The sequence below is a fragment of the Papaver somniferum genome, chromosome 5, assembly GCF_003573695.1.
Source record: "Papaver somniferum cultivar HN1 chromosome 5, ASM357369v1, whole genome shotgun sequence".
NCBI classification, from domain to species: Eukaryota; Viridiplantae; Streptophyta; class Magnoliopsida; order Ranunculales; family Papaveraceae; genus Papaver; species Papaver somniferum.
The window spans coordinates 16,760,515-16,832,603 of record NC_039362.1 but is presented as its reverse complement, the minus strand read 5'-3'; the positions used below and the strand labels follow the sequence as shown (position 1 = coordinate 16,832,603).

The 72,089-nt window shown below is 37.9% G+C and overlaps 5 protein-coding genes across 7 annotated transcripts; 2 read left to right on the top strand and 3 right to left on the bottom strand.

Annotated features, from left to right (window-relative positions):
* Positions 1-29,885: 29,885 nt before the first annotated feature.
* Positions 29,886-35,879, top strand: LOC113281069 (TITAN-like protein). 3 transcript variants are annotated; one of them, XR_003325894.1, is made up of 8 exons: positions 29,886-30,180; positions 30,280-30,406; positions 32,241-32,580; positions 32,731-32,807; positions 33,349-33,394; positions 33,626-34,053; positions 34,412-34,518; positions 35,741-35,879. XR_003325894.1 is itself a non-coding variant. In XM_026529715.1 (7 exons), the coding sequence occupies exons 1-7, from the start codon at positions 29,900-29,902 to the stop codon at positions 34,451-34,453; spliced, it is 1,338 nt and encodes a 445-aa protein (XP_026385500.1). In that variant the 5' UTR covers positions 29,886-29,899; the 3' UTR covers positions 34,454-34,755. The 3 variants fall into 3 exon arrangements, 2 of the variants coding, with proteins under 2 accessions (XP_026385500.1, XP_026385499.1); XM_026529715.1 differs by lacking the exon at positions 35,741-35,879 and having other exon boundaries at positions 30,283-30,406; positions 34,412-34,755; XM_026529714.1 differs by lacking the exon at positions 35,741-35,879 and having other exon boundaries at positions 34,412-34,755.
* Positions 35,197-36,463, bottom strand: LOC113281070 (glucuronoxylan 4-O-methyltransferase 1-like). The gene has a single exon (XM_026529716.1). It carries the CDS (start codon positions 36,384-36,386, stop codon positions 35,388-35,390), a length of 999 nt encoding a protein of 332 aa, XP_026385501.1. The 5' UTR covers positions 36,387-36,463; the 3' UTR covers positions 35,197-35,387.
* Positions 36,464-39,230: 2,767 nt separating this feature from the next.
* LOC113277293 lies at positions 39,231-40,651 on the top strand. Its single transcript, XM_026526421.1, has 3 exons — positions 39,231-39,385; positions 39,489-39,581; positions 39,665-40,651. The coding sequence occupies exons 1-3, from the start codon at positions 39,335-39,337 to the stop codon at positions 40,580-40,582; spliced, it is 1,062 nt and encodes a 353-aa protein (XP_026382206.1). The 5' UTR covers positions 39,231-39,334; the 3' UTR covers positions 40,583-40,651.
* Positions 40,652-41,020: 369 nt separating this feature from the next.
* Positions 41,021-42,388, bottom strand: LOC113278802 (epidermis-specific secreted glycoprotein EP1-like). The gene has a single exon (XM_026527547.1). It carries the CDS (start codon positions 42,386-42,388, stop codon positions 41,021-41,023), a length of 1,368 nt encoding a protein of 455 aa, XP_026383332.1.
* A 17,963-nt stretch (positions 42,389-60,351) lies between these two features.
* On the bottom strand, positions 60,352-61,505 carry LOC113281068 (probable methyltransferase At1g27930). The gene has a single exon (XM_026529712.1). It carries the CDS (start codon positions 61,380-61,382, stop codon positions 60,546-60,548), a length of 837 nt encoding a protein of 278 aa, XP_026385497.1. The 5' UTR covers positions 61,383-61,505; the 3' UTR covers positions 60,352-60,545.
* Positions 61,506-72,089: the final 10,584 nt, after the last annotated feature.

The window sequence follows — 72,089 nt, the reverse complement described above, 5'->3', positions numbered from 1 at the left end:
AGGTCTGCAAAACTGCTGCAGACAACTCATCAGCGAAGGGATCATCGAATTTCATCACTCACGGGGATCTGGAGCACCTCTTGGAGAACCGTGGAAAATACAAAACATCGCATGTCCATCGTCATCAACCTCCTTATCCTGCCGCTACGCAGAGGATTTCACTCTCCAAAAGTTACGTTTCTCCAACCTTCACCTTATATGATGGAACTGGCAATGCTCGGGAACATGTCTCTCGTTTTCTCGAAGCCCTGGGAGAACATGAACATAATCATGTCGTTCGTCTCAAGGAATTCTCAAAGTCTCTGAAAGGCAGAGCATATACCTGGTATAGCAACATCGCACCAGGGACTATCAACAATTGGGAAGAAATGGTTAACGCATTCTACAGGAAATACTTCTTTGTGTCAGAACAAGTCACCCTCTCCGACCTTGGAAGAATGTTTCAGAGGATCAGTGAAAATTCCAATGATTATGTAAAAAGGTTCAGAGTCCAAGCCCTGGATTGTCATGACCCAAACGTCACGGAGCAACAACTGGTGGACTTGTGCATCAATGGCATGCTCCCGGTCTACAGGGAATTGCTGGAGAAACTTCGGTTCCAGACTTTCTCAGAGCTTCACGAAGTTGCGAAGAGGTCGGCAACCACTGCACCCGCTCTTTTGGAAAGAGAAAAGTCTACAAAGACTGAGGATTCAAAAGACACTCGAGAAAGCAAGCGTTTGATCAACAAGCAGTACAACCTTTAACAAATGCTGTCGCAGAAGGGAGTAAGAGAAAAGCAGAACCACAACACAAACAGACTTCCTCCACCCCTTCAAAGGCACACACGAAGGAGAATTCGAAAGTCCCTCCTCATCATACGGAAGATCCAGAAGCACCTGATTTTCCCTGTTTAATGGAAGAAGTTAATGAACTACTCGATGCCTAGATCCAAGATGGTGCAATCAAATTGCCTTATGTCAAGAAGGAACCAACTAAAGAAGCCATGGAAAATCCTCGGTATTGCCGCTTCCATAGATACGTCAGCCATCCCACAAGTGATTGCAAAATTTTGAAGAACATATTCAAAGAAAAGGTCGAATAAGGAGAGCTCAACCTGGGGACTGAAGGAGTACACAAAAAACCCCTCCCAGTCAGAACTTTTACCATCTCTGAACCTTCTGTCAAGGAAGCGGTCCAATCTCTGATCGAACATGTCTGCGAGTTGTGGTATCTTTCGAAAGCTCAAAGGAAAGACATGTTTGCTGCACTGAACCACATCGTGTCCGAAAAACGTCTGCTGATCCAACATACCCCCACCGAACCTTCAGCCACCGACAAAGAAATGTATGACTGGGGACTGCTCACCAAAGTGCACATTAAAGGAAATGAGTTCAAGAGGGCGTTCGTCGATGTTGGTACCGATGTCAACATCATCCCTTTGAAAACTCTCAGAGCTGCTGATATTACTCGACAGGAAGCCACCCACGCTCCAATAGAAATCAGGGACCACCAAGGAATCTCCAGAGACGCATACGGCTTCATCACTCTCAAAGTTACGGAAAGATTGATCTGCACTGAGGCCAAGTTTTTCATAATCCGGGAAGACCCTAGATACGACATGGTCCTTGGAAGAACTTGGATTCATGCTGGAAGGATAATGATGCCTTCAACACATCCTGTCATCGACAAGGATTCCCAGTCTGAATACGAAGCAGAGGACACACCACTGTTTGAGCATCTGGAAGAAGTAAAAACTCTGATGGGACTTACGCAGGAACTTGGAGAAAATCCGCACACCTTTGTCAGAAGGTTTCGAGCTCAGGCAAGTCTTATTCCTCCTCATGCTCCAATATTACCAATGTTCAGATACACTACTATGGTCCAGGGACTTCTTCCCATGAACAATTTAGCAGTCATCAAAAGCTACAAGTGGGTAACTTCACCTCAGCAATATAACACCCAATGGTTGGGTTCAGAACTTCTTCAAATCGGTCACTCCATCGAGAGGTTTATTGTTGAAGACCTGGCTAAGCATGATCAACACTATGCTGGATACTCTCTTCCACGCGAGTATCCATATGTGCCACAATCGTGGAATTCCGTCAAACAGGGAATTCCGAATCAGCGAAAGATATTCAAGGCACGATCTACAAAGCCTAACAAGTTTCATGAAGGGGACCTGGTTCTCAAAGCAGTTCAGCGCGGTCTTCATTCTACAAGGAACTCCAATTGGGAAGGACCATTCATGGTCGCTAAGTCTGTGGCCGGAGGATACTACAAATTGATCAACAAAGATGGCAGAACCCTGCCAGTAATTCACGAAAATTGGCTCAAGGCGTTTATCTGAAATTATTGGACATTTGAGGTATTGGGAGTTCGAAGCATTCATGGCGTTTGGATTTAACATTTAGGATTTTCTTTCATTTGTATTTCAATTCCTCCAAAAAGTTTTCAATACTTGCAATTAGTATTTGAATTCAGCAATTTATCAAAATTCAGTTCGTATTTCGTAAAAGAAAATCTCTATCAAATCTACAAGAAAATCCTTAACCATCAGTCAATCAAAAACCATCTAAATATCAAAACCCAAGTATAAACCTCACATCTCTCAGAAGTTCAGAAGTTCAAGAGATAATCAAAGGAAATCAGCAAGAAAAGGCTTTCGCTCATCAGCATCCTTCAATATTTGCAAAGTCGCCCTCTCCTTGTTCAACTCCTCGGTCAGCTTGGAAATCTTGTCCTCCTTCTCCTTCACAGCATCATTGGGAAAGGGTATGTTCTTCTCACATGAATCCTTGATAACGTTTATTTTCTTGCGAAGCCATTTCACGTTGAGGCCAAGTCTGTCTGAATTCTCCAAGTTAAACTCTCAATCAAAGAGTATATCTGGAGTCATAGTATTCCTAGGTCTGGCACGCATATCACTCACGACACTCAAGATAACGCCTACTTGCATGGTTAAATCATAAGCACGCCCAGGATTCCTGTCAACGATCATGTGGCCAAACTTCTTCCATATTGTCTCGTACAAGCGTGCATATCCAATGGGAACGTTGAATCCACCGATCAGTTCATGATATGGGAGTGAAGTGTCAAATGGAGGATCAAAAGAAACTCCTGCAGTTGTATATTCATATACTATTATACGGTTCTCAGTCACTGGAGCGGCTTCCACAACCACATCAATAATTCCTTCGGTATTCTCCGCTGCTGTCTCGGTTTCTTCTATCACTGAGGCAACAACCATCTGGGTTTCCATAACATCAATAGCGAACTTCTCATGGCCTTGAAGTGTAGGGATGATTGTCTCTTCATCAATAACTCCAGAATGGTTAGAGTTATCATCGTTGGCTCCAGTATCCTCAACTTCGGTATTTAGCACCTAATACGAAGATTACATGAGGTTAGAGTCACGAATCCAAAGAAGATTATGAAACACAGTATAACAGAAAGGCAACATCATCAAGGTTCATCATAATACATTCAAGGCACGAGCAAATAACATAAAAGTCATGAAAACACGTTTTACGATGAGTCCGTCTGAAGAAACTGAAATCTGCTTTGTACTAAGAGATGAACTGGGATAAATATAAAAGTAATTTGAGGATGGGACATATACCATTCTCTTCTTATGAATGTACTCTACGACATGTCAAAATTTTATGACAATCCGATGAACGAGCAAGTAGATGCGGCCAAAATATCAAGTGATGTGCAATCTGAAAAAGTCCTGGAAGTCTCCTGGAAGTTTACTATTTCGCCTTTTTCAGGCTCTGAACGTGCTCAAAACTTAAAAAGATTCTTTGCTGAAGTTTGGAAATTTCCGAGCTTGAATTTTCACATGCAGATCATCAAAATCCGATTCCGGACAAAGATTCTACGACATTTCTACTAAAAAGCTGGGTTCCGAATTTTCTGACGACGAAATTTGACTAAGTTTTCATATACGCACATGGATTCACATTCATTCATTCAAAAATCAGCACTTTTATACTTCTATGAAGAAGGTACAGGGTATATGCTTACTTGAGAGGTATCCAAAGCGTTCAAGGAGTTGGGATTATCCGTGTCAACGATGGGAGGATCATTACTTTCATTCGGCTCCAAATCCTTGGCACCGCCTGTGTCTCTATTCTCAAGAGACGGTCGAGTAGCATCACTCTCCATTTCCATAACGACATCCTCCTGGAAATATTCTCAAACAATTAGTGTTTCATCAATAAAGCATCATAATCGAACATGTGAAGAGATACTTACAGCTTCTTATTCATCGCTCAAGTCAGGAATTGCTTGCTCAGAGGCGGAGAACCGAAGACCATCAATATTTGATGGAGAAAAATTCTGCAACGGAATAACAATATTGGTTTCAAGATCCTAATAATATGGGCGAGAAAGAGTCACAACAAATAAAATACTGGAAACTCACCAAAGCACCAACTGGGGACTTTACGGTATTGGGTAACAACTTATAACCTTTATGCCTGCCTTCTCCGCCATGAATAACCGCCTCAGTCTCTGAGAAATCTACACCGATTCGAGGTCGTATATTACGACCGTCCTATGATGAAATCCAGTAATATAATCAGAATACAGTTCTTATAATTTCGTGAAGATTATATGAAGAAACATACCTGAGAGCATCCTGGAGACGACTTTCGTTTATCACCAGAATGGTACTTCAATCTTGGTCGACTGGAAATCATCTCAGCCGAGGGAAGATCCTTGAATGGAGGTCTGGTAAATCTTACAAATCCACGCAAACTCCCAAGTTGCTGATCCCAAAATTTTACATAACCTGGGGTTACATAGGCGAATCTATCAGAACCAGGAAACCAGTAGATACTCCCTTCCACGTGAGTATGATCCAAACGATCCTGAGTTGCTCAACTGATGGCTTCCTTCTCCGTATGGTTGGAACACACTGATCCATACCCATTTGTCGAGCTACTCTATCAATATTATACTCCTCCACTGAAAGCTCTCCAAACGTGGCTGATAGCAAATGACCAGGGGTGCAACTCAACATGAAAAATCTTTCGCCATCACTCAGATGCGCACCATACGTCAAACTCGTTCTTTCTCCAGTATTGAAAGTCATCGGCTGAGAAACATAATCAGGGACTGACACCCACGGGCGAAAATTGAACTCAGATTCTTCATCTAACACATCAATGAAGCGTATTTTAGAACGAGGCTGCTTTGTGGACCAACGCATGATCCTAGCATTATCTTTCTCAGGGAAAGTATGGCGCGCATCAGTATTCGGTCCTTGCAGAGCATTACGTGGAATAGGTGCATAATTCTTAAAGTGATCCCACATCAAAGCTTGAAGAAACATCGTGTTGGCATAACACTCAATCTTCATAGAGCCGTTCGACACACTGGAGTCTATAATCAAGGAGTCCAGGTTGTCATACAAGGAACCTAAGAATAAACTTCCTATCAGAAGTTGCTCACCTTGAGCCATCTTAATAGCAAAGGGAAACACAAAAGGCTTCAACAAGTTTCCACTGTCTTCAAAAACGTCTCTGGACAACCATAAACATAAGAAAGCAACAATGGGTAACATACCGTCGATGGGTTTATCAGAAACCTCGTCTTTGGGCCACCAGTGTGTCAACCAGGAAGCATAGCATCCTTTACTACCAGCCTTATTCGCTTTCTCCATTGCATCTGTCAAGACATGAGAAACGACGGTCTCCTCATCTGAAAGATCCCCAGGAAGATGGCCCGTGATTGGGAGATGCATCAGACCTGCCACGTCTTCCAAGGTAATGGTAAACTCTCCCCATCTACATATGAAAGTGTGAGTGGGAATGCACCAGCGAGCAAACAGAGCCACAATACGGCTTACGTCATGATAAATGAACAACTCTCCAGAAGCTTGAATAGCTCTCGTCACCTGCGCCTGGTCGAGCATAGTCCTCACATGAGGAGAACCCAACATATGCCTCGCCCAGCCGGCAAATTTCTCCAAAGGTCGTCGAGAAAGCTTAAACTCTATGATTGATGAGGTGAAGATCCCTCGTTCAAGACAAAATCGAATCACTGTCTTAGGAGTCACCAATTTCTTATGAGTAACAGTTCTGGGATTTATCAAAAGACGATCACTGGGGATTTCAAATGTTGCTCAGCTCCTGGAATATCTTTTTCAAAGAATGCATCATCTATGTTCGGGAAATTCTTAATCCCAGGGATTTCGTCTTCATATCCCCCTACCGAAGTTTCATCCATGCATGTCTCATCTCTAGAGATACCATCATCAACGCGCATCTCTTCCCTCGAGGCGTCGTCAGCTTGGGAATTGGTCATCTTTGCTGAGTAGCTGAAAAGGTTCAAACTACATTCTACTTCAGTATGCCGTCCAGATATAAATCAAGGAAATACAAGAAAAAATGGTAACTCTTACCTTTTATACTTTCACTAACAATAGTGATAGTAATGATAGAGTTAACACCTCAAAATCATTCGTCTCTTCGAAAACTGCAAAAACGAATGAAACTTTATTTAATTTCCGAAACTGATTTTTCATGAAATCACGGACACAATTATCATAATGTGAACATTCACACAACTGACCTATGAAGTTTATAAAAATAAAATATATCATCATATTTTGCACAATATATGTCACGGCTGCATATATAAAGAAAAAAACTATTTTTCCTTCGTATCGTCGTTATTTGTCTTTAAAACGAAGGTTTATTTCAAAATACTATGAAAGCTCACATCTCACACATATGATAAAGTTTTGTATTTACATGAAAGATCATACGCAAAATTTTATCACTGGACACAAGTTCATCATATGAATTTTCCTTCGAGTCGTCGTAATTTGCCTTTAAAACGAAGGATTATTTCGATTTCGTGAAAATTTACTCCTTTTATGATAAAACCGTGGTACACATGAAAGATCATACACTAAGTTTTATCACTGGACCTAAGTTCATATATTAAAAAAAATCTCTCCTAAATCAGGGATTATAGTTAGTTTTCAAAACTAACGATCATACGAACATACATTTTCAAAAAACGAGGGTTTTCATAAAACTCACACCAATATATACAAACATGTATATGGTTTCATCATGAACATGAACAACTCATGAAGGTCACAACATCAGCAAACATCAAAAAAACAAAAAAAAAAAAACGCACGCACCTGGTCGGCCGGAAGTTGGCCGGCGGCAACGGCGACTGGCGGCGGCGATCAGGTGGCGGCGCAACTTCAAGCTTCTCCTGATGGCATGAAGGAGGAGAGGTGATGGAGATCTGGACGTGGAAAAAATTAAAAAAAAAAAGGATTAATTCCTTTTATACAATTTTTTTTTATTTCCAAAACCTAATTTTCCAAGGATTTCCTTATTGGGCTCGGCCCGCGAATCCTAACCGACCACGGACTTGTCGTCCAAACCAGCGGTTCAACACCAATTTATGCTCATCAAACGACGCTCCAATCATAACATTGAAGCCTTCATCAAGTCGTGGTTTGCTCATGCTCTCTAAATCCGGTAACGTCTCAACTTACGACTAAGTTCCATTACTGGTATTATTATTTATGGCCGGAAAATCACCATTTAATGCTGACTGAGGAACACAACTTTCCTCAGTAAGCATGGGACTAAATGTATATGGTGGATTTTTGACAAGGGCTAAAATCATAAACTCATAATTATACGAAGCTCTGATCTAGCAATCAGACGTGAGTATTGAGACACGGGTCTCTCATCGAATTCTCAACGGAGAGTACTTTCACTCGGAGTACATGTAGATATGTAGTCTCACGACTGGACAACGGCATATCTCATGAATACTGAACACTTTCAGTGATTATTTATATATAGTATCACGAGATGGACGGCTCCTAGACAGCTTGCTCTGCTAGTATAGAGCGATAACGTCTTCAGGAACAAACAATGAGTTTACCCTGACTATATAAAGGATATGACTTACCGACAAGCTCATATCGGGATAATTAATGCTCCTAGACAGCTTGCTCTGCTAGTATAGAGCCACAAATTTAATTATTCCTAATTAAGATTAATTCTGCCATGACATTCACTACTGAATTCCCAGAATAATCTATTATTGCTCCTATTCCATGGTCGAATCCACGACTGGTCCCGTGGAATGGCAATAAACAATATTATCTCATTACTCCGATTTCATGGTCGAATCCACAACTGGTCTCATAAATGGTAATAGATAAATCTTAATTACTCTGATTATATGGTCGAATCTACGATCCCATGGAATGGTAATGCTCACTTTATTATTCTGAATTCGTAGTCGAATCCTCAGCTGATCCTATGAATTAATAATAAACATCTTATTACTCAGTTTTGTGAATTATTCTCCACTGAATTCCACAATTAGTACTAAATAATCAACAATCGGGCGTCTGAGCTACCTCTAAGTAAGCCCCGATCCAAATGGTGAAAGTGTGTTCAACGACGATGCACTAACAGTCACCGCACGAACGAGTATTTCAAAATACAACGAAACGATGAACCTATGCAAAATAGGGAAGAAAATAATAAATAATTAGAAATATTGACCAAGGTGCTGGGAACACGGACACACGAACAAACGACCGTGTCGTGGTCAGTCCTACGCCAGTTTTTATATTTTTAATACATTATTTTCCATGATTTGATGAAAATTCTCTCATTTGATCAAATCTCCTTCGTCTCGAGGAAACTCCTCGGTTTCATGGTATTTTCATAAATTCGTAAAAAATAATATAAAATTGAGGAAAGAAGTTTGGGGCGTGACCGTTGTCCAACTGGGTATACCTTGTTCCCAGCGGGCCCCACACCTCACGGTTCCTCATTATTTTTATATTATTATTATTTCTCTAATTTCATGAAAAAACTCCTTGATTTCATGGTATTTTGCACAAATCATCAAATAATAAATAAAATTATGAAAACTTGTGGGACCGGGCCACTAGCCGGCCGGCCATGCCCTAGCCGGTCCCACACGCCCCTTGTTTTATTATTTTATTTTATTTTTCCTTGAATTCATCAAATTCCTTGATTTCATGGTATTTCTCTCAAATTAGGAAAAATTCCCTCAAATCATGAAAAATACTTAAAAAATATAAAAAATTATGAAAACTCGTGGGACCGGGACCCTAGCCGTCCGGCCACGCCCCTACGGTCCCACATGCCCATGTTTTTATTATTTTAATATTTTTTGCTTCCTATAACTCATGAAAACTCCTTCAATTCATGGAAACTCCCTAAATTTATCAAATTTCTTAAAATTCATGAATTCTTCATAAAATCATCAAAAATATTATAAAATTAAGGAAAATGGCACCACGGGACCGTAGTCACGACCGGACGATCATGCCTTGGCCTCGGCGGTCCCACGCCTCCTTATTCCTTATTTTATAATTAATTTCCATCATCTCATGGTGTTTTCCTCAGTTTCGTCGAAACCCTAATTTTGGCATATTTTCTCGAATGGATGCTCAATTGCACGCCAGAAAATATCAAAATTCTCAGGACTGAGACGCAGACGCCTTGGGGACACGAGCACGCTATCTTGACCGACCAAGATTAGCTCTTTGGCTTACAGAAGCCGGTCCCATCAAGTTTCACAGTTTTGACCTAATTTGCACAATTGCACGTATTAGGTCCAAGACTCTCCTACTTTGGATTTTCATGAAGTGATCATCAGGCGGTCACGTGACTTCCCAAGGCTGGTTTCATGACCCCATGGTCGGTCCCTCACGTCATAATTAATTAGGTTTTCTCACTTAAGGCTCAGAGGAATAAATGATTAAACCAGCATTTAATCATTCTTTCACCAACAAATCGTCAACTCTTCAGGAGTTCTTTGTATTTGCTCACATGAGCATATGGATACTACATGGTTGATCCACGGTCCCATGAAGTCGTTCCCTCCTTCTCCCCATGGATAAACTTCTGACGAACCATGAATTGATCATCAATTGATCAAATTAGGGTTTCTGAATCCAAGGATCATCATTCCAGATTCCAACCTTAATAATTTTACGACGACCTCATGGTCATTAATTTTATTATGATCGGTTCAACGACCAGTATTCTAATTAATATTTTTGGTATGCTGCCAATAATCCATCAGATGAGCAACACATGCTCAGACGATCAAATATTCAACAATTCATCACATGAGCAACACTTGATCAGATGATAAATATTTGCTCAAACCAAGGAATATTGGTTCAACAATCAATATTCGACGATCCATCGAATGAGCAATACTTGCTTACTTCATCGTAAGAACTATACCTCTGTCTCATGACATGTTCAATTCATGAGTTTCATAACATCATGTTCAACTCAGCAACTACATGGACTCATCTTCCCATCAAACCACGAAGTCATCAATTGACTAACATACCACGAGACGTCAATCGTGTCACTTTGGGGGGATATCACTTAGGGTTTTGGTCTGGCGGTCTACGGCACGTGTGTTCAAACACACGATGGAATGTGAGCAAGTCGTGCAATCAGTTGAAGGAATTCACGAGGTAGTGGGTGGAAAATCGACCAAGTCTCCACACGTTGAGAAACTGGTTTCAAACACGATCTTCACTTCCCCACTCCTTGATTCCATCAACTGTCACACTTCATGGGGTCATGGTGTCTAAAATTCCAGCAATATAAATAAGTCTCTGAATCATGATTGAGGGATGGGCATCAACGGTGTCATCAATCTCACGTCTCATCGACAACACGAGATCATCAACTCATCAATTGAGCAACTACTCTCAATTGAGCAATTTCAATCATTCAGAGCTTATCATATTCAGAATTCACACACCCACATTCTTTGATTACTATTGATTCCACACATTTCCCAGCTTTCCTCCTACAGATCAAACCATCCTCTCTTGTGATCGAATTTACTCTGGAACGGTCATTGTCTTGATTTAGGCTGGAGTACTACAGATTGATCTCTCGAATCTAAAGCACCCCCTTTGTAGCGGTGCATCTGTGTGAGGTTTAACATTTCGCTCGGTCCGAGGAGTCTCCTTCGTACGGTCGTCTTCTCAATTCCTTAAAAACCAGCAAATCGTTTTCCCCCATCTACATGTGGTATTTGATGTAGTACGTATTCTTCAACCACAAAGTTTCTAGGAATTACCCGATTGTTGTATTCACGAGACCGCCTTCTTTGGTAATTCACCATTCTTTGTAAAGCTACTTCCCGCCTTTCTTCAAGGTCATCAAGATTTTCCATCATAAGATCTGTCGTCAGGTTCTTTTCCCATGCCTCTGTCTTTGTCGTTGGCAGTATTATCTCCGTTGGGATGACTGCTTCGGCTCCGTAGGTTAGCAAGTACGGAGTTTCTCCCGTGGTTGTTCTTCTTGTAGTGCGGTAGGCCCATAGGACATTGTGTAGCTACTCACACCATCTTTTCTTGTATGCCCCCAGCTTCTTTTTTAAGTTCATTGCTATCGTCTTGTTAGTGGCCTCCGCTTGTCCATTTCTCTTAGGATATATTGGAGTAGACTTGTTTTTCTGAATGTTGAAGGCGTTAAATAACATGTCTATGTTCTTTCCTTCCAACTGTTTGCCATTATCAGAGACTATGGCGGCTGGTATCCCGAATCTGCAGATGATTTGCTCGAACAAAACTTTAAAGACATCCGTGTCCCTAATTCTTGCCAAAGCCCTTTCTTCCACCCATTTGGTGAAATAATCTGTAGCTACGATAACGTATCTTCTTTTTGATGTCCCCTCTATCAAGGGTCCAACAATGTCAACTCCCCATTTGGCGAATGGCCATGGGATGATGACCGAGTTAAGATCCGTTACTGGTGCTTTAATCTTTCTGGCATAGCGTTGGCATCTTTCACAACGCCTTGCTACGTTCTTTGCATCTTCGTCCATGCTTAACCAATAGTATCCTTGCATTTTGGCTTTGATTGCCAAAGACATTATTCCGCTATGATTGCCAGCTTCTCCGCTGTGTATATCATGCAGTATTCTTCTACCTTTGGTTTGAGAGGCACCACATCAAAGGTCCAAGAAATGACCTTCTATATAGTATTCCGTCTCGTAGGTTGTACATTGATGCCTTCGACTCGAGTTTTCGAGCTTCTTTGACATCTGCGGGTAAGCTACCTTTGTCAAGGTACTGATGAATTGGAGTTCTCCAATCGTCCTCAGCTTCGTCCTCGTTGATTCCTTCCGACATGGGTTGATCTTTGTCAGACTCATCGGTTTAGTTATCTGGTTCTTCCATTCCTTCATCTTCTTTTTCTTTTTTTTTGCTTCCCTCATGGCCCTGGTCTGGACGGATAAGATTTCCTCATTGGCGGAGGTTAGTCCTTCTATCGAAGGTTCATAAATTCTCCCAATTTGGACCGAGGTAGTTTTTCTGTCCCTCAGCATTGACGATATAAATGCTACGGCATCTGCGTGTCTGTTGTCTTTTCGGCAGACATGTCTGAATCTGACCTTGTTGATTTTTGATGCATTCTCATGTGCTAGCTTTAGGTACGAAGATAGTATCGGATCTAGAGTTTGGTACTTATGCTCTATTTGTCTAATGACTAATTGTTAGCCACTAGTCAAACGAACGTCTGTTAAGCCCAGCTCCTGTGCTAGGCGTAAGCCGTGTATGACTGCCTCATATTCCGTGATATTGTTAGTGTATTGTTCGAATTCTAACCTGAATGCATAGATGAGTCGGTTTCCGGTAGGGGTTGTTATTAAGATCCCTATATCTGCACCTTCTCCGTTGGAGGAGCCATCTACGAATATTTCCCACCTTCGTGAGTTTTGTGGTTCCAAGAGGTATTCTGGTTCCGGCTTTTCTTCCTCCATTCATGGGATGTCGTCTATCTCCGCTTCGTCGTTCAGAGGTAGGTCCGCCAAGAAGTCTGCTAAGATTTGTGATTTCTCCGCTTTCCTGGTTTCGAAGATTATGTGAAACTATTTGATCATGGCATTCCATTTTGCCACTCTTCCAATCTTCTCCGTGCTGTCGAGGATTTGACTTATTTGAGCCTTTGTGAAAACTCGGATGGTGTGTGCATCGAAATATATCCTTGGATTTTGCGTTGACACTACTAAGTCATTTATGAGTTGTTCCACCTTGGTGTTGTAGTTACGCTCCACTAAACTGAGTGTCTTGCTGATGTGGTATATGGGCTTTTCTCCTTGTCCTTGGTCTCGTACCAATACTGCGCTCACAGCGTAGCTTGTTGCTGCTAGGTATAGGGTGAGTATTTCACCTGGCTCCGGTTTTCGCAGGATGGGTACTGATACTAAGTACTCTTTGATCTTGTGAAAAGCTTGTTCGCACTCTTCGGTCCATGTAAACCTGCTTCATTTCCTTAGTGTGTCAAAAAATGCTTTGCATTTATCTGACGACCTTGATATAAATCCTCCCATGGAAGCTAAAATTCCATTTAGCTTTTGTACTCCTTTTAGAGTTTGTGGAGATGACATTGCTCTGACGCTTTCAAGGTCTACTTCGATTCCTCGTTTGGTGACCAACTAACCCAAGAATTTTCCTGAGGTAACTCTGAACGTGCATTTGTCCGGGTTCACCTTCATGTGGAAGTTCCTCATGGCTTCAAATATCTCCCTTAGGTCTGAGAGATGGTTTTTTGCTTCTTTGATCTTGACGAGCATGTCTTCCACGTAGACCTCCAGTATTTTTCCTATCCATGGCTTGAAGATTTTGTCTACTAATCGTTGGTATGTTGCCCCTGCGTTCTTTAGTCCAAAAGGCATCCTTGTATAGAAATACAGGCCTCGTGGGGTAAAGAACGCAGTATGCTCCTGATCTTCTTCCGCAAGGGCTATTTGGTTATAGCCTGAGTATCCGTCCATGAAAGATAGCCTTTGGCGGACTTCACTTGCATTGACCAGCTGGTCAATATTTGGCAGTGGGTAGCTATCCTTGGGGCATGCTTTGTTGAGGTTGCTAAAGTCGATGCAAATGCGCACTCCTCCGTTCTTCTTGGGAACAATGACCATGTTGGATATCCACGTGGGATATTTGACTTTTCATATGAATCCAGATGCAAGTAACTTTTGCAACTCTTTTTTTACCCCTTCGTGGTAGATGTTCGCCACCTTACGTATGCGTTGCTTAAATGGTGGTATTTCCGGTATGAGCCGAAGATGGTGTGAGACCAAATTCGGATCAATTCCTGGCATGTCTTCCATTGACCATGCAAATACGTCTACGTATTCTTTTAGTAACCTTTGTAGTTGCACCTCCTCTTCCTCTTCAAGTAAAGTTCTGATATTGAGCATCTTTGGTTCTGCCTCCGTCCCAATGTTGATTTTCTTTGTTGGTTCCACCGGTGAGCATATTTGTTGTTGAGGTCGTTGATGAGTGATTTTCTGTAATTGTCATTTGGCGGATACATCTGCGCCTGGAGTGGCGGAGGTGCTTGTCACCAGGGATGAGACGGCTTTGGGTACCAAGGATGCTGCGTCCTGCACTTCCTTGGTATTTGCCTTGCTTCTCTTTCTTTCACGTTGTTGAGCAGCAGTTCTTTCTTCGTTGAGTCTGATTTCCGCTAGATTGCATAGCCTTGCGCCTTGCTGGTCTCCTTTGATTTCCATTTCACCCATAGGTGTAGGGAAGCGTAGGTATTGGTGATACGTCGAAGCTGTTCCTCGAAATCTATGGACCCATAGCCTGCCCATGATTACACTGTGGGGAGAAGGTGCTTGTACCACACAGAAGCATGTATTGGTTACTAAGGGTCCTGCCTGTACCTGCAAGACGATTTCTCCCTTTAGTCTAGAGACTGCTCTGTTAAAACCATATATTGTGCAAGTGGAAGAATCCATTTGCTATGCTGTCAAACCCATGCGTAGGTAGGGTTCGTAAAATAATACATTTAACGAACTTCCCCCATCCACGAGGACCTTCGTAACATTTCATCCATGTATTGGAAGAGTGATCACTAGTGGATCGTTGTGCATTTCAACCTCCTGGTTGACGTCCTTTGTTGAAAAGGTTAATGGCGTGGCCATCCATTCCTCTCAAGTGCTAGTGGATGGTCCACTTAGCTTGAACACTTCATGGGATTCGATCTTCTTCCTATTTCGAGCTAACTCGAGTATGTCCTCGAGCATTTCTTCTTGGCTTCCACTGGAGAAGGTGATCATGTTGATGTATTTTCCATACTGAGGTAGTTCTACCCTTTTCTTTGGGATCTCCTCAGTCTCCGCTGGCTGTAGTTGTACGTACTCCATGAATTTTCCTTCGTCGATGTATCTTTGGATCACGTTGCGCAGGTGGTAGCATGCATCAGTAGTATGTCCGTAGTATTGGTGGTACGCACAGTACTCCTTGGCATCCTTCGTATTTTCTGGCTGCTTTCCTCTAGTATTAGGGTAAGGAAAGCCTGGCTTTGCTCCCTCCTTGCTTAGGATGTGAGAGAAAGTTGTATTCAACTTTGTGTAGACTTTATCCATAAATTCTTCTCTTCCTTTGCCTTTTTTTCCATCTTCGTGCTTGGATCGTTTGTCTCGAGAACTGGTCCTTCCCCCGGCTTCGTTTTGTCGCTTAGGTACCTCCGGAATTGGTTCCAGAGAGTTAGTTCGCCGTCGAGCTGTTGTTATCTTTGCTTGTGCCCTGGGGTTGTGCTTCTGGATTTCTTCGAGTCTAATGTAACGGTCTTGGACAACCCTGAGCTCGCCTTCGGAATCGAGGGCTCTGTTGTGAAGCTTCACGAAGATGGTTGAGGTTCTATCAAGTCCGTACTTATAGCAGTTTATGCTAATTTTTGGATTGACTTTCCCAATTGCTTGGCATGTCTTTTGTCACCTGTTTGTGTACTGCATCAGTGTTTCCCGGGGTCCGATATCTAAAGCAAATAGCCTATCTAACCCTTCCTTTGTTGATTCGTTGTACATGTATGTCTCCAAAAACACCATAGACAATTGCTCGAAGGAGTCAATTGAGTTTGCTGGTAAGTTGTCATACCAGGCTAGTGCTGATCCCGTTAAGCTTGCTGGGAAGTACCTGCAAAGTACCACCTCATTTCTTTCCCAATGGGCAAGAACACGATTGTAATACCGTAGATGGGATGCGGGATCTAAGGTATCGTTGTATGCTTGGAACGTAGGTACCGGGCATTTCGGAGGGATAGATTCCCTCAAAATGCGAAAAGATAATGGGGACGTTGTTGCCTCTTGTAGAACTTCTTCTAATCTTACGCCTGCGTGGCCAGTTTTTAGGCCTTGAATCTCCTTCCACATTTTCTCCATTTGCTCCATGACCATGTTCACATTGTGAGCATCTTTGGAAAATGTTTCGTCGTAGTAGGTATGAGAGGGTTTGTATGTTGAATCAGTTTCATCTGGATCATGGTGCGCTCTCCTTGCTCCCTTAGGTTGATTCATCTTTGGTGGGTTGTGATCCACCCTTCATTTCCCTGAGATAGCTCCGTTTTCGCGCCTCTGTTGCGGAGGGTGAGTTTGGGGACCTTCGGTTTGTATGTCTAGCGTACCTTTGAGGTTCTGGTTCTTCTGGGCCATCTCGTGCATGTCATCTTCATTTTACTTGTTACGGAGTAACAAAGCTGCTATTTGTGCCGCCATTTGGTCTTTGTTGTGGGCTCCACCTCCCTACGGAGTGTTGTCGGCTGGATCTTCAGATTTTTCCACTCCTTCGTCTACAATTGGCGCGTCTGGATCTATCTGGATTGGAGTTAGGTTTCCCAACCCTCGTCCCGTAGGAGCTAAGGTTCTGGGTAACCCTGCGTTGGCCGCAGGTGGCTTTGCAGTTGTAGCATGCTCCGGTAACGACGTGCCGTAGATTGGTTGGGCTCCCGATGTTTTCCCCATCCCTTCAGCGGGAATGGGTGATTTGTTAGCAATTGTTCTTCTTTCTATTTCGCTTTGTCCGTCCTCCACTTCATTCCTTTGGTTTGCTTGAGACGGCTTTTGGGATCTCCCTCTTGTGATAGCTGGTCGTGAGCTTGTTGGTACATCAGTTGGTTTCTGCATGCCTTCGGCTTTTGTTATCCTACGGTCACAGAAAAGGCGAAAAAGTCTGCTACTTGGGTATCTTCGTTAAAAGTAGCAATTAATGCTCTGACACAGAAGACGGCTAAGAAGCTTTTTCAGAAAAGGACTGAAGTAATGTTTTTGACAGACGGGTATTAAATGCTTATGATACCCTTGGAAAAAACAACCTTAAAACATTGAAAACTAATGAAAAAGGGTGTCAGATCTTGCGAAAAACAAGGCTATTAAATGCGTTATAAGATCTTTTTTCCTTACAATTCGACTGAGATTCCTCTATCAGTCAAAGGTTCTCAGATCTAAAATATGTTATGTTTAAGAAGGGTTGTTTTAGTATAAAACAAACATTTTGGCGTTTTGTGAGTTTTTTTTTTTGGAAAACTTTGTGGATCTGTGACAAGGCATGTTTTTAGAGGCTGTGAACTGAAAAAACATACACAAATAATGGATGAACGAATCACTAGAGAGTGAGATTCATCGCTGGAACATATATCCCTTCGTTTCAGAAGATGTATAAGTAAAATGTAAACTGTGTCTAAACTCAGGTTCGTGAGCAAAACACGGTGGGCGCAAAACTGTGACTACTCGTTTTCCCGTAGTCTACGTAATGTATACAGCTCTGAGGATCTAATACTAAGCAGTATTGATACCTCTGTTTAACTGATAATGCTAAGTGATAAATGATATCTAAGATCGCAATAATAACGAAGAACACAAATATAATGTAAAAGCTTCTAAGTTATCATGAGACACAAGAGATTACGTGGTTCGACATTTGTCTACGTCCACGGGGTAATGAGTGATTGTTTTTTATTAAGTTTGAGGTGATTACAAAGATCTTAAATTCTTCCCAAAGTAATAGAGAGAACTCAAGTAGAAGTAAATACTTAAGTTCTAAACATTAAAGAGGTATAAGCTTAAGACTAGATCTTCTCTCCTAGATATTGAATGCCTCTAGTTTGTTGGTGAGGCTTAGTATTTATAGCCCCTCTTGCTCCAGGTATATCTTTGCTGCCTCTAGGTCCATCGTCTGCTGATATACCTTTCGTACCAAATGGTACCATAGCTATGTCAAAGGAACTATGGCAAGGCCGTAGTGTGGAAACGGCGACATGTGTAAGGATTATCGTGGGTGGCTATGATATGGCGCCATTCCTAGAGCTTACTGGGCCCCACACGGCTCGTGGCATGTTGTGGGGTCGAAGTGGCATGTGTTGCGAAAATTAGGGTTTTGGTTAATGTAGGGTCGTGCTTCTGACTAGAAAACCCTAATTTGAGCTTACCATGGCGTTGGCCCCGAACAAGAGGTAGGTTAGCATGTAGGGCGCTATGTTTCCACGAAGTGGCATGCTTGGCATGTTGCTGCGGTAGAACGACACGTTGGCATTGGTGTGCCAATGGAAAACACACAAAACTTGCAAGTATACAAGGCCAAGCTTTATAGTATAGGAGTGAGTAGGGGTTAGTCCACAGGGAGTGGGAGCATGCAAGAAGTTTTCCTAAGCTAGCAAATGATGTAAAACAAGATACAAGATCACAATGTTATAGTGGCAGTGAAACAAAGAGGGCAAATGGCATGAACCAAGGCTGTGAGCCAAGGGCAGGGGAGACAGTGAAGTAAAAAAAAAGGAAGGAAAAACAAGCAAAGCCAAGGCAATGGCTTTAGGCATTCATCTAGAGTGGGAAGAGAACCAGCTTGCTCACAGTCACTAGTGAGCACTAGTTTCTCCCCACTGCTCAATCAATCCAATGCTTCAAAGCTCTAACCTAGCATTCCACTTCTTGACAGTGAATTAAACTTAACAGTTTGAGAAACTAAACATCACACACTAAACATCACACACTAAACATGACAGTATATCCAATTAACATTACATTAAACATGAAACTAGAAATTAAACTAAATATGCACAATGTATCAAAACAGGGAACAAAAATTAACAAAACAGGAATCATTGCTAAACAGGAAACAAAATTGAGGCAAAAATTGAAACAATGAAACTGAAATTAAACTAACCTAAGCATGGAACTAGAAATTACCAAACATTAAAATTAAACTAACATAAACCTAATTGCACTAACAGTTGAAAATTAAATCAAAATTAAACTTGCTAAACACAAAATTAAACCTAAATTGAACTGTTGGAATTGAAATTGACATTAAAACAAACTTAATTGTAACTGAAATAGAAATTGGACTTGAAATTGAATTAAAATTAAACTAAAAATTGAAACCCTAATTTTGAATTTGATTTGAAATTGAAGAAACTAGAACTGAAATTAAACCTAATTGGAGACTTGGCTAGTCCAAGCACACCTTCTATTCGACACCCTTGTGTTCAATTTATACAAAAAGGGACCTATGAACCCTAAATTAAAATCCTAATTTTACAGACCTAGGGTTTGATTTTTTTACCTAATTTGATTGACAGGTCTTCCCACATCGTCGACCCATGCTTTATCTCTCTGCTCTGATTCTTCTCACGCTCCTGCTGCTGTGTCTAGCATGAATTACTTCATCAACTCCACACCCTAGGTTCAGAGGCTGAGTGTGGGTTTGATGAAACAATAAAGGCTAGGTGGATGGGTTTTTGCAGATATGGGGGGTAGTTGGTGGATTGGTGTAGGTGGTGATTATGGTGGTGGTTGAGGATTTGGTGGCGGACATGGGTGTAGCAGGTAAAGGAGCAGGTGATGGAGGTTGCTGTGAAGAAGAAAGGAGAGAGAGGAAATCGAGTGAGAGAAAAGTGTGATCGGTTAGGGTAGATAGGGTTTGGTTGTTCCGGTGTTTTATCGGACTCATCAGATTTCGATGTTCGGCGAGTGATAGGCGTTGGATCGATCCATCTGAAATGCATCAACGATAATATGAAACATAGATTCAGCAACCGTAGGATGATGAGATACACGAAACTAACGGCGTGAGATGGAGTTAGGTGTTGTAGTGTTGGTCAGGAATTTCAGACTTTGATGTACTGGCGATGCTGCGACGTAGGATGTGAGATGATCCAATCTGACGGCTTGTGAAAATGAAGGCGGGTATGGATATAGGAAATGGATTTGGGTAAGGGTTTTGGTCCTTGGGTATGCCAAGCCCATATCTTCTTTAAGAACAATTCTTCCTCCTTGAGCCCATTCCTAGCTTTTTGGACGTGCGCTCCATCTTTGCGGCTTTTCACTACTTTTCTGCTCTTTTCCGCTCCGCTATTCATCAAACTTTATTTATTACCTAAAAAAATGCCAATTAATTAATAAAAATATTTATTCTTGAAAACAAAGAATACAGATATGGGATAAAATGTAGAATTAATGCACAAAAGATGAGTTAATGCCAAGAAAAATATAAGAATATGCACTTTTTAGCATCATCAAATACCCCCAAAACCTGAATTTTACTTGTCCTCAAGTAAAAACAAAACTAAGGAAATCCTAACTATACCACTGGTCTCTCGAATGCATTTAGCGTATGCACTAGCCTTTTAAACCACAGTGTCCCTAGTGGACGAGTTGAAAGTCTCGTGAAGGTTTGCTTAGAACGTACCTACAAAGTTCTAGGTCAAAATATAAGCTCAGATTCCATCAAATGTGACATGTGCAAAACAGTTAAGCTCACAGCAAATGGAGATGTCATCTAGCTATCAAAGGCACAATCCTAGCACTGATAAAAAAAGACATGTTGTAAGAGTGTAAAGTGTATCTACCATGTGTAAAGAAGATCTGAAGTTATGACTACTAATCACCAAGAGATAGTTTCTCAGGCTAAGAACCAAGGTCGAAATCTAGCTAGCTGTCCGGACTTTACGAGAATTGTGAATGAGTTGGAGGTATTTCACAATTACTCGCGTTGTACATCAATGGCATACACCCTCCTTGCTTATTACAATGAAACAACAAAATGACTATTTACATGACTCTTATTTACATTGACTACTCTTTTTATTTTTGGAACAAGAGGATGGAATTGATAAATACTTGATTTTTTTGTATTTTTCTGATTTTTTTTTTTTTTTTTTTTTTTTTCTGATATACATCGTTTTTTTTTTTTTTTTTTTTTTTTTTTTTTTTTTTTTTTTGCAAGGAAACACTTTTGATACATAACAAAAGAAACAAAATTACATGACACTTTGCAAGAGGTAGCCCTTTTTGATGCACCCAGTTAAATTCGATGGTTGTCTTTCTTAATGTAACCTCCACCTTCTATCCCAACCAACCAAAGAACAAGCTAGTCAAGTTTCGTTCAGTATTCTAAAGTGATTGGCAATCGTAACTTCCTATCAAACACCTTGAAGATCGAGGCCATACATGTATTGGTAGATCGTGCGCGTGCAAATTTCTTATCACTATGTGAATTGTGCTAGAATCAGGGTGCCTAAATATCTAGACTAAGACTCCTAATAATTACATATTTGCACAAGAGTCAACATTTCAAGGTAAATGAGCTCCATTTTTATGTTTTTTTTTTTTTTTTCAATTTTTAATTTTTAATTTTGATTTTTTTTTATTTTTTTTGGAATTTTTCAATTTTTTCAAAAGAAGAAGGAGTTCGTTTTCAATTATGGCAATTATCATGGTATCTACTCTATACCCCCAAACCTAAACTAAACATTGTCCTCAATGTTTCAAAATATGGAAAGAATTAAAATGCAACATATGGAAAGGGACATGCTGAGTAGAGTAAAAGGAGAGAGAATACCCGATTTCGGCGAAAGCAGAATTAAAACTCCGTTATTCAAGGCAAAAATCCAACATATTTCAGCCGAGATCATATTGGATTAGCAAAATATATACAAAAGGAACAAAAGGGTTTTAAGAAATTTTATATCTACTGGATTATATACAAAAATTCACCATACACTAACAATCTAAAGAGTTGAGGATCAACCCAAAAGACAAAGTGTAGACATTTCAACAGCTTCACACAATATAATAGAAGAAACGCAAGTGAAACTGTGAAACAAAATGAGCTACCCCCAAACCTGGATTTTCAATATAATTTTGAAACAAAATTCGCAGTTTTGGGGGTTCATCATGCAAAAGGTCTAGCTCGAAATGAACTGTGCTAGGGACGGGCAAACATGCAATTCCAACTGTGGTTCCTCAAAGATATTATACTTAGAAGCAAAATAGTCCAAAGGACTTGGGAAGCATACAGTTCCAATCCTAGATTAGGAATTTTCAGAAAAATTGGTTTTACAATATTGGTACAAACCAAATCTAGGTTGGGTGGAAGGCCAACAGATTGTGACTCATGTAGGAGAATAGGTGCGTCATTATTAATCAAATCAAAATCTCCTAAATCATCTACACATGTCACATCATGCTCACAATCATCAATCAGTTTAGCAAGTTCACACTCAGAATCATCAACATCATCAACAAATTTATTCTCATGCATCGGCAAATCAGGAGAAATATCACAATGTGACCTAGGTAAGAATCAGACACATCAAATATATTTTCATGCATATTAGTGTCTACAGAAGATTCAACTATTCCTATGTCATGCTCATCTTCACAGAATAATTGTACGAATCCCATGTCAATATCAAAATCATATGAATTACAATGAGTATTAGAAAAAACAACATTCATGAAGGTCGAGGGCGAGAAGCCATATGTTTTTGAACCAACAGGTTCCACAATATTTTCATGTTCTTCTAACATATCATCATAATCATCATAATCATCATCATGGTAGCATGCATATTGGTCCTCATTAACAGTGGTGGTGTCATTAGTCGATTCATGTTCCTCTAAATTAGGTTCATATTCAACATTATTTACATGAATGGGACTAGACACTTCATTAGGGACAACATACATTTCCTCATGAATTTCCTCCTTTTGTAGGTGAAGCAAAATCTGATCTAAATGTGCATGAATTCGTGATGTAGATCTATCATAGTCTTGCTTACAGAGTCTTAAAGCTTCTGTGGTGGAGTCTAAATTCATGGGAGTACAAAATTCTTCATGTTCAAATTGTGGTGAATGGTACATGTGTGCATGGTCATTAGGGTTTACAAAATATTGATCGCAACCCTCAAAGGATTGATTATGGTCCCAATGACTACCATTCTCACAATTTATGGGCATTTCATACCTTGGATTTTCTCTACATTGCCTAAAATTATGCAAAATATGACAATTCTCAACAGGGTGGTCTAAACTACCACATGCGGGACATGCATAGATTTCAGGTTGCCTAAGAAAATTAGATGTGACAGATTCCTCATGTGATTGCATTTCTAAAGCTGTGATTCGAGCTTCTATTTGATCCATAAGTGATGATTGTGTGAGTGAGGCACTAGCAAAATGTTCATTTTCACGTTGCGATGAATGATGCATGTATGAATAGTCATTAGGGTTCATGTATTGCGGCTCGGGACTTTGAAAATGTCCATAATAATTCCTATGACTATTGACATCATGGTCCGTGGAAGGTTCATAACGTGGCACATGCCCATAAGCAAGTTCTCTAAGAGTTTTATTTCCATCCCCAGGAGCAGACCAAAATCCAGACATGATTGGCTCAAAAGCTAAGTAACTATGTTACAAAGCCCAAAATTTGGTTTTTTAAAGGGTTTGGATTTTTGGGAAAAATTTGGTTTTGGTGGGAGACATTTGAAAATTTGGTTTTGAAATGGGAGTAAAATAAAACTTTTGGTTTAAGATGGGATAAAGAAAAAATTTGGTTTAAAATGGGAGCAAGTAAAATTTGGTTTTTTTTTTTTTTTTTTTAAACTTAGCCTAGCATAAATTATCACACCCCACAAAAGAAAATAAAAACAACAATAAATAATTACAAGCCCATAAAAGAAAGAAAAAGAAGAAAAAGAAAAATTATTACAAGCCCAAATAAAAAATAAAGAAAAACAAAAATTATTACAAGCCCACAAATTAAAAATGGAAGCCCACAGGTTGGGTTCTCTTAATGGGTTTAGGCTTACCTTTGAAGCACAGCCCAGCTGCTCAGTTTGGTTGCAAAAGCCCAGTTGGGCTATGGATCGTCCTAAGCTTTGGCTTTTCTATGGCCCAGTTGGGCTTTGGTTCAACTTCTTCACCTTCTGCAGCTTACAGCCCAGTTGGGCTTTGGGTCTTCCTAAATTTTTTTGTTGGAGAGGCCCAGTTGGGCTTTGGCTCTCAGCAACAAGCTCAGACCAGCAGGCAGCAGCAGCAGATCAGCAGCAGGACCAGGAGCAGCAGAGGTTGCAGCAGACTTGGCCTGGCACCAGCAGGAGCACAAGTTCTAGCAACAATAGTGCAGCACCAGCTCCACAGCATCAGTTCAGGCTAGCAGCACAGCTCAACAACAGCAACAGGCAGTTTGCAGGCTTGTTTATCAGCAACACCACAAAAGAAAATCAGCAAAGGAAATCAGCAGATGGCAGCACCACTCCCCGGCAGCGGCGCCAAAAACTTGGTGTGCCAATGGAAAACACACAAAACTTGCAAGTATACAAGGCCAAGCTTTATAGTATAGGGGTGAGTATGGGTTAGTCCACAGGGAGTGGGAGCATGCAAGAAGTTTTCCTAAGCTAGCAAATGATGTAAAACAAGATACAAGATCACAATGTTATAGTGGCAGTGAAACAAAGAGGGCAAATGGCATGAACCAAGGCTGTGAGCCAAGGGCAGGGGAGACAGTGAAGTAAAAAAAAAAAGGAAGGAAAAACAAGCAAAGCCAAGGCAATGGCTTTAGGCATTCATCTAGAGTGGGAAGAGAACCATCTTGCTCACAGTCACTAGTGAGCACTAGTTTCTCCCCACTGCTCAATCAATCCAATGCTTCAAAGCTCTAACCTAGCATTCCACTTCTTGACAGTGAATTAAACTTAACAGTTTGAGAAACTAAACATCACACACTAAACATCACACACTAAACATGACAGTATATCCAATTAACATTACATTAAACATGAAACTAGAAATTAAACTAAATATGCACAATGTATCAAAACAGGGAACAAAAATTAACAAAACAGGAATCATTGCTAAACAGGAAACAAAAATTGAGGCAAAAATTGAAACAATGAAACTGAAATTAAAACTAACCTAAGCATGGAACTAGAAATTACCAAACATTAAAATTAAACTAACATAAACCTAATTGCACTAACAGTTGAAAATTAAATCAAAATTAAACTTGCTAAACACAAAATTAAAACCTAAATTGAACTGTTGGAATTGAAATTGACATTAAAACAAACTTAATTGTAACTGAAATAGAAATTGGACTTGAAATTGAATTAAAATTAAACTAAAAATTGAAACCCTAATTTTGAATTTGATTTGAAATTGAAGAAACTAGAACTGAAATTAAACCTAATTGGAGACTTGGCTAGTCCAAGCACACCTTCTATTCGACACCCTTGTGTTCAATTTATACAAAAAGGGACCTATGAACCCTAAATTAAAAATCCTAATTTTACAGACCTAGGGTTTGATTTTTTTACCTAATTTGATTGACAGGTCTTCACCACATCGTCGACCCATGCTTTATCTCTCTGCTCTGATTCTTCTCACGCTCCTGCTGCTGTGTCTAGCATGAATTACTTCATCAACTCCACACCCTAGGGTTCAGAGGCGTGAGTGTGGGTTTGATGAAACAATAAAGGCTAGGTGGATGGGTTTTTGCAGATATGGGGGGTAGTTGGTGGCAGTTGGTGTAGGTGGTGATTATGGTGGTGGTTGAGGATTTGGTGGCGGACATGGGTGTAGCAGGTAGAGGAGCAGGTGATGGAGGTTGCTGTGAAGAAGAAAGGAGAAGAGAGGAAATCGAGTGAGAGAAAAGTGTGATCGGTTAGGGTAGATAGGGTTTGGTGTTCCGGTGTTTATCGGACTCATCAGATTTCGATGTTCGGCGAGTGATAGGCGTTGGATCGATCCATCTGAAATGCATCCAACGATAATATGGAACATAGCCTTCAGCAACCGTAGGATGATGAGATACAACGAAACTAACGGCGTGAGATGGAGTTAGGTGCTGTAGTGTTGGTCAGGAATTTCAGACTTTGATGTACTGGCGATGCTGCGACCGTAGGATGCTGAGATGATCCAATCTGACGGCTGAAAATGAAGGCGGGTATGGATATAGGAAATGGATTTGGGTAAGGGTTTTGGTCCTTGGGTATGCCAAGCCCATATCTTCTTTAAGAACAATTCTTCCTCCTTGAGCCCATTCCTAGCTTTTTGGACGTGCGCTCCATTCTTTGCGGCTTTTCACTACTTTTCTGCTCTTTTCCGCTCCGCTATTCATCCAAACTTTATTTATTACCTAAAAAATGCCAAATTAATTAATAAAAATATTTATTCTTGAAAACAAAGAAAATACAGAATATGGGATAAAATGTAGAATTAATGCACAAAAGATGAGTTAAATGCCAAGAAAAATATATAGAAATATGCACTTTTTAGCACTCATCAGGCATGTTGTTGTGGCAGAGTGGTATGTTGGCATGCCGATTTAATATGTTGTTGTGGCAAAGCGCGTTTGGCTTGCCAGTTAGTATGGTGGCGCGACAAGGTGCGTTTGGCCTTTTATGTATGGTGGCAAGTTTGGAGCGATTTGATTGGTCAAGAAGAGGGGCCGTCCAAACACGAGCGGACACACTTCTGATGTGATTGTGGCAAGTTTAGAGCGACCTGATTGGTCGAAAAAGATTGGGCCGGCCAAGCATGGGCGTGGCTACACTTCTAGTGTAAGTGTGGCGGCTTTAGAGTGACCTGATTGGTCAATGAGAAATGGGGCCGACAAGTATGGGCCCAGCCACGACTTATGTGTGTGTGGCGAGTTTAAAGTGACCTGATTGGTCGAGGGAAATAGGGACGGTTGGGCATGGGGCGTGGCCAATGGAAAATGGCGCCGGTTCGGCCTAAGGCATGGCCACACCTCCTTGTTTTATGATTTTGGGTAGGATTTTGCACCTACTAATCCATGGAGGATTAATCACCTAGTTTTCCTAGGCTTAACTTCAACAAGAAAGGTCTAATATACCGTGCAAGGCGCAAAACCCTAACTTTTGCAAGTTAGTCAGGGAATTTGATTGAATTCTATGTGTTAACACAGAGTTCGTTTAAGTTCATTGCCAGATAGCAACATGCTTTCTGATTGAATACCTTATGCAAAGACCTTATCCTTGATATTTGGAAATTCGTGCTACTCTGCTGCGAGTGAACATAAATTGTCATGTCATATCAACATTAAGGGTTCAGCCGGGGAACATAGCATAGAAAGCATTCAAAGAAACTTATACTAAGTGAATATGGGCAAGGCGCCTAAATTTACAGAACATCTGGGATGGTTGGTACATGCGCCAGTCTGGATAAATTTCATGAAAATATATTGAACGACTCAATAAATATGCCAATAGAGAGGTTAACACTCATGGCCACGTTTCCTTACAGAGTGACGTCACATCAGATGCAAGGTTTTACGATTTTAACCCTAAGCTAAAAACCACCATCAACACCAAGTAAGCTTTAGGAGTTCACCTAGGGAACGTAGCACTAAAACATTTTGACACTCACTTTAATTAATTTGTGCCTTTTAGGTCAGATTTTGGTAAAATAACCATTTTACCCCTGGTCCAAAACTTGATGGATATGACTTTTCACTTCGAATCATAAAATGACCATTTTTCCTCTGGTATATAAAATTACTATTTTACCCCTGGTGTGAAAATCAAAATGACTGTTTTTTCCTTTGTAGAAAATCCACCATAAACATTAAGTCCCCTGCTTAGCGCGAAACAGTAATATTGTTGTGTGGTAAGCACTAGATGATGATTTTATAAATAGGAGCAAGACACGTAATTTTAACTTAGTCGTGAGACTTATACCAGAGGCCTTGTAGTTGACTTGCCTTTCCTTGATACTCTCGGTGTGGTGACAGTAGTCGTCTAAGGAGCAACGATCGGTAGAGATGGACGAGAAAAACATCGTCTGAAGAGCATGAATCAGGATAACTGTCAGGGCACAATGCGTCGGAACACTAAAGTGAGTGAGGCGATTGTGTCGTGACAATATCATGATGAGTGTTTAGGAAGTAGTGCGTCTCAACGCTAGGATGATGTGTTGAGGCACTGAAGCCTGACAACACATGTGATGAATGTTGAGGAAGTTGAACCGTCAACACTATGATGATGTATTGAGGAAATGAATCATGGAAACACAATAATGAATGTTAAAGCAGTTAAGCCGCCAACACTATGATGATGTGTGGAGTCAGTGAAGCCTGTCAACACAGGTGAGTGTTGAGGAAGTTGAGTCGTCAACACTATGATGATGTGTTGAGGCAGTGAAGCCTGACAACACAGTGATGAGTGTTGAGGAAGTTGAGCCATCAATACTAAGATTAAGGGTTCAGGCAGTCGAGTCATGAACACTATGATGAGGTGTTGAGGCAGTGAAACCTGACAACACAGGTGACTGTTGAGGAGGTACTGAGTCTCAACACTATGATGATGTGTTGAGGTAGTGAAGCCTGACAGCACAGGTGAGTGTTGAGGCAGTTGGGCCGTCAACACTATGATGATGTGTTGAGGCAGCGAAGCCTGACAACACAGTGATGAGTGTTGAGACATCAACACTATGATGATGTGTTGAGGCAGCGAAACCTGACAACACAATGTTGAATGTTAAGGAAGTTGAGCCGTCAACACTTTGATGATGTGTTGAGGCAGTGAAGCCTGACAACACAGGTGAGTTTTGAGGAGGTAGTGCATCTCCACACTAGGATGATGTGGTGAGGCAGTGAAGTATGACTACACAGATGATGAGTGTTGAGGAAGTTGAACCGTTAACACTATGATAATGTGTTGAAGCAGTGAAGCCTGTCAACACAGGTGAGTGTTGAGGCATTTGAGCCATCAACACTATGATGATGTGTTGAGGCTCTAAAGCCTGACAACACAGTGATGAGTGTTGAGGAAGTTAAGACGTCAACACTAAGTTGAAGGGTTCAGGTAGTTGAGCCGTCAACACTATGATGAAATGTTGAGGCACTGAAGCTTGACAACACATGTGAGTATTGAGGAGGTAGTGCGTCTCAACACTAGGATGATGTGTTGAGGCAATGAAGCCTGACAACATATGTGACGAGTGTTGAGGCAGTTGATCTGTGAACACTATGATAGCGTATTGAGGTAGTGAAGCCTGACAACACAGGTGAGTGTTGAGGAAGTTAAAATGTCAACACTATGATGATGTGTTAAGGCAGTGAGGCCTGACAACACAGGTGAGTGTTGAGGAGGTAGTGCGTCTCAACACTAGGATGATGTGTTGAGGCAGTGAAGTCTGACATCACAGGTGATAAGTGTTTAGGCAGTTGAGCCGTTAACACTATGATAATGTTTTGAGGCAGTGAAGCCTGTTATCACAGGTGGGTTTTGAGGCAGTTGAGCCGTCAACATTATGATGAGGTTTAAGATAAAATGCCGCTAGGATATTTAGGATCTGAGCACTGATTTACGGAACAAGTTCAAATAATTCATCCATGGAAGTTCTGTTACTTGAAACAAGTTCAATATTGCTGAGTCTAAATAATTATATATATATATATATAAAACAAATCTAAAGAATTCCGCCGCAAAATTACTGCATCTTAAAACAGGTTCAGTGTTGCTCTATACTGGTGGACATTCATCCATGAGTTTGGTTAAGTATGCAAACCGAAAAAAGATCTGTTGGTTTCATCCAAACCTATGACGGTCGGTTCAATCTACTCCGAGAAGCTGGTTTTCCATCATTAAAAATGGAGTTTGCCCATCCACCAAGTCCCACCGGACTCGCTCTAAGCCCGTTAAAGCTAGCCCAAACTACAATGAGCTCGAAACCCGCCAAATTACTATTAGTATATATTCCTAGGGGCGAGATTTTCTTTTACCCTGAATTAGTCTGTCGAATCCTAATAATCATGGAAGAAAAGAAGAAGAAACAGAAGCAAAACCATAATATGGAATTTGAGTACTGTAAAGTATGCAAACTGAATCATAATCTAGGTCCAAAACATAAGTATTTACCAAACCATATAAAATCACTCTCTTCTTTTCTTTCTCGATTTAATAACAAACTTTCCGATGTTCGTTTTTTCATCAAAAACCCTACTGTTATCCGTCTTGAACACGCTTCTCGTAATCGATTATGGTGCGTCTTTTGTGATTCCGATATTCATGAACTCGATAGCTTATTCGCTTGGTAAGAATTTCAACCTCTTAGTTTTGACCATTTTCTTAATTTTATTTGAATATCTTTAAATGTTTTGATTCATCTTTTTGTCTGTGTGTGATTTTGTAGTAGTAATGCTATTAATCATTTAGCAAGTCCGGAGCATTTGAAGAATTTGAAGGATTTCATGTGGAAGAATGGTGGAGGAATGGATCGTGTTGACTCGTTTAGGGTTTCTGAGTCTGATCTTTCTAAGGTATAATTATTACTTTGGTTATAGAATTTATTTGCATTTTGGTGTTGGGTTATCGGAGATGAAGGTGCAGAACTTACTAGTAACTGCCGTCACTGTGAGTTTACCCAATTTCAATTGATAATGAAGTGATCTGGGGTTACTTATATATTGCTTTAGGGATACTATTTTGTGACTCATAGGAATCACTTTTAGTCATCACAAGAGGGCCTCCTGCGTCAGCCAATTATTCATAGTGAACTTTTAACTCCAAACGCAAACCCTGAACCCTGGTAATTGGCAACAATATTACTTTGGTTATAGATTCTGTTTTTATTTTGGTGTTGGGTTATCTGAGATGATTGTGCAGAACTTACTAGTAATCTCCGCCACTGTGGCTGCCAATGTGAGTTTGATAATGCAGTGATCTGGGGTTATTACTTATATATAGCTTTAGGGATACTATTTTGTGACTCATATGAATAACTTTTAGTCATCACAAGAGGGCCTCCTGCGTCAGCCAATTGTTTATAGTGAACTTCAAACTCTCTTGCACTGGGGGTATCAATGTGGCATTTATTGCAAATTTTAGATTGTTCATTACGGTAGTGTGTTAGAAAGTGATTAGAGCTGTGTCATACTTCAAAGAAGTATGTCATCTGCTTGACAATTCTGTAATAAAAACACCACTTTTCTGTGAGTGTTGTCAATTAGGTAGATCTCATAAATTGCCTTTTTCTGTTTTTACTCATTGTACATCTAAACTACTAGAACTATCACATATGGATCTTTGGGGTCCTTCTCCTGTTATGTCTAATAGTGGTTATGTGTACTATGTCAATATAGTGGATGATTTCTGTAATTTCTGTTGGATTTTTCCTGTTCATGCTAAATCTGATATCAAAACAGTTATCTTCAACTTCAAAACTCAAATTGAGAATCAGTATTGTTTCAAAATCATCACTATAAGAACTTACGGTGTTGGTGAGTTTATTAATAAAGAATTGGCTGCTTTTACAGCCCACTCATGGCATCAAACATGAGTATACATGTCCATATACTTCTGAACAAAATGGTGTTGCAGAAGCTACGCATAGACACATTTTGGACATTGGCAGAACTTTCCTCATCAAAGCTGGTCTTCCTGATAATTTCTGGGTGGACTCATTTATGACTGCTAACTATACAATCAATAGGTTACCTGTCAGAAGTCTCAATTTCGTTTCACCTTTTGAAAAATTATTTAGCAAATCTCCAGATTATACTTTCCTTAGAAGCTTTGGCTGCTCTGGTACCAAGATAACAGAGTTATTCTACTCAAAGAAATGAGAATGATCTCCCAGATACAGGACAAATGACAAGGATTTTATATACACTCGAAACAGACACTCACAACCACACATAGACTGACCTACAGAACTATGTTGTCTTAGGCGCTAGGCGAGGCGTCATGGGGAACAAAAAAAACTCTACACATCTTGGCGCCTAGGACGCTTTATTGCCTAGGCGCCTAGGGCACCTTTCACAACATAGCTACAGAATACAGACAAGTGTTCATGCTGACACAGACTGACAGTTCCAGTTATAGAATAACTGTAACGGGAGTGTAAACCATTGACAAGCACCCTATACTCTTCTGGTTTCCCGTTTCTGGTAATCAGGAGGGTTGGAGATTTTAAGCACGCACAGTAATGTGAGGCTAGCATGCTCCAGCCTAGTGTTTTACCCTAGAATCATGGGAGAGAGGCTGGGGACTGCAGTGAAATCATATTATGCAGAATAATTGTATGTGATTATTCTATTTGATATCGTGCCATTATCAAGAGATTCATCTTTTGCTTATGTTTTTAAATTTCAGTGGAAAAAAATATGCCGTGTGCTGGAGAATTCAGATCCTTTAGCGAATGGAGAAGCTTGTAGGCCTTCCTTGGGACCTTCAAAAGATATCCACAATCAACTTATCTCTGACACTAAAAATAACTTAGAAATTTACTCTTTTAATTCCAGTAATTCAAATGGTTTTGTACCTTTACAAAGTTTTACGAATGAGAGGCAACAGGAGTTTCCTAGAGAAGTCCATGGAATCGCAGCTGTTGGCTCATTTCTATGTGATACTTTTTTGCCAGCTGCTGGGGGGCACAGTTATTCATATGCACATGGTATGCATGGCATGGGAGAGACTATAACGTGTCCACAAGGTTTGGATGCTATTCTAACTATGATTCGTTTTCTTGCTTTCTTAGGATAAGATCCCAAGTTTCAGAATAAAGTTTACTTCTGAGTTCTGTTTTTGAATTCTAATTCTATATAGTAGTAGCTGATATTGTTTTCGCTCTTCCGTGCGTCAGATTATGCTGATAAACAAAATGGTTTTCTTGCGAGTAGTGGCACAAGCTCAGTTGATTGCTCTCCCAGCAATAAAGCAGTAAGCTTTCCCCTGTTCATTGCGCCTTCCTTTTATAAACCGTTACTTCTATTTGTTCATATCTAGTTAAGTTATCACATGATCTGAATCCCACTATATACATGTCAAGAGATTAAACGGAGGTTGTTTAACTTTTCAATTATATATTATTAATTTATTATATAATTTATAGCTTTGCCTGGGGTGAGGTCTTTAGGTGCTTAAGTTCTAATCGATCAAGTATAATGATCATATATTTCTGCCTGGCAGACATGGAAGCTCAAGCTCCTTAATGATTGTGCGGTATAAGAGTGAAGTAATGATGTGAGACACATTCATCTGGATCTTTCTTTTAGAATGCTGCTATAATTTTCTCTATTAGTTTATTGGTGCGGCCTTTGTATGGGTCATGTTTCTGTTATTCCCTGTCGTTCATTTCCTTTGTTCTGTACTACCATATAAAATTCACTTGCTGATTTTTATCAAGCGTGTTTCTATCATCTACTATATTTAGACTTAAGTTTGCCTGAAAATTTTAATAGAAGGTAATTATTCATGCTAGGTGTATCAAGTTGGAAGACTGTGTAATGGTGGGAGCAGTAAACAGGGTATGGATTCACAAATTTTTATTCCATTTGTTTTTTCATTGTCTCTTGTAGGATTTAATGTCTCACGAACACAAGATGCGTCGTGAAATAAGGCAATTTGTGCGTAAATGTTATGCAAACTATCATTTGACACATGCAACGAAGTGTCTAGTGTTTTGTTATCTATTTTCACTTGCATTGACATGAACTTTGAACCATACTTCATATTGTGTTCCTTTGTACCATTTTCAGCATCGCAGAATTCCACTCAAAGTCTTCCATTGCTTCCTCAAGTGTCTAAAGACAATGTTCATGCGGGAGCTCCTCCACCCTGGTTTGACACAGTGGAAGAAATTCAGCTCCATCATATTACTGCAGGAGTGAGTGAGAATGGCCTTGCTCCTTCCTCGCGTAAGTCGGTGAAATCTCAGAAATTAAACCCAAAAAGGGTGGGTGCTGCTTGGGCAGAGAGGAGAAAGCTTGAGCTGGAGATGGAGAAGAGAGGAGAAATAGTCAATAACTTTGATGCTGACTGGCTTCCAAATTTTGGTAGAGTTTGGCAATCAGGAAGCCGAAATGAATCACGGAAAGAGTTTCAGATGGAGAAACAAAAATTGCCTGAGGTTGACAGCGGACCTGATGTCCCAATCGTGATACAACCTTACGTTAGCAAACGAATGGTAAATTGCGCATTTCAAACTATGTTCTGGTTTATATTATGCGTTTATGATGATTGTGGCAGTTTTCAGATGTATACAGTTTTGTTCGTCGTGTATTTTTCCTTTTCTTTTGGAGTGGTTTTCTGTTTATCTTGGTTTAAGTTCGTCTCTTTTATACGGTGGTGCTTGGTTCCGACTGTTTTTTTTCTTCTGCGTGGTTAAGAATCTCATGGTAGGTTATGTGGGAAATATATTAGCAGTAACCATCATTCTTAATAAATCAAGTTCCTGAATCGTGATTGTTATTTATGCCGTATTTGATGTTTATGATATATGAAATTCCATACTTATTTTTCATATTTTCTTTCTCGTAATGCAGCGGAAGGATATTGCAGAAGATAAAGATGCAGTTGAGACTTAATTGTCATTATGGGGTAGTTATGGCCATTCCTGGATCTTCATGCCTATAAAGATTGTGCATTTTGGGTATGTACCTTAGTCATTTTCTGGTAAAAAGTTACACGTGACAGTCTCATTTTGGGTATGTACCATATTATTTTGGCCCACAGATATCTAAATTAGTAAATTACTTTAGGGAAGAAGAATGATGGTCCTCATTAGGATATTGTGAAACCTAAAACTGTTCGGTCTCCATGTAAACAGCAAGGCCCGGAGATTCTATCTTATATAGTTGAGACTGTGATATGAAATCAATTTCATTAATCATAACCGAGTAGTTGTACATACTAATGTGTTTGGTGTGAATGGACTTTGGTTTTTGGAATGTCTATCATCATTCTTTAGTTCTTACAAATTTGTCAAAACTGTTTTCTGTTGAAATACATATTGATCCAGCCAATAAATTAAGAGAAATGCATGATGGTTCTTTGTCTTTATGATATATATCTACAAACTTGACTCTCCATTTAGAAAGTGAGGGCAGTAAACATATCATAACTCTCCTCAGGCTAACCATAAAAACTAGCTTCCTGCACTCGGTTGTATTTGCCTAAGCAGTTATTACTCTGTATTAGTTTGATTTTATCTTACATGTTTTTAATCTTAATACGTATTATGTGGTTCCAACTTGACTTATGTACAAGGATATCAAGCTTTGTATAACTGATTCATCTTATACTGTGTTTATTGTTCACTGCTGGTAGCTTGTACTGATATTGTTCAATAGATCTTTGACTCTTTAGGCTTTTGGATTTAAATACATGCACTGATAGTCTGGTACATGAATGTATAATATTTTTCATCTCTTGTATCTCACTAGCCAAGTGTATTTGTTGACATAGACCAGTTTACGTCTACCTTTGGTTGATAAAGAACTAGTAGGCAAAAGAACGATATCACATGATTCGAACTGTCGCATTAGAACAAAAACTAGTAGAAGTTGAACTCTCCAAAATCCTAAAATGCCAAAGTTTCCCTTTGGAAGAAATCAAGTTTTCATGACAAAGAAACTCCCAAGAAAACCATTTCTCAACTGTTCTATCGACATCATGAACCAAGACATCTGTATTGTTCCCAAACCTAGCAATCATACTGGTGGTATAGATTGCAGCCATCCTCCCAGGTGCCTCTGGTTTATCACCGCTTGGTCCATCAACCACCACTACGTCCCATTTGAGTTCGTATATCTCCTTTGGTAGCTGTGTCAGTGCTAGTCGGCATTTTGATGATTGAAGTGGCTGTGCTTCAGGTGCACAATCAGGGTGCGTCCTTGCATGTCGGAGCAGGTTGTATGCCTCTTTGGCGGCTGCCTGATGTTCAATTTTGTACATCTGCATGCCTTCTTTTGTTCTACGGATTGCTAGCAGCTTTTCAGGGTCATCTTCAAGGAAGATAGTGGTGCCTCCACTGTTCAGCGATGAGAGTTGAAGGGTTTGAGGTCTTATACCGAATATGAGGAGGTTGCAGGGGACTCTTTGCGAGATGATATTTGTGAGGAGTTGGAATTCCTTTACAGTGAGATCTGCATCTAAACTGGAAGGCGAATATGTTCTGTGTGTGTTTGATGCATGAAATCGGGTGTTTTTCTCTAGCGGAGACTGAGATAAAGTAGGAGGTTGACTGGTTCCTGTGGTTGTGATTCTGAGGAGTCTTAGAAGTGAGATGGTTGATAGGATGAAGAAGAGGATAATGAGGAGTTTCTTTGTGGTAATTTTCATTCTCTTCTTTCCTCTCCCGCTTTCTTTTTCATTCTTGCTGTCTTTATGGTTTTGGTTGCGATCTTTGTGATAACTGTCTGGAATCTCAAGCAATACTTGTGATTCTGATGAGTCTTGAGGAAGGGAATGGGTTGGAGAAGATATAAGAGGATGATCCAGAGTTGCTTTTGAGGACATTCTCTTTATTTATTTTTATTTTGTACCACCACTATCACTGATTCACTACCACAGAGTTGGGGTATTCTCATCATTGTAAAATTGTTTTATGATAGTTTTTTGGTTGAGTAGAATTGAAGGAAACCTATTGCTTTTGTTTCAAGTATGTCATTATTGTTGAGTTGTACTATAGAATCATACATGTTAGTTGTAGGATCACTTTTAGGTTGTTGGCTTAGTTTTTTCGCAGTTCCAATGAGAGCTAGACTTCCCTTTACAGAAAGTGCAGTAACTTTTTTTTCTCTTCATTTGGTGACAGAGTACGAATGTCAAATAGTGATGCAGTTGGAGAGCCACCACGATCTCACGGTGTCCGTTAGTACTGTGTATTTCCTCTTCACTGTTTTCTTGTTTTTCATTCTTTTCACTTAGTCAACCTCAGAACCTGAACTTTGCTTTATCCCTAACTTTTCTGAACCATTAACTGTTCTGTGACATACTAGTGTTCAGATGTGGTAGTTGCATCATATAGACGCCATCTATTTCGTGAAATTGTGAAAAAATTTAGGGTAATCAATAGCAGAGGAGAGGTCGTCTGACTCGTCTTTAAACATCTCTATCATTCTTAACATCTTGAAATATGATTTATGCTGACCTTATCACAAAAAGGTAGTGGTAGTGACATATCAACGTTTATGATGGAAGTAAGTTTATAGAAGAAGAATGAAAACGAAAGATGATGGATTAGTTGAGACTTGAGACATTACACTTATCTAACCATAGAAACCTTGACTCACCAAGGTGCAGTTTCGTCATCGTACTTCAGCCTTGCCATTACTTTACCAGACATAAGGGACCCAATTCCTCTTTTAACCTTCTAACTACTCCACAATGCCACTGTTTACTTATAATTTGATTTGATCAGTAACTCGATTTTTTATGCTGTGATCCCTGCTTCACTTTATAAAACAGACACATTAGATACATTACACCTACTGCTTTGCTGTTTAAGTTTTTGGCTTTGATGTAGAGTAATTACAGTCTCATTTTTTCCACTGAAAGAAAAGTCGGATTTTATGCTTTTCATCTTGAGTTACAGTCTTATTTTTCTACTAAAAGAAAACTCGGATACACAGAATTGTTGAAAGAAATGGGGTATTTCCCCAAGTCAATGAACCAATAAAAATCATCAGACAATGACCGCTTGATTGGAAAATAACTCCAAATTATCTCTTTTTGTATGTACGTCATTCTGTGTATAAAAAATCCGTCGAGTTGGTAATCAGCATATTCGGAGCCTATTCCATGTATCTCTATGAATTGTTTGACTCCATTATTTTCTTTTGCGATTTGTTTATAAAGTTTTGCGTCAAGTATTCTAACGTTGTCGCTGGCATAAGTATTTCCTGTGGGTACTTGTCTATTTTGCAACACGGTTTATGGGAATCCTGATTAGAGGCATATTTTGGTGTTGGTTGGCTCCTTCATAGTAGCTTCATCTTTCTCTTTCTCTGTAATTGTAAATAATGACTAATTAAACCTACTAAATTATCTCTTTTACAATCACAGACAGACATTGGTTATATCGGACAAACAAATTAACTAGTCTTGTTTCTTATGTTGGAAAGATTGAAATGAATAGATTAATTGAAGAAAGAAAATAGAGGGTAGAGTAAAGGCAACACCAAACAGCTTGATATTTCTAACATGATAGAGATTTCTATCCTTCTCTAATCCCAACAGCTTGTTTCCGTGTTTTCTTTTATTTATTTTTATATGATCTGCTGGATTTTTAACGGTGGCTAATTCGAATTATTGCGTGTTAAGTCTTAATATATTCACTGCTCTATTATAATGGTATTTACTTGCTTTTCAACCATTTTACGTAGGAATGGTTTTTATGATGCTACTAGATCAAAAATACTCGGAACAGTACGCTAGTAAATTTTTCTCCACATATGATCGTGTTTTGTCTCGCTGATCACAGACGTGGCCATACTGTTGTTTGTTTCCTTGTCATTTGGAAGTTACAAATTGTGATTAATGCTTTAATCAGCAGTTGGTGCAAGATTAGTCCTTTTCAGCCTCAAAAGATGCTTTTCCTTTCCCACCGCTTTTCGTTTGTTTGTTTTCTTTGTGACGTCTCCAAAATGGTGCCACAATCCAATTCAAAATTTTAAATTATCAACCTTGAGAGCATCTTCAATTTTTAAAACCATCATTTTCTCAATTAGTAGTATTCTCACTAAAGTGGACATAGAGAGCTCTAAGGCCAGGCCAAGTCAATGGTTAAAACCGAGGCGTTTAAACTAAAATCATCACGGTAACATCTGGAAATGCCTTCTAGTCGTTGAACATGGTGACTTGGTCTCATGACAGTCTAGAGTCATGAGTTAACCCAGCTCATATCTGTAAGGACCTAAACAATTCTCAACTTTAGGCAGGTAATACATCTAAAAATAGTGTCTAAAATCCACCAATTTTTCTGTTTCACAACTTTTCCAGTGAGCGATTTGTTGGCAAATTCAAATGTTTGAATTCATCAAACTGGGACTAAACTAACTTCTTGGAAATTCTAGGTTTGCATGACCCGTACTCGATCAAACCAAGTCAGTTGGACTTGGATTCGATTTGACTCGAACAAAGTTCAAGTTTTTGTTCTTTCCAAGAGGAATGTTGTCGACCGGGGTACATTTTGATTTCATTCCTGCTTTCGGTATCTTTAGATAAAGGGAACAAAAAAAAAACAATATACTGTATGTATATTTTGCTGAATATTGGTGCTGTCATTGTCAAAGTTCAGTCATCGTTTTAAATTTCCTTTAAATCACTTCTAATTCTCAAGTAGTTCAGCCACTACAAAAACAACAACCTTCTCCTCTATTTTTTCCACACCCGCAAAGCTAATCCGTCTCTTTTGCAACCTCATTTTTGCTAGCAGCTTCACTGACACCCAACCGCGCGTTCGAATGATGGGGAGAAACGTCGAAGACCAGATTATTTTGCATCCCGGATCCAAGGTATATATGCATATTTATGTTTGCGAAGTATAAGAAAAGTTGGATACTTTTTTTTTAGTATTCTGATAGTTTTAAAACTTCTGACATTGAAATTGTCAAATAGGCTCCTATGGGAATTGCACTGGAAGAATCATTATTTGCGTCAATACCCCGGTCGCCAATCCAAAACGGAAGGCCTAATAGCATGGTTGTCAAGGTAAGAAGTAATGGATACATATATAAGTTTGTCATTTAAGTCGTTGGTTAAGTTTTGTAATTTGGAATTTGATTGTTGAACAGAAAGCGCATGAACTGATCCCAGCTCACTTAGTAGCAGAAGCAATATCACAACTTCATGGTGAAGATCTCATAAGATGGTCAGGTCCAATCACACCCAACGAAATGCTATACGTGAAACAATACGTCTTCACGAAATATCCTCAGTACTACAACGGGCTAGTCGAAGAAGGAGATAATAATAATGATAATACTGATTTGAGCAGTATTGTTAGCGAAAAGTCGCCTCGCGGCCTTAGAGATTCTTCTCCTAGTTTCGGAAGCAATCTCCCTGACCTCGAGAAGATCGAATTAGCGCCTTCAAGATTGCTCGAAATGCTCACAACGAAATCTTCCTTCCCCGGCACGTTCATTTCGGTACCTGAAATTCAAGCACGGAACAAGGTTTTAAAACACTGTGGATTAACTGAGGATGAATATCTTGTTCTCTTCATTCCAAGTTACAAGGAGGCTATGATGTTAGTGGGAGAAGCTTATCCTTTTTTTAGAGGGAACATTTACATGACGACAATCGGCGAAGATATCGATTGCATAAAAGCATTTGCCGGTTATAAGGAATCAAAAGTGATTTCAGCTCCAGAGAGTTGGATGGATTTGAGAGTTAAAGGTTCACAACTTAGTCAGTATTTCAGGAAAAAATGTAAATATACACCAAAGGGACTATTTTCTTATCCGGCCAAAGTTAATGGAACCACTTATTCGCTGCATTGGGTGTCCGAGGCTCATCGGAATTCATGGCATGTGCTCCTTGATGCAACGGGGCTGGTCGTGGGCGAGGACCGTCTGAATCTTGCGTTGCACCGTCCGGATTTCGTGCTGTGTACATTAGATAATACTCATGCTCAACCTTCCAAGGTTACATGCTTGTTAGTGAGGAGGAAATCTTTTGATGCCACAATTTCAAGTCAGATTTGTGAGTGAATAAATTTGGATCATGAGTCAGTTTGTATAAAATTTTACAATATATATTAAGTTTTACTTTGAATTTTATTTGTTCGCATATACAATCTACTTCTCTAAAAGCAGACGTCAGAAATAAAAGTTAGAAACAAAGCTATTTTATTTCACAAAAGACTGACTTTTATTTCTAGAAATTATTCTAAAAGATCATTACCGAACTGATTTCTGACTTTTCGAATTCCAGAAATCAAAAAAACAACTTTTAAACGTACATCCAAACACCCTATAAATCTAGTGACCTGAACTCTGCCCCAAGACCCAGAAATTACCAACAATTAGTTGTTTTATTTTAATTCCGACTTGCTTATTCTTTTACACCCTTCAGTTCAAACTATAAATAAGCAGAGGAAACACATGAAATTAAAAATAGAATAATTTGAGATATGTCATTAAGATCTTCTACTTTGTATACTTAATGTAAACATCTGCAGAGGCCCGAACATCACCCTTGGCCAACGTATTGATTTGGGTAGCAAGCAAGCACTGAAAACGAGTAGCCAATAATCTGTGGAAGAAACCGACACACTTGCAGTCACTGCTACACTTCTTCATACACTCGTCGACCCTCAGTGATCCTTCTCCGTCAGAATCATCAAGTAGCCGATAATCTGCTACATATGGGACTTCGTAATATCCCACATTGGCCGCACTAGCATTGCAAGAAGGTATGCTTGGCAGTTTGCAATTCTTGTCCCAACCCAGTTGTCCTTTCGGTGTCGGGCAAGCAACACACTGGCCATCTTCGCAGAGACCGAATGACCCACATTTTGAAGGTAGGATACATTCATTATCGCGTCCCTCTCCAGAAAAGGTGGCATAAGTTTTCTCCCATGCCTTATATCCATTAGATGGTAATTCAAAGTAAGTGTAGATAAATAGATTACCATTTGAACCTATCCGAAGCATAGACAAGGTACTGTTGTATTTCGGACTCGCCAATGGATAGAAAGAATTAGAACTAACAACAATGCTTAGTTGGATATAGAATCCTCCGGGTCCGGGTCCGTAGAAGTGCTTGGAAGTGTCGAAGGTAATATTACTCCCTAACACAGACATTTGTGTTATGTTATAAATGTTGGTAGGTTTCGATGATTTCGGTTCCGGAGCGATGAACAAACTAAGTTTTGCATCCTGCAGAACCAAACTGTACCTCCCGTTTACTATCTTGTTAGTAGTGGAACTTCCAGGACCAAGACCTTGTCCTACCAAGAGAGTATTAGTAGGATAATGAAAACTCTGCCAGACAAATCCGCCATTTCTATCAAGAAGCACCAAGTTGCCATTCGGGAGCAGTCTAATATCAACAACACCTTTGTTGCTCGTCCTAGTTTGCCAACCGATTCGACCATTTCCATCGATTAACGCCAGATTCCCGCTGCGACTGAAAATAAGTTTAGCTTTATTGCCAACGGGACGATTAAGGTTAGCTGCCCAAACCCAACGCGTAATCCCGTCAGGGTGAGCATGACCCATACCTATAGCAAGTATGTAGGAGTTAGTAACAGGTACGGATTCGTCGACACCAGTACTCTCAGGGTTGGCTTCATAAAAACAAAGAGAAAATGGATAGCTTTGGATTGGTAAATCACGGAAACTCACACGGTATTCAGTTTCAGAACCTGGACGGAACGAATTGGGTTGCAAGTCGTAACTGAATCTTTTTGATGCTGGAACATCTGCACTTACTTCTGCAACTAGTGAAGAACAACAAACAATCAGGAAGACAGTAAGAGATTGAAAAAATGAAGAAGAATAAGATTTGATCATCTTTAGAGAAACTGGATGGATCTATCTATATTGCAACGGGATATGTGGTCTTATTTATAAACCGGAAACTGAATAAATTAAACCCCTCACTTGGCTATTTTTAATCTGACACTTGCATGGAAGGAAGGCAAATTCACGTTACTATCTAGTCTTGATATTATGCTTCGTCAGAAATTCCACTTCGTCGGTAAGGTGAAAAACGTAATCTTGTGTGAATCTAACTAAGCAATCAGTGAGGAAATGAACATGCATCCCCACTTACAGTGGATCTTGCTAATAAAACTGATTAAAGAACGAACACTGTTCTTCTAATTTGCTTACGCTTGTGTATATTATGAACACGCCAAGACGCCTAGTTATTAAATAGACCAAAATATTGGAGAGGAAATCCAGAGATTTGCAGATATTGGTTCTTAAAGTCAACCATTGATGTTTTCAGTATTTTTGGATGATGAAAGATGTGTGCGGAACAGAGACGCAGATTTCTTAGAGGCATTGCTATGCAACACATGTTCGGAGTCTTCGGACTTCGGAGACCCTGAATGTTTTCTATTGGCATCTGGACCCATCATGTATTACAGATGCCTACCCCCACCCATGATAATGGTGTGCAGGCTCTTCTGAAATGCGATTACCAGACTAACTTTCATAGGTTGTTTGAATAGCTTTCAAGAAATAACTTTTTTTGCATTTTTAAGTCAAAAGGAAAAATGAATGTTTGGGAACTGGGATTAGTACCGATTTTTAGAAGTAAAGAAGTTAGGGTAATTCCTATGATAATGTACACAACCAAATTTTTGTTGAGCTAGCTGGATGGTCAAACGTAGTTTTGGACTATGGAAAAGAAGTGGGCGGTTGACCGTTAAGTGCCAGGACGAAGTGTTGCCGTTGGCGTTTGAAGGACACACGCTGGCGTGCGCAGGAGAACCGCTGGCGTTTGAATCAAGACCGCCAACAGTTATTTTTAAACGGTTACCGGAACGGCTAGTTTCTACCTCCATAAATACAACTCGAGTTTGATCTCACAAAATTCACAACAATCTTTCATCCAATCAATCTTTTCTTAATTTCAGATGCTTTCGATTTTCAACCATGAATCCTGATTTTGGTTCTTCCGAGGATGATATGGAGATGGACGAAATGTTGTATGAAGAAGAGGAAGAAATGTGTTTGGAGTTTTTTTGCGTCAAATGGATGAAGATGCAATTGAAGATGGAAGAAGGAGAAATTTTATGTTGCAATTACAAACCGGGATCATACCAAAGCCTTTAGAGCCATATGAAGTTACGACAAGAAGATGGACATGGCGAAATCGACATTTTTACCACGAAAAGATAATGATTGTGTCTATTTCGATGAGGATTTTTAGCGACGATTCCGCATGACCCGCAGCTTGACGTAAAGGATAATTGCCGAGCTTTGTCAGTACGACCTTTATTTGATTATTTGTATGATGCACGACATGTACGAGGCTTTAGTCCCGAACAAAAGGTCAACGCGGCCCTTCGTATACTATGTTACGGGGTACCATTCCATGGATGATTACATACGTATTGGGAAAATAACCGCCTTTAGGTATCTCAATTATTTTATTTTTCGAAACAATAGTCGAGCATTTTGGTCCAACCTTTTTAAGAAAGCCTACTCAGGAATATGTTCAAAGAATAACTTCAGAAAACACCATGAGGGGTTTCCAGGAATGCTAGGTAGTCTTGACTGCATGCACTGGACGTGGCATGCGTGTCCGGTTGAATGGGCAGGTCAATATAAGGGTCATTATCCAAAACCAACTGTAATTTTGGAAGCTTCAGCTACTTATGATTGTTGGTTTTGGCATGCTTTTTTTGGACTCCCGGATTCAAATAACGATCTCAACGTTTTGTAAAAGTCACCATTGTTTGAATATCTTAAGAATGGGATCGTTGCACTGTAATCACCATCAACGGTCATCACTACACTCAGAGTTCTTATCTAGCAGATATAATCTATCCAAAATGGTCAACTATGGTTCAATCTTTTAGTCAGGTAGGTTTTGGACCGACGACTTCGAAGGAAATGAAGTACTTTAACACCCAACAAATAAAATGCAGAAAGGATGTTGAACGCGCTTTTGGCATACTGAAAAGGAAGTTTTCCATCATAGAACAAAATTATGCTGACTTGTATCATTCTGCATAACATGGTCATTGAAGAAACCAGACGTGGACTAGTTTTTCAGATGAAGATTTGAGGCCGAATCTTGTGGTGTAGCATGGGCGTCCGACAAAAGAATATAGACTTGCCACTGATAGACTCCAAAATTGGTGAATGGAAATTCGTTTTATGGAATCTTTGCCACTCTTCCCGATATCTTCGTTCCACTTCCGATTCGCCTTCACCACTTTTTTTGTTGCGCCACATTTAAATGATCAAAGCTACATATTGATTAGCGACTGCTGAAGTTGTGCGAAAACGATGAGACAACCCGTCGACATTACGTTTATGGATGTTACCGTTTTTTTCACAAATGTTTTGTAAAATCTTTCCATAAAAAGTCTTCTTTTCTTGATAAATACCATTAATTTCATCTAATGTATATAATACATAATTCTACAAATTGACTCGTCTCCATCCATCGTATACTTAACAGCACAATTTTTTGTGTTTCTTAATTGTGATTGTTGTTGTGATCGTTGTGATGAAGATGCCATATTTGTTAGGAATGAAATTTATAGAGATGAGATGAGATTTTTTTTTGGTAGATTGAGTTGATATGAATAGTTGTGTTTGAAATAAAAGAAAAATGAGTATTAAGATGGAATGAAATTGTGAAATTTTGAGGTAGAGATGAATAAAGTGTGAGTTTTAAGTTTGGAGATGAACTAAATTTATAGGAAATAAAAAGGAACAACATCCGTTGGATTTCGAGATTGGAAAGTAGCCGTTGGCGATTTTGTGTCAAACACTGAAGGATTCTGTACAGACACTGGCGTGTGAAGTACACACGGGCAGTTTTGGCTAAAATGCCAACGTTTGCGGCTCAAATGCCAGCGATTGTGGTACAATCACCGTCCTTCAATTACGCACGCACTTGTTCTTCCATCTCAATGGGAAAGCCAACAAATTTGTTGGTTTAGCCATTTGTTTTTCATGTTTGTAGTTCAGAGTGGAATTAAAATGAACAAACTTCAAGTTTGTTCATTCCATAGGAATTGCTCTTAGTACTTCTTTTTTGACCAATAACTTTTTTTTATAGCGCGTTGGGATACCAGAAGCAGAAGTTAGAAGCAAAAACATATTGATTCATAAATAATTGACATTTTTGCATCTAAAAATCAATTTGAAATTGTGTACCCAAACTAAATTCTGACTTTTTTGTTTTCAAAAGTCAAAAATCAATTTTTGGGTGTGTATCCAAACAACCTAAAAAGTTCCGAGGGAACGAGTTCTCATAAAAATTGCCAGTTTTGTGGCGTCTTTCTTTGCGTTATTCGTTTTCTCTTTCTATTGACAAAGCCATTTATTAATTTATTTCGATGATGATGAAGATAGAAAATATAAACTGGTTATGTTATGTGAAGATTTATTACAAGATTAAGATGCAACCTTTTATGATTTTCACTATGGGCATTTAAATTATTTATATATTTTTTTCTTTTTTGATCGGCTGATGATGTTTTTATCGTCTTCCCTAATCAATTTTTTTTCCGCAAATCAATTATAAACAAAAATCAAGTTTATCAAACTATATTTATATATTTGTCTCACTGATTGATCATCTGTTATGGTTTTTCTGCATAAAAAGTATGTCACATCTTAGACCTTATTTAAAAAGCGGGGGTACAAAAACCACACCCAATATTTCAATTAGCAATCTGTATGGACTAACTTCAATATACTTTCTAGAGAATCAACAAGACAGTCAGACTCAATCTAGAGAAAAGTATATTGAGGAGTTAATATCTCTCTCACTTGATTTGATCTTTACTCAAGCAAATAGAAATCTGCGAGTCTTTATCAAATACAAGGATAATAACTTGGATGGTACCAAAGACCAATATCCAAGTGTCAATCAATTTAAATCAACAACCAAAGGTTGGATATTCTAATTGATTGATCTTAACGCACAACCTGTGATATTTCAATTATATAACGAAATATAATGCATAATAGAAATAACATAAACACCAGAAATTTTGTTAACGATGAAACCGCAAATGCAGAAAAACCCCGGGACCTAGTCCAGATTGAACACCACATTGTATTAAGACGCTACAGACACTAGCCTACTACAAACTAACTTCGGCCTGGTTTGTAGTTGAACCCTAATCAATTTCACACGGATTCAAGGTACAATTGCGCTTCTTACGTCTCTGATCCCAGCAGGATACTATGCACTTGATTCTCTTAGCTGACCTCACCCACAACCAAGAGTTGCTACGACCCAAAGTCGAAGACTTTAATAAACAAATCTGTATCACACAGAAAAGTCTATGATAGGTAAATCTGTCTCCCAAGATAGACCTAAGAGTTTTTGTTCCGTCTTTTGATAAATCAAGGTGAACATGAACTAATTGATAATCCAGACTTATATTCCCGAAGAACAGCCTAGTATTATCAATCACCTCACAACAATCTTAATCGTATGGTAGCGAAACAAGATATTGCGGAATCACAAATGATGAGACGAAGATGTTTGTGATTTCTTTTTGTCTTGCCCTATCAGAGATATAATCTCAAGTCAATTATTCAATTGAACTCGTACGATAGAAAATGGCAAGATCAGATCGCTCAACTACAAGAGAAGTAGTTTCATCTAGCTTCACAATCTCAATGAAGTCTTTCATTCGTTAACCTACAGGGTCTCGGGAAGAAACCTAAGGTTAAAGGAGAATCGACTCTAGAAAACTAACTAGTATCACACAGGAGGTGTGGGGATTAGTTTTTCCAATTGCTAGATGTCTCCTTTATATAGTTTTCAAATCAGGGTTTGCAATCCAATTTACTTTGGTAACAAAGCATTCAATATTCACCATTATATGAAAAACCTGATTTCTCCAAGCTAATATCTTTCAACCGTTATATCGAAATTTAGCTTGTCATACACAAATAAAATGTGTTTCATTTAGATTTGAGTAATCGTACCTAAATGTGTACACTTGGTTGGTTCACAAATAGTTAACCGAGGTTAGCCATATGAGTACTTTCATATCAACTATATTCATCTTTCTCATAACTAGTTCAAATGACTCATAAGAACTAGTTGATAGAGTTGTTCAATTGCTTAGGTCTTTATTCATAGACAAAATTGAAACAAAATCCTTTTGATTCACTTGAATCATTTCATCAACAATATATCCATGGTTTGCAAAGATTGCATACCTTATTGATTTATTGTTTTAAGTTCATGAACTTCCGATTTGAGAAATAACTAGCTTGGGTACGCGTACGAATACGTGTACCTTAGCTACCAAATTTGAGTTTGGAAACTCAGCAGAAATTTTCGGTTCGAAAACTTCCGTGAGTACGCGCACGGGTACGCGTACCTAAGGTGACTGGTTTTCCAGTTTATAAACTACAAACTCCAGCAGAAGTTTTCGGTCAGAAAACTTCCGCCAGTACGCGTACGGGTACGCATACCCAACATGTCTCCTTTACCAATGTCGCATGCACAAGTGCACACAATTGGTTTCCGGCACATGGACTTATACATTAATGTGCGAACACACTATATATGCTTATATTCATAGTTGGTTACATAATCTCAACTCTACATTTCAATCATTGAAACATTCTTCTATAATGTTATAACAATCGTTATTCACGACTATCGTCATTAAAGTTATTTTCAAGATTGAAACGTCATCATGACTTTTGTCACGGATAAAGATGAAAAGTAGTTAAAACGAAAGCTTACCAACACGTATTTAGAGAAAAAGATAGGCAAGTAAACTCGGCTCGAAATTGCAAATGTGTATGTATGAAAACTATCATACTTATACGACTTTGTCTCAAGAGTAGGAGATAGATAGATAGACTTTTGAGTGATAGATAAGTTCAAGTCTCCATATACCTTTTAGTCGGGTGAAGTTCCACTAGTTCCTCGAGTAGTTCTTCGTCTTCGTAAGATAATCGCTATGGAGTCTGGAGCTCAACTACACTAATCTGTCCTGAACCGGGACTAGCTATAAGTAGTCTAGAAATCAAGCCATACAGTTTTGACACCTAAACTTGACAAACATGCTTGAGATAGCAACGCATGCGAGTTTGACCGAGCAGTGCTCTAACACTTATATTTACTTCATGATAGTCAAATATTTTGATCGATCAACACACTAATCCTAGATTTTCGGTTTTGAACTTTATGTTTTTCTTGAAGATCTTAGTAGATTGTATCATTGAAATTGCTACTCTCATAATGGACTGAGACTATCTTTCCCAAAACCTAATTTTTGTGTTCTTCATTAACCCTGCTCAAGTGAAGTGATAAAATAATTTATTTTATTTTTTCATGATTGAATGAAATTTGTAAGCTTGTTGGTGAGAAAAAATGAATTTCATATATCAGAAATACCAGTCATCCAACAAAAATTCTCAAAATCAACCATTAAAGCTAACAGTTCTTGGTCAAAGTTTGCTAAACTTTTTTTTTTCGATTTATAAGTTTGGCGAACTAACTTGTCACCCTTTTTGAATTATAGAAGTACTTCTGAGATTGACATGTCTAATAGAAGTACTCCGCCTTATCCTTAACGTAAGCATTGCTGGTAAACTAAAAAAATCTAACCTATAGTTTAACTAATCATAATCACCTTAGGTTTGGGCGAGATATTACTATTATGATTGGTTCCACTCTAACCACAGGTGTGGGGTATTGTCTAAAAGGCCTCGGTATTATGTCAGGAGAATCCATGGATTATTAGTCTCAACCTAGAACTCTGCTTATTTCATGTGGGATTAATCTTATTGGCTTTGGTTGAATCAATCCTTAAAAATCTCTACCTTGACGAGATCCAAAGCGATCTCACCAATTATCATCATACTAACACCATTTATGCAACATAATTAAGATACACCTAGCTTATTTATGTTCACAACTCCACATTAACTGACATCATTCTAGATGTACTGCGTGCCAACTCAATCAGATTATATATAATCATTGTCCATATGATGTCGTCGAACTTAGTTATAGTCATATGCTTCCTTGAGCCTTGTCTGCCGCATCAATATTACACCATCTGAGTTAGGGTGGTCAACTAACTCCGCCATGAGCCCATCTCTATTTTTACCTTTTCTTCTTCCACCTGAGTTAATGTTCCACTCCATCTTTACTTTCCTTGTTCCACCTAATTTAATGTTTCAATCCACTTAAGACACTAACTTCAGCTTGTGCATCGAACCCACGAGGGATGTCATCCGTCAGTACTCGATCGAGTAACAACCCTATCTATGTTACCATTTAAAGGGTCTAAAGTTGGTTTAACAAGCACACTTCGATCCCAATCCATTTAGATAGTAGAGGTATTGTACCCATTTTTACCAATTCCGACCGTGAGTATTGGGTTTTATCTAAAAGGCCTCGATACTATGTAAAGAGATTTCATGATTTATTAGTCTAAACCTAGAATATAACTTATTCCATGTGGGAATACTATTTGGTCGAGCCAATCCCTAACATAAACAACTAAGAACATTTCGATACGATTTGGTTAAATTGTATTCTTGTAACTGAGTACGATAAGTAACATATGAACATGTATAAAAGATGCATCTTTTAGTACATTTTGTACCCACTCCGGATCTTCTTCAAGAAATAACGTTATACATCTAGGATTAAAAGCTTCCCACATTTGTGAATCAAAACCAATACCAAATACTAAGAAATTATGGAGATAGAAGTTGAAGAACATCGAATGATAATATGATTTCTTAACTAATTCATGTGTATTTTCTGAAAATAAAGTCTTGGATCATATATATCATCCAACTCACCATTATATAAAAGTAATGTCTCCATCCATTGAGCAATATGAAAACAGAAACCATAGAGATTATGGAAAAATGAAATACCTAAAAGTTGCAGTGAATTTAGAAGAGTCTCCCACAATGACCATTGTTAGAGCATCGCTTGATTGAACTCGCAAGTTTTGTTATCTCAATCTTGTTATAAATATTCGATGTACAAAACCATATCTTGATTTCTAGTGTACTAAAGTCAAATCTCGGAGTATGATTAGAGTATTGTAGTTAAGTATCAGACATCATTGACTAACCCTGGAAGATTGAAGACTAGAGAACAACCAAAGGAATTTGCGAGTGTCACAGCATTACTCGGTTCAACCCACCAAGCATTGGTATATCAAAGCTGCTTGATTAGCTTACTAGAGTCAACTTCATTAGGTTAGACTAGGAACATTATAAATATTGAGACAAGGTCGTATTTATTAATTATTAACAGACTCTATTCCGTGCATAATCGATCACAAGGGAATCGATGTGTATGTGTAGATACTTTGAAGACTGAAGATTTGAAAACTAAAAGATTTTCTTTATTGGTATTCTAATCTTTGTGATTATATTCCGTTCACACTTAATTGATTGGGATACGAAAAGTTCGTTTATCTTGATAGACCATTTAGAGCTTATTGTATAGATTGACAATTTATCACTGGGGTTTCTCTTTAGGAACCGAATTTGATAGAGTGTGAACTAAGATTGATTATGTTTGATAGTCTTTATATCTTAGTTGATCTGATTAATACAATGTAGTTTATATTTATTACACAGAAAAACCTTTGTAACTCAACTTATCTCTGATTAACTTGTTGATCTAGAGATTGATAGAGAGGTTACTGAAATAACATTAGTCCTTTACTGTTTCGGAATACGATCCAAAATAGTTGAGTGCTAGAAGTCTTCACAGCATATAAAACAACTTAAAATAATGGACTTTATCTTTGGATTCACTTGCGTAGACTAGATTGGTAGTATACACATGGATATTGGAAGAACTGAGTAATTTGGAGTTAGTTTACTTGGTCTTAACTAAACGAAGTTGGCTGTAGTCTTTGTATATCGGCCGAATTCTGAGAGTATCCAAAACTGGACTAGGTTCCGGGGTTTTTCTGCAGTTGCAGTTTCTTCGCCAACAAAATCATGTTGTGTACTTTTACTTTACTTTCCCTATTATAATTATTGTTCTAGTTATAAAGTAAACTCTTTATTACATTAATCCTACTCTTGGGTTTGATCCTAGAAGATTGGTTCGGAGTGTCGAAACCTATAATATATGCCCAGTTTTACCTCGTTGAAAAGTAATATCCTTAATAATGCTTTTTTGTATTAGATTGCACAAGGTGTGTCATATATAGGTGGATATCGTAAAGATTATGGTGTACTTGGTACCCTAGTCACTTCTTCATCTAGAACTTCATCAAAAAATAGGTATGTAGAGATTGACATGTCCCATTTACTCATGTCATATACAATTCTATCTTATGTGACTACGTCGTATGATTTTAGCAAATTTAATGTTATAAAAATGAAATTTCGAGTTCAACCTTGTCTTGGTTAAACTCTTGAAATATGATACGAGCTATAGATGTTCACAGATCCTTAACAATCTTAGTTAGAACAAATTATTGTTCATAAACCATTTTTGTTTCAGGTTGAACATTTAGGGTTCATGATACGAGCTATAGATGTTCACATATCCTTAACAATCTTAGTTAGAACAAATTATTGTTCATAAACCATTTTTGTTTCAGGTTGAACATTTAGAAATTTCCTAAGCAAACAACGTATATTTTTTATGGGTATTGGGAACATTTAAAATCTATGAATAAGAGAGTTGCATGAACTGCTTAAGCAAATTTATCATTATGAATTCCGGAAACTGTAAAGATTTGCAAACCCAGTTTGTATACCCTTTGCATCTTAATTTTGCAGTAGGGGGTTTGCAAACCCGTTTTGTATACCCATACGATCTGACTTTCACGAGTTGTAGAGGTTTGCAAACCCGTTTTGCATACCCCTATGACCTGACTTCGCGAACTGTTAAAAGGTTTGCAAACCCCTATATGAGTACCTATATAATTTTAGATTACAAAATTTAACCAGGTCCGCTTTTGCTGCAACTCTCATAAACACTCCTAACATATTTTATTCACAAAATCACTTTGGGCTTGTGAATTATTGTTTAGACTTGAGTGTTATTGAACACCATTATTGATTTTAAAATTAAATGCTTACTTAACCATTGTGGACTATAATTATGTACGGTTCAAGAACTATCCGGACCATAATGCATATTCTTCTGTGTAATTTCAAGACAGACTTTTCTCATGCTTACATGGATTTCTAACCAGGAATTTCATCTTAACTTAGAAAGTATTTGCTTGGATCTCAATCTAACCTTAGCTTGAAATCAAAGTTATATGTATCCTTGAAATCACAAAGTTCTCTTCGTCCCAGACTTTGTGACTCCTCAAGATAGATATCTAAAATCTTCTTCGATTTGTTTGGATTTTTCTTGACAGGTGGTTAGTGATCTAGGATTCTCTTTGTTAAGATTGTCACTGCTCCAGTTCCATTAGGTTTGGTGTACTTTTTATATTACAAATATTTCCAAACCTAGGTTGAAAATATCGAAAGGGAAATCAAATAGGCTTGTGTGTTGGTGGAAGATATGTATTAAAAGTCTTCATTGAGGTCGAAAAAATTCATAGGATGTGAAGAACGTCAACGAAGGGAATCAAGTGCGTAGAACCTTGCGAGGTTCAAGAGACATAAGGAACACGAATGTACCTGAATTCATTGGAGGATCAATGTGGTCTCAACTACATTCTAATCTGAAGTCTGATGGTAGGCTAGTATCTGTAGTAGTTCTATACAGTGTGGTGTTCAAAGATAGACGAGGTCCTGAGGTTTTTTCTTCCAATATAGTTTTCCTTGTTAACTAAATTATGGTATCTTGTGTTTTTTCTTTTTTTCGCATAACATTGTTTATCTTTACAATATGAATGCACAAGTAGTACATTTTCAATCTAGACAATTTAAGTCATTATTGTTAGAGATCACACACAAGACTTTTTATTGATGAATTCATATCTTAAAAGATAGATTACAAGTTTCATACTTGTTATAATTCGGATCCTGATAATTAATACACAACTAGATTGATCTTGGATATTGATTTTTGATATTTTCCAAGAATCATTCTATACAATCAGGTATATGACCTTTGTTTTATACATATTGATTGTGGAAGGGAATGTAGAAAACTCTATATACTTTACTTTGACTTACTTGTGATTGTATTAGGTTTTATCCATTCGGGTTTCCAAACGAAAAAGTTAGTGGTGTACTTGGTGCCTATCCTTCTCAGTTGGTATCTGAGCAGACAAAGACTGTTAGATCTAACAAGTTTTTGTTTATAGCATCTGAATATATCAAGATTCTCCTTCTACTCCATGTAGCTCTCTATGAAACAAAAAAATAAAACCTATCTGAAATATCTTAAAGGGTCACGGAGTTAGAAGAAATGATTTCCAATGGTACTCATGATTGTCTCTTGACTAAACCTTCTTCGTAATTCTAAATCTCTTGGTTTAAGAATAGTGGTTGTTTACCTTACATTAAGGAAACATATCCCGAAATCATCAGTCACCAATAAATGAGTTCCCGCTAAAAGTAATTACACAAACTATTCTAAAAGGAAAAGGAAGATTCATTTGAAAACATAGATTCCTAAAAGTACTTTTGCTCTTACGAAGGATTCCAAGGAGTTACCACCTAGAGAAACAGATAAACTTGCTAACATGAACATGATGATAGCTTGGTACAACGATCTCATTGACAAGGTATCCCGTAACTTCAAGGAGAAGCAGACAAACTCAGGCAAAGTTCCAACTTCATCCCCTTCCATGATGACATTGAGTTTTATAATAATGTCTCTGACCCTAAATAAAGAAACTCAAAACGAAGAGTCGTGCATAAATATAAACTTTGGCTTGTGTCTCGTTATGAGTATGGGAATATTTACCCAGTGTTCATTAAGTAATATATATTTATATCCTCATCATCTTCAAAAATCTCGTAAGATAAGGATTTCTAAATAATAGGTGTTTTATTTGCCCATCAAATAGTTCTGCTATGGTTCTCCAAACACTGTTTTTTTTTATTAAATTTCGTTACCTTAATAGTTGTTGTGATATCTAAATCTCAAATAATATATCAAGATGATATGTTTCGATCAGCTCTAAGAAAGACAAGAATAGACATCTCCTGATGTTGAGCCTTTCTCCACGGAGATATATCCATCTTCAACCAGTTATGTGACCATTAAATTCGAACGGTTTGATGATTAAACAAATGTTTATCATTACTCATTCACTTCTTGCACCATCTACTAACCTTGTGTTACCACATCATTTGTTTAGTCCAAAATGTAATGACTCGACGTGGGTATCAACTTACCTTATACTCTTGAAATAACTCACCCTGCATATCTGACTCCTAAGCAAGAGACAAGAACAGAATCCATGAGAATGCTTACAATATCTTAAGCTAAAATGGTTGTATTCTCTAAGATTTATCTAATCGTCCAAGTTGAAATTTAAACTTAAGCCCAAATTGATGGACTATTAACAAATAAGTATAGAAAAGTGACTTTTGAGCCCTTATATGCAACTCTACACTTTAGGGATTTGTGAGAAAACTAAGATTAAAATGGGTGTTTTGGGGGAATTCTCTAGAATAAATTTGTTTGTGGTTTACCAAAACTCTTCCAGAAGAAAACAGTTCACGAACTGTTTTAACAAAAGGGAAATATCATGATTTCCTACTTTGATTCAACTTTCAAAAATAGTAACGAAACCGGTTTTTTGTTCTTGGAAATCTTGTTGAGTTGACCTTTATATCTTTGGGAAACCTTCTCTTGGAATCTGTAACGCACGCCAAAACTCCTTAAGATTATTCAGAGATTATTATGGAACGAACCTATGGTTTCTCATGATAATCTCATTACATCTAAGATTATGGAAAACTTGGATGTTGTGAAACAATTTAAAGGAAAAATTAAAAAGAAAGGAAAGTTGAGAAAATGTTCTTTACGCTAAAAGATATGGAATCTCACTAGATTAACTCTTAATCTTTTTGAGGAATACTATCGTGATGGGTCAATTGACAAAGATCTATTTAGAGCATTTGAAAATGTTTTTAGATTCTTAGAAAAGCTTAATTCGGTTAAGAAAAAGAATTGATCCGATAAAAGTTCGGTACATGTCAAATCAAATCATGCAATCATGATGTACGAACTAAACATATTATCAACACAAGTAGGTCCAATGAAACGGGTTCTTGTGTTGTTGATACTGGTTTAATATATCGGAAAAATCTTCTTTCGGGTCATATGAAAAAGAAGATAGAAAGCTCTGTTAACCCTGATTATCATCATTACTATGATTATATCACTGGTACTGCTCACAAATATCAACCAGAAATGGTGCATGAGGATCTCTCTGCACATCTTGTCACTTGGTAACTTGCTTGGCAGTACCCCATTTGTATATATCCTGAGATGGGGCAAGAAATGGATTGATTTGTGTATATTTGGGTTAATATTTTATTCTGTCCTTCTTAGGATAATTGAATAAGCTTTCTACTGCACCGTCTTTTTACACGAATGTGTGTTTTCACGTGTTGCACAACCTTTTGTTTGAACATCAAAGAAAATCCTACATTTCTTTTGTGGGTCGCGGTTCAGAAACGGGTCCAAGCCCATCGGTGGGTATATAAAGAAGCAGTACGCGTACCTTCTTCCTTCTCCCATCTTGTCCGCGTACGTGAACGTTTTAGGGTTCATGTATTTCCTCCATTAAATCATCTTTGGAAAAAAATATAAGAAAGAGGGTGTTCAAGGTTCATTCCAAATAAGTGTTTTCTTCCTCTTTTATTTCCAATTTCTAGATCTCATGATGAATTTCAAGGTCTCAAAAGGAATTTCAAAAAAAAAACCTTGAGTTCTTCATCTTCTAGCATAAATTTTCCTATATATCAAAATTCTCTTAGGATTAGATTTGTCAATAATTCTTGTGCTAGAGTTTTTGAAAGGATTTCATCTAATGGATTTATTCTAGAAAAGAAATTGGATTTTTCTAGTGGATATAAAGAGGATTTAATTTCTTTTGAAAATTTCAATCTTGGAAACATCTTTGATAGTCTTGGTGAAGGTTTTGACACTCTTACAAGAATCTTCTATGCTAACATATATGATGTTAATCATGACAACATGGAATTCAAGACCATGGTTAATAGACAAAGGATTCATGTAAATAGAGAGGTTATTTCAAGAATTACTAATATTCCCTTGGGAAGTTTTCGCCTTCCAAGACCTAGTCATGAAAGACCTTCTTATGAAGCCATCTCTCCTGGTCTCTGTGGTAAGAGTGTTTTTTGGAATGAAGGAAAGTTTCCTACTAATAATCTTAATCTTTCCTTGATGTCTTTTGGTAAACTTGGTATATCAAATCTTTGTCCCTCCACGTTTGAGAATTCTCGTTGGAGTCGTGAGTTTGGGGAGTTAATCTATTTTCTTGTTTTGGGAACTCAAGATCTCGACATTTGTGGGTTCATCATACATCAAATGATGTCGATGACGTCTACCAACACGAAGCTAGGATATCCTTTCTTGATTGAGCGAATTTGTCGCACTTTCTCTATAGATCCGATTGGGAACTCTATTGGAACTCCCAAGCTAGTCCGCCCTTGTACTTTCAAACGTATGAAGGAAAACGCTTGCAAGAGACAAAGAAGCGACACACTTGAACTCTGAAGCTTTTCACATAATCATTAGGATGTTAATTTCTCCTTTGAAACATCCTTCCAAGATCAGAGAGGGTGATTTGCTCTGAAACAAAGAAATATTTCCTGTAGAAAGCGTTAATCATTTCTCCCCATCTTGTGATACTCCCTGGTGCGATGTTGTTATACCAGGTATATGCTCCGCCTTGCAGAGATTTTGAAAATTCCTTCAGACGGACGACATGGTTGTGCTCATGTTCGCCCAATGCTTCCAAAAACCGGGAAACATGTTCTCGAGCATTGTCTGTTCCATCATAAAGTGTGAATATTGGAGAGGTATAACCTTTTGGTAGAGGAATCCTTTGTGTAGCAGCAGGGTACGGAGGTTGGTGACGATGGATATATGAAATTTTATCTTTTCCACGGTCCTCCAAGAGGCGCTCCAAGTCTTCACGGGTGATGAAACTGGATTGTTCCTTCGCTGAAGGATTGTCTGCAACTTTAGTTTTAGGAACTTCTTCATCATATACTACATGGATTGGAGTGTTTCAGGATCATCGTCCGAAGATGTTTCTTTAGATTTTCCTTTCTCCTGAGTTTTCTCTGACATCTTGTCTGTGAGAGTTTTGAGATAATTGCATAACTCTTTCTGAGTGGAAGCCATGTCAATCTGATTCTTGGCAAGAGTCTCTTGCACCTTCTTGAGATCACCTATGGTAGGGGGTTTTCTCTGACTTCCTCAGGAGACCGGCCGAAGAGAGGATTGTTCCCGATGTTGGTTTGAGAAGGAGTGGTACCGCTAGTGTCGTTGTTAGGAGCCGGAGCAGTTTCTGGAGTACCACCAGTATTGCTAGTGCTAGCATTGTTTGGGTTAGGGTTTGTAACTGAACCTGACCTAAGATCAACCATCTTGTGAAAATGTGAGATTGCAACAAGTTTCTCACAGAATAAAATGAGAATGAAGATAGGAATAAAAGTTATTATGCCTTGACCCTATCACATATTTATAACTGCACTTAATAGAGAAGAAAACCGCCCCGAGAATCAAGAAAGAGTAAATGCTATGAGCGGGAAACATGCCCTAAAATCTAGGGGAAGTTATTACTGAGAGAAGGAGACTGTGAAGACAGTTTTCTTCAAAACTTTGACTAACTTCAAACTTAGAAGAAAATGGGTAAATTGTATACACATAATCAGTAACGGACCACGTGTCAAGAAGAAGACACACGTACAGCATGAAACGGAAGAGCATCAAGAAAATGATGCCACATTGTAACACCTAAGGGGCAGGCATCATCTTCGTCCACCACGTGCCCATCCTCATGCAAATCTAACGATGACAAAGTAAGGAGCACCTGATGATGGGACCACCGCGAAGCACTATAGATGATCTGGGAGATTACTTTTTATCATCCCAAGGAAGATCCATATCAAACGGACAAGAGGAAATGCAGCTGATACACGCGTCAATAGTTGTCAAGGGCGTGCAGTCTGCCCCAACTACCCGCCTTAAATGCCCTAGGAATAAGGCACGTGTCGAATATCCTGTGGGGAAGAAGAAGGTGCATCATCGTCCCTGCATAGTACCGTTGGAAGACATCAGGCCAAGACGAATATATCATCGGATCAGCGCGTTAATCAAGACGATAAGGGACAGCTGTATCAGAGGAGAGGGTCCCACATAAAGAGCTTATAAATACCCAACTCCACTAAGAGAGAAGGGGTCGACCAATTTTAGAAAGAGATAACTATATTTCAGGAGAGAGAAATTGTAAGAGTAAGTATGAGTTTTATGTATAACCCTCCTAGCTTCGTTCCCTACTCAGAGTCATTCGACTACCCATTGTAATCTCATATGATGCATAGTGAAAAACAAACCCCCGTGGACGTAGGCCTTAGTGCTGAACCAGTAAATCATCGTCTCGTTTATATTTCGTATTTATAATCTTATTGTTATGCCTCATGCAACGTTTGACTCATCATAGATTCGTCCATGATGTGAGACAAGGACGAGCCCGAAGGCTCAGAGTCTCGCATATTATTATTATACACTGTTTTACATGTATTTCAATCATTCATGTGATTTTACTTATATTGCGAATATTGTTTGTGGACATGATGGTACCATCTTTACATCTGTGTTCACACCATTGATATGAATAAATAGCCATAAAGAGAACCTAGCAGATGTACACCAGAATTTCTCTTCTTCTCTTCTAAGGCTTTGTATATTGTTTCCTCTTACACGGTGATATATAAAATTGCATATTCCTTCCCGAGGATTCACCCTCGTCAAATATTTGTTCTTCTTATGTGTGTGTGGTTGGTTGTATTATTGACAAAATTGGAGTACCGTTGTAGCAGTGTAAACTTAACGTTTCCGCAGGCCTTGGCGCAACAGTGTGCACGTCAGTGGTTATGTCGAGGACATTTCATTTGCAACGACAACCATACACGGCAGAAACTAAAAAATTCGAAAGAATTTTTCAAAGAATCTAAAGCCAGCCTAATTCTAAAGAATCCAAACTAATTCGAAGCTGAAGCTGGCACTAGTTTCAAAGCAAGTACTAAAAATGTAGCATAACATTAGCACCACAAAACATGGGATTCTACTTTAGGGACTTGTACCGGTGAATCACACCACGTTTGCACGTCAGTGGTTATGTTGGACACTCCATTTCCAACAATCATACATGAATATCACAGCAGAAACTAAAAAAACAGCCTCTTGGTGCAAGTGCAACCGCTTAATCTATCTTCGGCACCAAATTGGTCTGGTTTAGGCTCTCGAAAGAGCTCAACAATTGGTTTGCAGAGTGAAAATCAACTTAAGGATCAACTGCACTGCCAGTATAATTTAACCAAATCCGATCTGTAGAAAAAGTTAAAGTTTATTTGCTGTAAATGGAAAATAGTTACAGTTACTGTGATGCAGTTAGTAAACATCTCTAACTAATTTATATGGCCAAGAATACCCTCAAAAACTCTATCGAAACAAAGTTCAAAATCGAAAACGACTACCAAATTTTAGGAACCTGTACCGGTGAAACACACCACAAATTCCTCAGTCAATACGTGTATGGGCAGCTCATTTGGTTTGCATCGAATTGTTACGCATTCCAAACTCGGTTTCTCTCCCAGAATCATCTATAACTAGTCAAAACTCAACTAGGAACTCATGAACCAAAATACGAATATATTCTTAACTTCAATGTAAATTTTTCCCTTGAATTCTAATCCAGTTTTTGAATATAAATAAACAACAAAATCTCATAGCAAATGAGCATATAAATATTCATCCTTTTTTTTTCACAAAAAAGAAAGAAAAAGAAATTAAATTTGACTCAACAAAGGCAACCACTCCAGGATCATTTTAGCAGAAACTGTTCCCACCAATCACCGAGCTGCTAACATTTGCCATTGAAGGAATTTCAAAATGCCAAAGTCTACCAACAGCTTTAACCAAATACTTCTTACACAAAAACTCCATTGCAAACATTTTCTCAACTTTCCGATCCACATCATGTAAAAACACGTGAGTCACACCTGGTCCTTTCCGGTTCCTAGCCATAACAGCAGCTGACCAAATCGCTCCCATACGACCCGGTGCTTCAGCGAACCAACCTCTTGGTGCATCGATCATAATCAAATCCCATTCTTTATCATAAACCTCATCAGGCAAATTAGTAAGTGCCAATTTACACTCCGTGTTCCCGTTAACGTAAGCATTCGCCGGTAAACAACTCGGTACTTTCCGATACGATTTCATTAAATCATCGGCTTCTTGTAACTGAGTACGATAAGTAACAGTCTGAGCATGTAAAAAAGATGCATCTTTTAACACGGTTTGCACCCATTTTGGATCTTCTTCGAGAAATAACGTCGTACCTCTTGGATTAAATGCTGCCCACATTTGCGAATCGAAACCGAGACCAAACACTAAGAAATTACAAGGAGATAAGAGCTGGAGAACATCGAATGATACTCTGATTTCTTGATTTGATTGCTGTGGTGTGATTTTTGATGTCGCGTAATGAAGTATTGCGTTTAATTGATTTGTTGTTGGATTGGAATCAACAACTCTTGTACAGAGTAATGGATTGTAGTTAGATCTGTTGAATGTGCTGATTATAATTGAACCCGCTATTAATCCTGCTAAACCCACTATTATAAACCATAATTTCTCCGGTATCACATTCCTATACTTCATTTTTTGAAAAAAATCTCTACTGGGTTTTTCTTGAAATTCTTCGAGAAACGTTTAGGGTTTTGGTTGTGTTCTGTGATTTGGGTGTCTCTCGGATACAGAGAGATGAGATTTGGAAATGAGAACAGGGGATGAGATTATAGAGAGATTTTTATTTTGTGTGGACGAAAATAGCCTTGTGGGAGATTAAACGTGAATTATTTGTGAGACACGATAACCACGTCCATTTGCATTACTGTTATGTTATCTTAGAGATCTAGAAATTAATCAATGAATTTCGTGGAGAAACAGATATTTCAGAGGGTACGTGTCGTCATCGTCATGGTTTCGTTTGGAGGATTGAGTTCAAGAAAATCAAAAAATATTTTGTGTGCATTAAGTTGGGGTTGTGGGAGATTAGTGGAGATGGGAATGGGGAACTAATTCGGATTGGTGATTATGAAGGGGGACTGCCCAAGTGAATTTAATATATTTAAGAGGCATGATTTATTATTTTATGCATATTTTTTTGCATAAAATTGGTCAATTAACCCAATAACGACAATTCCTGAATGAAAAAGACATGTAAAATTTGATATTGTTCAAATAGACGAGAATGTAAAAATAACCAGGATGTAAACAGTTTCATCCTATCCATTTTTTCAAATACTTTTTCTTATGTTTAATTTACATCAGGATGCATCCAGTTTCATCCTCGCTCTTTTTTAAGTTTAAGTCAGGATGAATCCAGTTTCATTCTTGCTATTTTTTTGGTGTACATTTCACCCATACTAAATTTTACTCGTCCATAAGAACCATATTTTAAAAATGTTTGGTCAAATGATTCTGCATTTTATTTTTATTTTTAAAGCGGTATCCATAATAATAAATGGAGTTAAGCTGAATTATTATAAATGGAGTATGCTTCAAAAAAAAATTATAAATGGAGTTAAGCATTATCCAATTTTCCTCGCGAAGTTTTTAAACTCTAGAACTGATGCTATCTACAAATAAATTCAGTTTTTTTGCTTCTTCTCTTATCAGATGTATTTTATCTTTCCAACCTAAAACTTGTATTTATTTATTTTTTTGGTATGCAAAAGGAAAACAGGAGGACTAGCTATTGCTTACAAAGCACAGATTTGCAATACTAGTCGGAAAATTAGAGCTTGTAATTTTGTTGCTCATGAACTTGCTTTATGGACAAAAAACAACAATTCTACTATGTACTGATCTGTTCCTCCTATTTGGCTAACCCGGTAGTTGAGGGAGATCATTAGCCTTTTTGAAGGTCTTTGCTTACAAAAAAATATAAATTATTATGAACATGCAATTGGAGGATATGCAAAATAATTTGGGGATATGAAATATTATTCTCATCCTAAGAGTCATGCGAAGGGGAGATTTTCAAGGACAAAAGTACTAAATTACCCTTTTAAACTAATAAAAACCAAAATCTAAAAACCAAAATCTATTCTTCTCATACCCCCATTTCCTTTCAACTTCTCTGCCAGCTCCTTTCTTTGAATTTTTTTCTCCATCATCGATTTCAACACGGTTTAATCGTTGCTTCGAAAATTTCTTCGACAATTAATCGATTATATAACATGCCTCCTTGAAAAAAATTAATCATCGATTTGTTTTAAAAGAATTCGTTTAGGTTAGAATCAAAAATTAAAACTCAGTTTCACTTAATACCGGCATAGTTTTAGTAGGAACACCATGCCGTTTTACTATGCCGGCACTGTTTTAGTATGAATACCATGCTGAAATTAGTTATCGACATGCTTGATAGAAATCTATCAATGCCGATAACCTAGTGAAACAAACCCAAGTTTCTAGGAAATCTGCATCATGTGCCGGCATAGCAAGTAAAGCAATGTAACATGCCGTCACCACTACCGGCATGCTCGATAATGAACATTCTATGCCGGCAGTGTACTTAAAGAGCATTCTTCATATATAAAATACCAACTACAATTTCAAATTTTGGGGGATATTATGTGTCGGCATGGTAAAAGTATGAATACCATGCCGATTGGGTCCCTACCGGCATGGTACTCATACTTTTACCATGCAGACACTGAGTTTTTCAGATTTAATAATGGCGAATTTTGATGAAAAAGAAAATCAAATTTCAATATATTAATACATATACATGAGTGTTTGGAGCACTTGTATGTTCAGCTTGTTTAATATCTAAACCTTCACGATCATAAATATCTTGATTTAATGTTGTTACATCAACAAATTCAATGATAATGATTTATAGTAATCATTGTCAAACTAATCTATTAACTTAACTAAACATGACTAACTACTAAATATGATCAATGAGGAGTAAACTATGAATTACATAAAAATATATGGGTATAGGGCACATGTGAATTACTCCTCTGTTTCCGAAAGACCGTCCTCTATTCCTTTTACGTCAGTTTCACAATTGTGTCCAACTTCTGTTTATAGTCATACTTTTGCAATGAATTTTCTAATATACCATTGACTTCTTTATATTCATAAATCCATTTTTAACGTGACTCAATCTAAAATATTAAATAAATTAGTATAATCAAGGAAACAAATATACCCTTCATTCCTTCTAAGGAAATATATATTTATCTTTAAAAATTAAATTCCTTATAAAGTTTATACTTCATAAGTTCGATATCTTTTAAATTTTCCTTTTATATTTCGTATTTATAATTCTCATAACAATTTTGGATAGTCTTTATTGCTAGCATTTTTATTAAAATAAAATAGGTAAGTAACTAAGGGTAGTCAAGTAAAATAGTATGGTCTCCTTAATATTTTGACAAAGTGAAAGCGGACTGTCTTTGTGAAACGGAGGGAATACTATTTAAATTCTTATTTTATCTTATTAATAGATCCCCCAATTACTTTGCATATCCTCCGATTGCGCGTTCTTTATTATCTAAGATGCATGATTTATTGATGGTTTCACCTATATGAGAAAATGGATTTAAGCTGATTTGTTTATTTTTGATTATAAAGCTTTGTTTTTCATTAATAGCATTAGATGAAGATTACATATAGATTAAGCAAATTAATAAACAAGAACATTATACTTGATGTTGTACATAATCGATCACTTCGATAAAGAAGTAAGAATGAAAATCAAAAGAACCTTATGAAACAAGTATGATATAACTGATTAAATCGAAGAAAGAATGATCTTCAAAAGATAACCGACAATTCAATAGATTTTCTTCTACAATAAGAGTTGTTATGTTAAAACAAGAATAGCTTACCCAACATCTTGATTGATAATTGGAAGATAGGTGACCGAAGATTGTCACCGTACTTGAGAAACAACTCAAGAACCGAAGACTATTAAAGTAAAATAGAAGCACCATAAAAGTGCAGTTAAGAATCACCATTTAGGTTAAATCTAGAAACACCATTGAGGGAAAAATAAAAAATAAAAAGCATTATCTTCATAAGGAAAAATATCTCAAGAAAAGTATTATGCAAATAAGCCCAATTTGACTAGCCACATGGACTGGCAAACGTGGTTTCCCAAGATGGAAAAATGATAGTGTTACAGAGTATTGGCTACTAGACACAAAATTCGACTACATCGATTAGTTTCAAACTGTTGGAATTCTGACAGGTTATATTTCTTTAAACATTATATATAGTCTCTAGTTTTAACTGCTTCACTTCTAAATCTTACACAAACTCCTCTTTTTCTAGGTTACTTTTTCTCAAAGGAAAACAAGAAATAAAGATGTGATACTACTTCATAATCACTTTTCACGCCTTGATCTTACTCAATTGGGTTGCATTACTTCTTTAATGATTGTTTGAAAACGAACCGACAATGACATTTGGATCATGCATTTTCAGGTTTCGTACTCTGCGTAGAAATTTTCATAAACCTTATCCAAAAATTCTGAGAGCATGGTCGATTTGCATCATGGAGATGAGGTTGTAATATATATACTCTTCAAATAGATAAATCTTCTTCTTGAGTAAACTAACTAACACCACGAACTTTAGGTTGAGACAATTTTCAAGCGATTAATGCAAGATTAAAATAAATTAATTGATATTTTAAACGGTTTAGCGGAATTAAAAGAAGGTATAAGTAGAACTGAAGTTGAAATCAGAATATATACATAAAAAGATTAAATTAGAGACATTGGACGATATAGCCGTTAGAGGAAGTTTCATTGCCAAGCGGCAAAGATATAAGCGATGAACGACAAACATTATGCCGCGAGGCATAGAGTTTACCTCCCGGTAGACTATACTAGGACTTGCAATCCACCAAATATAATGGTTTTCCAAGTCAGAAAGCCAATTTGGAAAATCCTTAGGGGACGCAAATTGGAAAATTGCCAAGTCCATAAGACTTTCCACTTATATTTGGGATTAGGATTACTAGTTAAATATAATTGGAAAATATAATGGATTTTTCAGGTAATTTGGTTATCAAAACGTCTCTTTAAAGATAAGTAAAACAACACTAACAAATCCAATACAATCCAAAAATATCTAAAGTAAGGCCCAATTTCAATGGTTCAGAAATCATTTTAGCTAATGGGATTTTCTTTGTAAGTGGTTGGATTTAGTGAGAAACAAGTTCAGAAAATTTGTATGTTTTGTATCACAGGATCTCTGGGAAAAAAAGTCTTTAAATTCTCTGGTTGTAAGATCCTACTATAGATATTCAATGGAGTTATAATAGGTTCAATGAACCTTTCTCATTTTGTGATTAAGAGTTTTAGTTTTGTCAAAAAAATTTACGAGAAAAAAAAATAATAATCTTACACTAATCTGAAGTAAAAAAAATAAAACTCAAGCTTAGAAAGATTCGAGCTTGCAATTCCTGATTAATTACTTAAGAGAACCACTGTTAGTATCCATGATTTGATCATCAATCAAAAATAAATTAAGCAATAGGAACTTGTTCGCTACCTTATATCAAAATTACATAAAGAAATGTAAAGAACTCAAATTCAATGAGATTCTTGATTAAGTATCAAAAGTATTTTTACAAGTAAACAATTAAAAATTTGTTTAATTAAATTAACTTTGTTTGAAAGCTTTTATAATTGTTGTCTCTTCCATTTTAGAGATTTAAATTATAAATCTCAAAAAATTTTAGGGATTTTTCTTCTTTGTTTTCGGTTTTCAAGAACAATAATACTATTAGGGTCTATTTGATTGACCTTCCCTCCCTCATCTAAACCATAATCCCTAATTCCCTATATTCCGATTTTTTAACAGAGACGAAGACTACCATTTATGTTCCACCCAAATCATAATCCCTCTCTTCCCTCTATGTCTCTGTGTATATTTTTTTTAATTTTTTCGGAATATATTCAGGAGTATACAAAATTAACTTTTTTGATTGGATAGGAATATAAATTTTATGGGGTAGACGGATAAAGGGGTATTCTTAGTGATTCTCGGGATATACACATGACCACCTTTTGAAAAAAATTGTGTTAAAATCCAAATATTATGTTAAATTTTAAACTTCAAATAGGTCTATTATCTAGTGCTATCCTGATGCGGATGAATTTATTTCGAACTTAAATCGCTGGTGTTTTCGCCAAACGACTTTATCCCTGCATTATAGTGATATAAATACTCTGAAAACAACTATTTGAATGCTAGTTGATATTAGGAAAGATCTTATTCCATAAAATATTTTGCTCCTCATACGCGTCGAATAATAATTCAGATGTGTAATTATATTTATCGATAAGCATAGGAATTTAATACTGTGCACCACTCGACAGTTGGTTTTAAGTAAATCGACAAGGCTTGGCCATTGAAAATTTTGAATTTTTGAATATCGAGGCCTTAAGAGATAGGGTCCGAAAACTATTAAATATAGGTGGCGGCGAAAGCTGGGAGGAATTTCATTCATTTTTGAATACAAAGGGCACATTAGTCAAGTTACTCATGTAGTGGCACTATCAGACATGAAAGCTGGGTGCGATTCCAAATACTAGTAGTATAGTCCCACTTTGTTTGTTTTCTCCAAATCTGATGAATCAAAGTTCACGACTTAGCAACAAAGAACCAACGTTAGTACGTTACGTGTCCGGTTTCTATCATCTACGAGAAATTCGCTTCCAATTCGCCAATTTCTACATCATGCTCGTGGCCCACTCCACTTACTAAGTTGGATTCATTGGAGAAAATCTACAGTTTACTCTCTTTTCAACAAAACCGCAAGTCTCCCTTTCTCTTTTGTTTGTATTTGAAAGTCGGTAATTTTCTGATAGGATGAGATCATCTCGCATTATGGAAACTGAACTCGGATCTAAGATCTCAGCTTTTGTATATAGTGCATTTGACTGCAGCATTTTCAGTAGAGTTGTAGAAAAGTCAAATGCCGCATACTAGACTGAGTCTGATGCTCTCTTCTGACTGTGAAGGTGTGACGAGATTTTGGGAGGAATGGTTCCTCGCAAAAGCGTTTTTGAGAGAAATGGTTCCTCGTTGAAGCAAAAAATGCCTAGCATTTTTACGGGCAACCCCAAAAGAATTAGGGCGACATAAAAAAACAAAAAAGATCACTCAAACGTAAATCTAAGCTATCTCTTATCACCGATTTTTCGAAACTACAACTATGCTCTTACATAATCGGTAGCCAACACCTTAATCGGTAGGTTAAATTGAATCACTAGCTACTGATTAGTGTGTGGATCTTTCGGGTTAATATTCCCTTTTATAATCGGTAGATAATCCAACTTGTATAACTACCGATTATAAGTAGCCACATATTCAACCTTGGCCAAATTCCAAAGTTTCTGAGGGTGCAGAGCCGACCATAACCACTTGGTTTGTGTTTTGGATGCAGCCATAATCGGAAGCAAGTAGGTTACCAAACCTTACGATTATAGGTTGCCCCAAAAATAGATTTTTCATAAATCCTTCATCTGGTGAATTATGAAATCTGTTGTATTTGGTAGATAATCCAACTTGTAAAACTACCGATTATAAGTAGCCCCAGATTCAACCTTGGCCAAATTCCATAGGTTTTGAGGGTACAGAGCCAATATAAGCACTTGGTTTGCGTTTTGGATGCAACCATAATCGGAAGCAATATAGGTTACCAAACCTTACGATTATAGGTTGCCCAAAAATGAAAATTTTCATAAATCCTTCGTCTGGTGAGTTTTGAAATCTGCTATATTCGGTAGATAAGCCAACGTATAAACCTACCGATTAGGAGTAGCTGATTCAACCTTCGTCAAATAGTCATTGCAGTTTAAACCTAATTGATGAAATAGCCGTTGGAGTTTTTTGGAAAAAGAAAAAGAGCCGTTGGTCCATAAACCTATATAAAGAAAATCAAATATATCAACCCATTTGCACCAAACTCTTTCCTCTCTTCAGTTCTAAATTTGAAAACAAAAACTTGGATATTGCTTTTGTCGAAGAAGAAGCTTGTGTTATTTATAGAGCGTACATTGTGGTAACTAATCATGATCGTGTTCACAAGCTCCACAAATCGGAATCCGAAGAGCAGTTATGGAACCGTATTTTAATGGTATTTGAGGCGTTAGATGGTAATCGAATTCGAAGATCATCCAATGACATTAAGGGGTGAATCAAGGCGATCGATAAGGAGATTTACAAACTTGAAGACGAGGAACGATTTGTTAGGGACGTTTTTCCTCAGTGGGCGTATGAAAAACGAGTAAGTATCTTTGTAACTCCGGCTCACATAAAAATTAGTTAGTACTAACTTGTTATTCATTCATAATTTCAGAAAAATCTTGCTGATCGCCGGTATGTGGACCTCTACGGGAAACGATTTGAAAATGAAGGATGTTACAAAATCAAGAGCGATAATTTCTATGATCACTAGAAGTTTTGATCTTTTTTAATATTTTTAAGTGATTGTAAGAGTATTAAGGTGCTTTTAAATTGATTATAATGTTAAGGTCTTTATGTAATGGATGTAATCGGAAGTTTATTAATATAAAAACCTACCGATTAACTATAAGCGGTAGTTTATTTTGTTAAACAAGCAACCGATTACAACAATCGTAAACTTTATGAGTTAACTTAATTCCCGATTATGGTGTTATTTGGATACAGAAAACAAAGTTTTCTTCACATACAATAATCGAAGGCAAAATATAAAACAACCTTACCGATTTTCATAATCGGAAGTTCAAGAAGTTACCTTCGTTACCGAATATGGTGTTGTTCGGTCACAGAACACAAAGACTTTACTGTTATAATTGGAAGCCAAGGAATGATCTGAGTTCCCGATTATGGTGTTGTTTGGATACAGAAAACAAAGTCTTCTTCACATAGAATAATCGAAGGAAAAATATAAAATAACCCTACCGATGATCATAATCGGAAGTTTAAGAAGTTAACTTGGTTACCGAATATGGTGTTGTTTGGTTATAGAACAAAAATTATCTCTTCACAAAGAATAATCGGTAGACAACGAAATTAACAATCTTCCGAATCTGATTTTTTTTCTGCAAAATCTCCAGATTCGGTAGATACATAATATAAATAGCTCCCGATTCTGACAAAAAAATTACAAAATCCCAAGAATCGGGAGCTACGTACATAAACTAATCTTCCGATTGTTTGTATAAAATTCAACAGTTTCATATCTCTACATGTGATTCGCTTGCGAGTCATCGTTAAATGCATAAAGATAGCAATAAAACCATTCATAATCCATAAAACGAACCATTCACAAACCATAAACATAATGTACCAACTTATAATCCGACACAAGTTAGTACATTAGAACGGTACATTATTACAAGTTTGTAATAATTGTCTTAAACCTTTCACATTCATCGGATAAAGGCCAATCCAGCATTTTAGTTGGTGCGACGGTGGGTTTGAGTATACGAACCGCATCGGAATGATACTATTAAACACACGACAAGTTAAAAATAATTTAGAATAACCTAAACCTATAACCCTAAAACTATCACGAAGATAAAGATAATACGTAAATAAAATGGATATGATTATTACCTCGGTTTCATATATTTCTTTGGCCCAGGAGTCTTTGTATCCAAATAACAATTGTCCCCCATCCTCCGGCATCCCAACGATTACACCTTCTGGAATATCCTTCACCTTCAGTTCTTGTGGGACAAGGTGTTTCGCTTTCTTTCGAGGAGGATTTTTCTTTTCGGCTTATCCTTCTTCTTGCGCACCACTAGGTTGTCCTACTTCTGGTACTCTATCTTCTGGTGCTTCTAGTTGAACACTAGGTTGAATTTCAGGTTGTGATTGTGGAGCACTTTGCTGAACACCTTCTTGAACTGGTTCTGATTGTGGGGCAGTTGGTTGAACACCTTCATCAACTGGTTCTGATTGAGGGGAAGTTGGTTGAACACCTTGTTGAGTTCCATCTTGAGTACTTGAAGTGGATTTAGTTTTCCTAGATCTTCTTCCACTAGCTGTCAAGTTCCTACACCTTTCCATCCTTGCACTATCTGAGACAATTGCATCTTCGGTTTTTCTACCTCGCCTATCCCTAAACAACAAAATAAAGTACAATAGGTTCGTAAACATATGTTATGAAACTAAACAATCGGAATTTAATGTAAATCCAAATTCCCGAATACAAATATTCGGTTGATTGAGTTAACCATTAGCACACGATTATTCATAATCGAAAATTTCATCTCAATAAAAGCGGCCGAATATAATTATTCGGAGACAAAATAAAAATTTTGGTGTCCGAATATATGTTTATCCAAAAAAAACAACCTAATTTATACATTATAATCGAAAGCCAAAAAAGATACAATCCTACCGAATACAGAACAATCGTGAGCCATACAAAACTAATACTTACCGAATATGCATCATTTTGTGTCCAGAAAATACTATAGCCTAGTATATTCGGAAGGCGAAACACATTACACTTCCGATTATGGTCAATTTAGGGTTCAGTGATGTAAAACGTTCTTTAATCAGTAGGAAACCTATATATTTAGCATCCGAATATGACCAATGTTCTTGTGGAATGAAAAATTCGACGCTAATCGGAAGTTTAAAACAATAACTGAGCTACCGAATCTGGGTAATAACCGAAAACTCAAAAAAAAAATAATCATGGATTCGTCGAATTGAAGCAATAGAAACCAAAAAAATGGTAGAATCTTACCTAATCGGGGCCATTTGAAGTTGCTTAACAGTTTGGCTTTGAGAACCGCCTACATCAGGGACATCATCTTCTTCATCTTCTTCGCGTTCTTCGTGTTCTTCAGTGAGAACCTCTTTATTACGGGCATGCGTCCAATTTTTGGATCCACACCAAGCACTACGTTTTTAGTTCGAGCTTTCTTACTTTCCTTATCTTTCATATTTATAGAGAATAATCGACGATAATTCGATTCGACAATTAACGATAACGATGAAGCGGAGTTGAACGAGGGGGGAAATTTTCCTCTCTGCAATCGGATGTGAAGAGGAGATAAGAGGATTTGAAGTTGAAAAGAAAAAAAATGAAAATGAAATTAGGTTGAAATTGGTTTTAATCGTCAAACTATATATTCGGTAGATAATACAATCTCATTAGCTACCGATTTTTTAGTAGCCCGAAATTTTGATTAAGAAATATTCTATAAATTTCGAATTTCTCGAATTTCCTAATCGTTAGCTTAGATATTTTATTTCTCGTCCGATTATATATTAGTCCCAAATTTCAATATGGTAACTTTCTTATTTCTATACTTTAACCATCGGTAGTCT

Coding starts and splice junctions, on each gene's coding strand:
- LOC113277293 (XM_026526421.1), top strand. CDS start 39,335: ATGATGGGGAGAAACGTCGAAGACCAGATTATTTTGCATCCCGGATCC. Junction 39,386..39,488: donor TTTTGCATCCCGGATCCAAG/GTATATATGCAT, acceptor ATTGTCAAATAG/GCTCCTATGGGAATTGCACT. Junction 39,582..39,664: donor CTAATAGCATGGTTGTCAAG/GTAAGAAGTAAT, acceptor ATTGTTGAACAG/AAAGCGCATGAACTGATCCC.
- LOC113281070 (XM_026529716.1), bottom strand. CDS start 36,386: ATGTCCTCAAAAGCAACTCTGGATCATCCTCTTATATCTTCTCCAACC.
- LOC113281068 (XM_026529712.1), bottom strand. CDS start 61,382: ATGAAGTATAGGAATGTGATACCGGAGAAATTATGGTTTATAATAGTG.
- LOC113278802 (XM_026527547.1), bottom strand. CDS start 42,388: ATGATCAAATCTTATTCTTCTTCATTTTTTCAATCTCTTACTGTCTTC.
- LOC113281069 (XM_026529714.1), top strand. CDS start 29,900: ATGGAAGAAAAGAAGAAGAAACAGAAGCAAAACCATAATATGGAATTT. Junction 30,181..30,279: donor CTCGATAGCTTATTCGCTTG/GTAAGAATTTCA, acceptor GTGATTTTGTAG/TAGTAATGCTATTAATCATT. Junction 32,808..33,348: donor GCTCTCCCAGCAATAAAGCA/GTAAGCTTTCCC, acceptor TATTCATGCTAG/GTGTATCAAGTTGGAAGACT.